The 72,089-nt window shown below is 36.6% G+C and overlaps 4 protein-coding genes across 5 annotated transcripts; 2 read left to right on the forward strand and 2 right to left on the reverse strand.

Moving 5' to 3' along the window:
* The first annotated feature begins 4,470 nt into the window (after positions 1–4,470).
* On the forward strand, positions 4,471–12,500 carry LOC145124164 (CLEC16A-like protein). 2 transcript variants are annotated; one of them, XM_079059405.1, is made up of 21 exons: positions 4,486–4,884; positions 6,097–6,148; positions 6,267–6,343; positions 6,416–6,549; positions 6,635–6,731; positions 6,861–6,918; positions 7,891–7,999; positions 8,107–8,230; positions 8,336–8,522; positions 9,155–9,459; positions 9,579–9,667; positions 9,745–9,815; positions 9,963–10,073; positions 10,151–10,216; positions 10,303–10,440; positions 10,671–10,776; positions 10,895–10,966; positions 11,254–11,312; positions 11,433–11,592; positions 11,741–11,907; positions 11,993–12,500. In XM_079059405.1, the coding sequence occupies exons 1-21, from the start codon at positions 4,832–4,834 to the stop codon at positions 12,248–12,250; spliced, it is 2,493 nt and encodes an 830-aa protein (XP_078915531.1). In that variant the 5' UTR covers positions 4,486–4,831; the 3' UTR covers positions 12,251–12,500. The 2 variants fall into 2 exon arrangements, with proteins under 2 accessions (XP_078915532.1, XP_078915531.1); XM_079059406.1 differs by lacking the exon at positions 11,993–12,500 and having other exon boundaries at positions 4,471–4,884; positions 11,254–11,296; positions 11,741–11,876.
* A 13,814-nt stretch (positions 12,501–26,314) lies between these two features.
* On the forward strand, positions 26,315–30,598 carry LOC145125883 (oxidoreductase, zinc-binding dehydrogenase family protein). The gene is made up of 11 exons (XM_079061293.1): positions 26,315–26,440; positions 26,532–26,756; positions 27,141–27,236; positions 27,537–27,625; positions 28,312–28,440; positions 28,851–28,971; positions 29,223–29,307; positions 29,390–29,499; positions 29,577–29,722; positions 29,898–29,994; positions 30,096–30,598. The coding sequence occupies exons 1-11, from the start codon at positions 26,360–26,362 to the stop codon at positions 30,402–30,404; spliced, it is 1,488 nt and encodes a 495-aa protein (XP_078917419.1). The 5' UTR covers positions 26,315–26,359; the 3' UTR covers positions 30,405–30,598.
* A 325-nt stretch (positions 30,599–30,923) lies between these two features.
* Positions 30,924–33,568, reverse strand: LOC145125647 (4/1 protein short form protein). The gene is made up of 8 exons (XM_079061074.1): positions 33,362–33,568; positions 33,153–33,258; positions 32,622–32,677; positions 32,419–32,496; positions 32,053–32,126; positions 31,839–31,972; positions 31,451–31,546; positions 30,924–31,249 (listed from the first exon to the last, which is right to left on the reverse strand). Exons 1-8 carry the CDS (start codon positions 33,419–33,421, stop codon positions 31,110–31,112), a joined length of 744 nt encoding a protein of 247 aa, XP_078917200.1. The 5' UTR covers positions 33,422–33,568; the 3' UTR covers positions 30,924–31,109.
* Positions 33,569–65,343: 31,775 nt separating this feature from the next.
* On the reverse strand, positions 65,344–67,740 carry PAP28 (purple acid phosphatase 28). Its single transcript, XM_079061001.1, has 4 exons — positions 67,486–67,740; positions 67,265–67,409; positions 66,122–66,525; positions 65,344–65,949 (listed from the first exon to the last, which is right to left on the reverse strand). Exons 1-4 carry the CDS (start codon positions 67,669–67,671, stop codon positions 65,500–65,502), a joined length of 1,185 nt encoding a protein of 394 aa, XP_078917127.1. The 5' UTR covers positions 67,672–67,740; the 3' UTR covers positions 65,344–65,499.
* Between the last annotated feature and the right edge of the window lie 4,349 nt (positions 67,741–72,089).

A 72,089-nucleotide genomic window follows, 5' to 3' on the forward strand; every position in this document is an offset into this window, starting at 1 on the left:
ATTTAATGATGTTATTTAATATTATTAATAATAATATTAAAACCTTATAATTTGACTATTTCCAAATCCGTTATATACAAATATGAGTGCTAAAACGTGATAACTTACGTTTTTTCTCGATTGAATGACCTTTTTTCCGAAAAACAATGACCGAAGTATCAAACTAGATACTAGGTCACGTTACGTTATATGTTTCAATAGTTTTATGAACATGTATTCACCATGTTATGAACATTATTTATACCAAACTCATATATGTGTGTTTTATCGAGTTTCAAGCCACTGATAAGCTATTTAAACGTAATTAAAGCATTTACTCGATAATTGATTCAAAATGGCGTATGTAGTATTATAATATCCAATAATACATTAAGAAGGTTATGAAAATTATATTTCACCATTTAACCTAATTCACGCTTCAGTTGACTTTTGTTGACTAAAATTGACGGGTGTCACACATGTCCTCTATCCAATCTAGGTCAAAGGCCAAGAAAATGACTCAAAACTCATGCAAGGTTCCCAAATCACAACCAAATCCCAAATATGAACCAAATGACACTCAAAAGGCTTCAAGGATCCATAAAGTTGCCAACTTTATGGAATCTCATCACTTCAACTTCCCCATACTTGAAGATAAAGGGACAATGACCTAGATCTAGCAACCTATAAGCATAAAGTTTGAATCTTGGGCACTTACAAAGGTCCAAAAAGTGCACAAGAGGATGATGATGATGCTTCTTTGTTGGATCAAAACTCTAAAACTCTTCTTCTTCCTCTACAAGCTGCCAAAAACACCAAAATGAGCCAAGAACCACTAAGAGGGATTATGGTTAGGGTTTTCTGAGTTTTGAAGGTGATGGAGGCTGATGATGAACCCTAAAATCAAGCTAATGGGGTTTAAATACGAAGAAAAGTCTAAAAGATCATGTGCTTGGGCTACAACCTTCCTCACGTCGTGACCACCTATGTGTCACGTCGTGACCACCTATGTTTCACATCGTGAGCACAGTCCCGATACGTGTACTTCACTTTTGCTTGTCACATTGTGACCTCTCTATGGTCACGTCGTGACACCCAATTTTCCCCAAAAACCAAGCTTTTAACTCCTTAATGCACTAAGTTGATCCATTCTGGAAAACGAGTGTTACAAAAAGGGAAAAAAATTATAGGCCCATTTTGAGGACGTTACATAATGCTATCTTCTTTTTAAATACAACACGCGAGCACTCACCTAATTATTATATATTTATTGGAATATGATATTGGATTCAGAACCGAACCAAACCGATCTAGAACTGAAAAAACCAAAACCAAAAGATATAAATTTAGGGAATCAAGAACCGAATTAACTTATGAGGGGATTATACAAGTTTTTAGGAATAAAATTGAACATAACCAAAACTTTTTATAAAAAAATCATCCCCAACAATCAATACCAATCAATGTTTAGGGCTATGTAAATCAACAAATTCTTAACCAATTAATGTGGTTATTGAGCTTAAATGTAGCCAAGACATATAACTAAATGCCGGAAAAAATCAACTATTTCGAAGCTCGTATGTAAAAGTTATGGTTAATCAAAGTTGACTAAAAATTCTATATAAACTAAAAAATCAACAACCTTAAACACCCCCGTTTAAGGTTGTTGTAACGTCTATTGCCTGGTATGTTTATTTAATTACTTTAGGGATTTTTGGAATAAGAATTTTGGAGGGACTTGACTTCACGACGCGACCAAAAGCTAGTTGCGGTGTGTGCCGGTTGTTTAAGTCGCGACGTGACCATGTGTGTGTCGCAACGTGTGGCCGCCACAACTCAAAACCATAGGTCTTGGGTTTAGTACCTTATTTAAAGGCTCTAACTTTTAAGGTTTTTCTCACATTCAATCTCCATTCCCTTTGAGATCCAACGCAAAATACACTAGCCTCTTTTCCATCCTTCCTTGTGTTTTGGTACTTGTAGTGTGATCCTTGAAGAAGAATAAGTTAGATTAGGTGCATAAGAAGCTTGGTCCAGTGAGGTTTCTACCTTCTTATCACCTCAAAATCATTTGTAAGTTATAAAGTTTGGATCTTTATGGTTGAATGCTTTTAGATCTAGGTTTTTAGCATGATTTGGTCCTTTTTTCTTGAATGAATTGGATTTGGGAAAACTCCAGGTTAGTAGTTGTATTGGATGGTTTTCTGGACTCATGAAGTTGAGTGAAGTGTATGCTCAAGCCTTCTTGGAGTTGTATACAAAGGTCCTTGTCATTGTGGCCTTATTATAGATCTAGGCTTGTGCTGGCTTTATTAGAGGTCTAGTTAAGGATAAAGTTGGAAACTTTATACATTAAGAACCTCATTTGATGGATTTTGGAAAGTTATAGCATCTGACTTATTGGATAATACACTTAATAAAATAAGTGCTTATGTCCGGAAAATATGATGCGACCAAGGCATTGTTGCGACGTGTAGGTTGGTCTGGCCTCACGACTAGCTTGTCCTATAGTGGTTGCGATGCGACCAGAGACTAGTCGTGACACGTTGACTGTTAACCGTAGACTTTTTGTCAAGTTTGACTTTTGGTCAAACCTTGGTGGTTGATATGAGTATTGAACTGAGGATTTGCCTCTATTTGATATCAGGTAGTTCGAGCTAACTGTTTCGTTTGTGGAGACCGCTTTGAGATTATGCTTGCTAGATTCATGTGAATTTTCTCACTATACTATGTGTGACATCATATGTTATTTATGTGGTAGGATGTATATGTACTGTTAGCGTACATATATATGATTAAACTAAGATAGTCTTTTGTTATGTTTGAATGGTCCTATGGGATGATGGTCGTGAGCCTACATGGCCAGTAGGAAGATGACTGGGAGTTAAGATGTTAGCTGAGTGTTGACCTATTAAGGTGTTGACTGTGAGCCGACTAGGACTCTACAAGTCAGTTGGGATGTTGGCTGAGTGCCTACTGACCCCTAAGGTATTAATTGTGAGATTAGTGTTGGTATGCATTATACGTTTGATGGACTGTGTGGTATATTTGAGAACTCACTAAGCTTTATGCTTACGTTTTAAAGTTATTTTTTTTCTTATTTTCATTGATTTTTTTTTAAATTAACTATTTAGTTTATATTTTTATCTCAATTCTTTTTGGTTTTAGATTTCAAAATTTTGTCCTTCTTTTAATATATTTAATTTCAAATTTTATTTTTATGGACAATTTGGTAATCATGCTTTGTTATGTTTTAATGCTACCAAAGATGCATCATACATATAATTTGTATAGTTGTGTTTAATCATGTTTGTCTAGTTCTGCTTGGTTCCCATCTTGTTCGTGTGCCAAACACTAAATTAAAGTGTTTATTCATTTATTTCGATTTGTCACAAGTAATACTTTTAAGGTTTTTTTTTTTTTTTTTTTTTTTTTTTTTTTTTTTTTTTTCAAGTAATACTTTGATTACTTTCAAGTGTTTGGATTGCAAATCTACTTATTTGGTATGGTATCAGGTAATAACCTTTTTTATAAAACGTTTTGTTTTAAATTAATATCATATCTTATTGAGAGTGAAAACTAAATTACAACTTTGGTACAAAGCTACCATATTTTTAAAGAAGAGACGATTTTATAGAAAAGACAATGATGACGAAAAATCGAAAACTAACATGGCAAGTTGCGTTTAAATCAAAACCTAGATTTGGTCTTCACCCTCATGACACATTGATTCAAATGGAAGTTGCTTGAAGTTTATGGACGAAGAGGACAACCCAAAACAAAAGCCAATGATGGAAAGTTTTTTTTTTTTTTTTTTTTTTTTTTTTTTTTTTTTTAAGAAATGATTGCTTCTTATAGTTTCTCGATGAAGGGGACGAAATTGATTTTTATTTTTTATTTTTTATTTTTCGAATTTTGAATTTTTTTGTCATTGATATCATGTAAGCTTTTGTTGTAGGGTCTTCTTATTCTCCCCCTTTCAATGTACGGACTTGCCTCTTACGTATTATATTATTTCCACTATATTTAGCTTTTCAAGTTGCTATGTTTGGTTATAATCACAACCATGCATTTTGAATATTTTCATGGGATCATCTCAGAAAAATAAAGATATAATGATTATTTTACTAAACATTAATGGAAGACTGGAAGAGAGACAAAATAATAATAATAATAACAAACTAAACTTTCAAGGCCATCCAAATTAAATATATTTTATAAGGACCTAAACACCCCAAATCACATAAAATGTATTATTGACAATTATACATTATACAATTAATAACTTAAAATAATGCAAACAATCCCTTGCGTATAGGCATAAAAGAAGAAAGCATGTACACATAGGGGTAGAGGTAGACTTATTTTTTTAATTAAAAATAATATTCATTACAAGTGGCTTATCTTTTCTGGTTGGAAAAGAGTAAATTGTAAAACCATGTAAAAACCCGACCCGATTGCGATTGGGATTGCCAGCTCAGCCTTGGCCCGTCGACAGGCCTTGATGTTAATGGTGTCGACTGCGCAAAAATCATAATTCTAACCTTTACTTTAACCGGAGTTTATCGGCAATCGGCGATCCCCCACCGTCTCTGATCTTTCTCTACCCAATTTCACGCACACAACACCAGAAACATATATACGCACACAGTGATCAACAATCAGAGGTTGTTCGTCTTTGAATTTGATAGATTATTTTCCGGTAGAATTTCGAATTTGGGGCGTAATTACCTACACTGGCAGTCAACAAAGATTCGAACTGAGGGAAGGCAGAATGTCATCATCGTAATCTTGAGGTTCTCCGAGGATGCTAAATTTTAACTCGTAAAAGTGGGCCTGATCGGAGAAAATCATGTGGTTTACGTTCTGGAGATCCAAAGATCGATTCACCTTGGATGAACTCAGGTAACTATTTTTCCTTTTTAATTTTTCTTCTTTGATTTTTTTTGGGGGATTTTGTTTAATTTAGTTATCGGAGTGGGGAGATGTATTTAGGGCAAAAGTAGAACGCTTATGACGATAAATTCGTAAGGAAAGACAGAATAAATATTTGAAGATTAGTGTGTCCACTTCGGTATTACGCAGCTTATTTCATCCATGGGCATATGACAGACTCTGTTTACAAGTGGGCAGACCACATTAAACCTGACTACCACCTTCAGAAGAGTATAGATGTTAAGTTTTTAATAAAATCCATATGAATTTTGCATTTAGACACCTAAGGTTTGAAACAAATAATGGAAGTTAGCTCGTTTTCCATGGAACCAATGGAATTGTCAATTTGAACCTTACATGGAGTTTATTCTTCTGGGATATAGTGGTGCTGCTTTAATTTATAGTATTTTGCATATGATATGGTAAATGTGATGAGTGTATATGTTATCTCTTGTGAGTCTTGTCTTATCATTCCCACCTGAGAGCATAACATGTGTCACTCTTTGTTCTAAAAAAATGTTTTTTTATGTTGTTGGAGCTTTTCTATCAAGGGTACTGAGATGGACGAGTACAACATCCCTTTATTCATTCTACCATAATCAAAATTGTCATTCATCTTCTGTAATCTGTCCTTCAGTTATTGGACCCCTAAGAATGATATATGTCCTTTACAGACACTTCATGTGTAAGATACTACATTTTTCACACCCTATTGGTACCACTACAGTTGCACCCTTAGACTATCTTCATTTGATATCCTCAGATTGTAGAGTGCCTGTCATCACTAGATTTTGATATCTGACTTGGTATTTATCATATAACATGATATCATCATCAAAAAAAACATATACCATCAGTATTTTGCTTGCATGCCCTCTCTAACCACATTCACAGCAAAATTTTGATGGAACAATCATATATTGTCAAAAGAACAGAGTATGCAGTATAACATATTTTGTTCAAACTTCTATGAGATTATGAGAATATAAATTATTGCAAAATCTCAACACAACACATATTGGTTGTTGTTTTTCCTGTTTTAAAAAACTGGATTCATTTAGCCTGTATCAATGTATCTAAACATTTTAATTTGGTTACAATAATTAAGTTCATAGCCATGGATCTATGGCATATTAAACATTCTTGATCCATGTACCAAAAATTGATTTGCTTCTGCTGCAGATATTTAACTGACCAACTGATGAAAATTCAAGTTGTTAATGACGTTAACAAGGTAACAACATTAAATTATCCTTCATCCATGTTCTTTCATTCTCCTTTTAAATGCATACAACATCAATATGTTTACTTCAATGTTTCTGATGACCTTGCTCTTCTTTATATTGTCATAGGATTTTGTGATAGAGGCACTGAGATCAATTGCAGAGTTGATAACATATGGCGACCAGCATGATGCAAATTTCTTTGAGTGCGGTTTTTTACATTTTCACTTTATTATTTATATTGAACAAGACATTTGTTAATGAGGCCTATTTATCAGGTTTTTTATGGAGAAACAAGTCATGGGGGAATTTGTACGGATATTAAAGATCAACAAGAATGTGATTGTTTCAATTCAACTGCTACAAACAATGAGCATTATGATTCAGAATCTGAAAAGTGACCACTCCATATGTAAGATGATGATATACATGTAGTGTAGCTTTATATTTTGAAGATGCTTTATTAATTTCTCGACTCTCGTGGAAAAAAAATGCAGATTATTTGTTCAGTAATGAAAATATAAACTCCCTTATAACTTATTCTTTTGACTTCCGGAATGAAGAGCTATTGTCATACTATATATCCTTCCTCAGGTTTGTTAAATTTCAGAATCTCTTTTGGTTTTCTGGAATTATCCTCTTTCAATTGTTTCTTGCTTCACTTGTTTATTCTATCTTTTTCCCCCTCTGTCTGTTCACCAATTTGAATTTCATGTATTGAAGAGCAATCAGTGGAAAGGTGAACAAGAATACCATATCTTTGCTTGTTAAGACTGAAAATGTAAGTTTGTTACTGTCTATTTACTGTCTCTAGGTTGTCAACATTTTGATTTTACCTGATGCATTTGATATGAACAAACACCTTTATAACTGTTTATATATTGTTGTGCACCGAAGGTTCATTTTCTCTGATAATACCTGTTTTTGTATATCTTTTGGAGAATTCACTTAAGTAACAAGCTTCTATGTGAGGGAATTCAACATAAAACAGTGCAAACTCTGAGTGCTTATAGTACCAGGCCTATTAGGAGTCACTTTCTTCAAATCTCTGTCTAATCTATGAGCTACAGGAAAATGGGTTTGTTTTATCTTGTTTTTCACATTGATTTAAACAGAAAGGTTTACCTGTATATGGCTAAGTTACCTTTATCAATACTGATAAAAGAACAACCATAAAAAGGAGGAAATTTAAAAGGTGCTTGAAAAGAGAAATTGAAAGGCAACTTTTTGAGCACACCTTTAAAGACAATCACCTAAAGAAGATAAATGACTATAGAAGGAAAGAGGTTAAAGCATTGAAATTGGTAGCTTTTTCACAATTGACATGACCCCATGGCAAATCATGAAAGGATTTAATGAATCTTATATGAAAAAGCTTTCCAGTTCTCAAAGCCTGAAACAGGTAGCTAAAGTTCCAGTGTAGTTTCTCCTCTGTAGTTCTGACTCTCCAAGTTACTTGTAGATGATTTATACCAATTTAATGCAACAACCAATTATTTTGGAATACAATTGTATAGGTCAGAACATACATGTTGTTTTATAAAGTTGAGAGCTTACATTTCACACTAAGAGATGCCTTGGGCCCTTGGCAACTATCTCACCAAAGTTTTGAATACTCAAAAGTTTCATGTATACGTGTATATGTTTTCTATCTCCACCACCTTCCCTCTTCATGTTATAATATATATATATATATATATATATATATATATATATATATATATATATATTTTCTTCTCTTGTGTGTATCTAGGAGGATGTAGTTGCCTTTCCCCTTTATGTTGAGGCAATTCGTTTTGCATTTCATGAAGAGGGCATGATTCGTACTGCAGTTCGTGCGTTGACTCTAAATATATATCATGGTTAGTGACTTTCAATATTATGTAATATTCACTTTCCCAAACTACCCTTGGTATAAATATTCTACAGTGCAGTCAGTCCTTACTCAGTCATGTTTATTGTTTTGCAGTTGGAGATGTAGTTGTTAATAAATATATCTCCAGCATCCCTCATGCCGATTACTTTTTGAACTTGGTTAATTTTTTTAAAGACCATTGCATCAGCTTAAATGGAATGGTATCACCTACCACAGAGTGCGTTTCATTATTTTCATAATTCAGTAATAAATTATATATGATATTACTTTTCCATTTGCCATTATTTTTTTCTGAGAATTATACTTGGTGATGATGATACAGGAGTGAAGGGACTGAATCAACATCTAGCATATTCTCTGCTGTTGATGAAATTGAAGACAATCTATATTATCTTAATGATGTTGTATCTGCTGGGATTCCAGATGTTGGGACATTAATTACAGACAGCATGTTGAAAATGCTCATATTTCCCCTGCTTCTTCCTTCACTAAGAGTTGAAGTTTCTGATGTATAAATCTGTACTCATTATGCTAGCGTTTGGTTTGATGGAATCAGGAAAGGAATGGAATGGAATGGACCATTCCTGAAGGAATGTGATCCCTTCAATTTTGTTAATGATCATTCCTTAGCCATGGGTTGTTTTTTAACATCCCATCACGGAATGGAATGAAAAATTGCAATGTAACCCATTTTTATTTATGTGATTTATATCGAAAAATTAAAAAAAGTTCTATATTTTTAAATAACTTACAATTTAATGTTTTTAAATAACAAAATAAGTTATTTGGGGTGTAGTGGGCTTTTATTATGTTTAATAATTATTTTTTTCTCTTTTAAAGTTCGTTGATCATAGTTAAAATAATCTATATAATAGAGTTAAAATTGTATATTGTATTTACATATAATATAAAAATTCATTCCATTCCGACAAGACAAACCAACATGATCATGGAATGTAATGACTCATTCCATTATCTTGTTTCTTCCGATGCCTAGTCTTATTCCATTCATTTGTCATTCCATTCCATCCTACCAAACAGACCCTATATGTTTTCTGCCACTCCATTACAGTTATTAACTTCTTTATTATATATATACTGGAAACCTTCTTTCACTTAACTTTAAATCTTGTAATCACAGGAAAAGGCGTTTGGTTCTGTGACTTCTCTTTATTTGCTGTGTTCCATATTGCGGATTCTCAAGATTAAAGACATGGCGAATACTATTGCTGCAGCCTTGATTTGTTCCATGGAAGCCATTTTGCCAAATTCTGAGGCTAAAGTTAATGGCTTCAAGGCAGACCATGATGAAAGTGATGAGAGCCATATAGACGATGAGAAGGAAAGTGGGAATTTGGATTGTAGTAGCATGGTTGTTTCTCTTCCAAGTTTATCTACTTCATCAAGCAATCATCATAATTGCTGGGGTTCTGCTTCAGTTTTAAGGTATGAAATAATGCTTCTGGCATCAAAGTAGCATAGTTTATATAGGATTTTTCTTTATTCTTTTACTTAACAGTCTTTTAAAATCCATTCTGATCTTCTACTTTCTTTTCCTTGTGTAGGGATGCTTTGATCTCTTATATTACAAGTGGTGATGATATGCAAGTGGTTGGTTCTTTGAGTGTTTTGGCAACATTCTTGCAAACTAAAGGTTGTACTTTTGTCATCTTGTTACATGCTTCTTGATGAATTTTTTATTTTTCCTCATTATATTTTCTGAATTTACAGAGCTTGATGAATCAATGTTAGATGCTCTTGGAATCCTTCCGCAACGTAAACAACATAAGAAACTGTTGCTGGTTTGTGTTGCTGATTTTCCACTTTTTGCTTCTTAAAATTATTACAGGCTTTTTGCTGAATGTAGCTGATCACCAACAGTCATAAATTTCTGAAAGTAGTTATTTATTTAATTAGTTGAAACTCAATGCTTGTTTTTGTCATTCTAGAAAGCCTTGGTTGGTGAGGACTCTGGTGAAGAGCAGCTGTTTGCTACAGAAAACTGCACATTGAAGGATGGTGGAGATGGTGAACTCAATATTTACCTTCAAAGGTTAAAGGTATGTTATACCTCATTAAAAAACTTTATGAAGTGTCGTGTAGCTTCTGACACCTCAGTTGCTGTTGACATTGACAGGACCAGTATGAAGTGTCGTGTTCCTATCAGGAAGTTGGAGAAAGCCCGCGTGTACATAGATATCTAGTACTTTCTATTTATCCATTTTTTGTTTTTTTTTTCCCAGTTTTGGGCATAATTTTATATGTATTAAAAAAATATTTTGGTTTCAGGTACTAGACGCGTTGATTAGTCTTTTTTGCCGAACAAACATATCAGCAGATACATTATGGGCTGGAGGTTGGCTTTTGAGGCAATTGCTTCCTTATAGTGAGACAGAGTTCAACACTCGTCATCTTCAGTCCCTTAAGGTCAGTCATGAATTATGTATACCAAAAATGTTTTTCTTGAATGTGTATGTATCTTTGATGCGGTATTTTGCTTTCATTTATGAACATGATTTACCAAATAAAATTGTAACCTGGTTCAGTTTAGATGGAGAATTAGGATATGCTTGAAAAAAGTTGCACATGAATCTGATAGGGTTATGATCCTTTAAAATATAATACCCTGGACATTTGAAATATACATGTGGTTGCAGGAATCCTTTAAGAAGTGTTGTAGCCAGCTTGTTGAAGAGGAAAGAGGAACCTGGCCTGATCTACTCATACAAGTGCTATGTGATGAGTGGAGGAAATGCAAAAGAGGTATATCAACTTCTTTTATGTTAATGTATTTTATATAACATTTTTTTTCTTAATTATTAAAGTGTATGAAGTTCGTGTTACTTTATTTTGTATAATTTTTCTTTTTTCTTAATAATAGCAATTGAGGCTTCCTCCCCTCGAAAGGAACCCAAGTCCATACTCTTCCCAACAAAGAAGTCCTCTTCGAGTGGTATGACTTGTGATATATATATATATATATATATATATATATATATATATATATATATATATATATATATATACTAAATAATTATTTAAGAGCATTGTACTTCTGAAAATCTACCCAATTATAGCATTATAGTTCCACTATTTTCTTTATTTAGACATTACACATTGTTAAAATTACAATGTTGTAGTAGGAAGGATGCTATAATAAACAAATCAAAGAAAGTACATTGCTAAATGGAGTTGTGTTTGTTTTAAGTTTTGAATTAATCTGTTTGGTTGTCTGAATAGACATTATACCTGCTGAATCATCTTTTGCTGCTGGCGAAACAATGTACGAGCGTGTTAAGGTTTTCCTCAAACCTAATCCTTATTAATTAAAAAATATTTAATAGTTATTTATTTTAATATATATATATATATATATATATATATATATATATATATATATATATTTATATATTGTATAGGTGTTTGTGCTTCTTCATCAGCTCCAAGTTTTCTCAGCTGGTAAATCTTTGCCAGATCAGCCTCCTATCCTCCCTCCAGCTGACTTCCCTGAAAATTCCCGAGCAAAATCCGCTGGTCTTAATGTTATTGGTCCAAAACTCAGCACCGAATTAAATCTTGGTTAGTCTTCCTCACCTTGTTTCTTATAGCAATCTACTCTCATTTAAAATCCCTCATCATATGCATTGAAAAAAGAATTCAATTCATATACGTTTTCAATAAACAAAAAATATATAATACTAATATATCTCTATCTGTTGAAATCCAGTTGATGCAGTGAGTTGTAGAATTGCATTTGAAAGGGGAAAGGAACGTGAGTTTAGCTTTTTAGCAATTTCCATGGGAACTTCCGGATGGATAATTCTCGCAGAGGAATTCCCTCAAAAACCCCAATACGGAACTGTTCGTGTTGTTGCACCTTTAGCCGGATGTAAAGTAAGCAAGCGGAAGCGGAAGCCGAAGCCTTTTCTTTTCTTATTTATTTTTAATTTTATATATTTATTTGTTAAAAACATAACAGCCAAGAATCGACGAGAGGCATTCAAGATGGTTACACCTTCGAATCCGGCCATCTACATTACCTTTGACTGAAACGGCCAAGAACGCAGCCAACCTCAAACTAAAATCAAAATCATTGGTGGATGGAAGATGGACGCTTGCATTTAGAGATGAAGCCTCTTGCAAATCAGCTTTCACCATGATTCTTGAAGAGATTGACTTGCAATGCAATGAAGTAGAACGAAGGCTTACACCTTTGATCCCAGAAGAAGAAATGTGAAACAATTTCATAAAACTTCATTACGGGCCGGGCCCCACACAAAATAACGTATGTCTTTCTGTAAATGTTCATAAGACAAATCTTGGCTCTTGGGTTCGGGTATATAGGAATTTATATAGATATTATATGACATTATATATCGTTGTATATTAGGCCATCGTTATGCGTTTTTCAACTCTATTTTCTCGTAGTAGGCTTCTGTGATTGTTGTGAGAAGAATGAATGTAAATCATAATTGCTATTGTATTCATATCGCCCTTATTCTTTGTTTGAATTCAGCATTTCAGGATGTACTGCTTTAGAATAGAAAAACGTTGGACTAAACTTGCAAGTTTTTGTATACAACAAGGGCCATTCTTGTAATTTTACTCTGCAAATAAGCATAGCATTTTTTTTTTATTTGTATGAAAGACAACATTTTGATAACATTTCAAAGAGTTTAGACATAAACAAAACTTAATACACCATAGACTCATCAAGTCAAATTGAAGTTCAAATGGTGATTATCTAGGTTGGTCAAAGCATTTGTATGAATTAAGCCTTAAATGCTTTCTATGGAACTTAGGAGTTTTTGGTTGTCTAAATGGTTTGATCATCATAGTTGAACCACTAATCCTTATGTAGTTATGTTTGTAAATGATTTCCAACCTATTTAGAATGCCATTTGATTCAATAGATGTCACTGGAAACAATGTTGATAACTATTAACTCAAATGAGGATTATTGATTAACTTGGGGGTTTGATGTCGATGTGCATTCATTCAAACCTCTAAGCATTTAGTCAATTAGACCATTAAGTTATGAATGAGTTACAATGAAATAGGGCACAAATAAGTATTATTAAGAGCTTAATCTAACAGTTAAGTGATGAGTAAACTATTTATATAGGATTGGATAATCAAAACACTCTTGACTTGGTGTGAATAATTACTTCCAAGATAAGGTGGGTAAATACCAAGAGTACAAGTTCTCTATTAATCTATTTGATAAATGTGATGGTATAAGTTTTATAATAAATACCTTTGCTGCTATGTAACCATTATAATATGTCTGTGCATTACATGAAACCTATTTTTTTTGGAAATGTCTTGCCTTGAAAATGCAAGTGTTGGTTTAAAAACTTGTTTAAACATCCTACTTGTAAATATCATTTAGGATGGGTTGACTTGAGTGTTTTTCAGACATTTGAAGGATAAATTCATGGTTGACCTTTGTGGTCCTTGAACGGTAAATCCCTGGTTGACTTTAGGGGTCCATGGAGGGTGTTGTTAAACACACCCGAAAATTTGGTCAAAACCACCTCAGTAATTAAAGTCAAAACAACCCTACTTAAAACCCAAATTGAAATGATGTATTATCCAAAGAAATGACGTTTCCAGTTTTCTTAATTAACATTATCTATTTTATTTTCCATGTTTTATATTAACATTATATTTCTTTTCCTTCTTTTATATTACGATTTCATTTTCCTTTTCTATTGCATATATATATATATATATATATATATATATATATATATATATATATATATATAATTTTGTTTTTCATCTTTTAAATATATAAACAATCGTAATATGATATTTTTCGTAATTACATAACTAGGTAAGATCGATAGGTTTTAAATAAGTATACAAAAATAATTATTATAGCATTAGATATGGGCCTGTTGAGGTGGTGTTATAACACCTTATAACATAAAGTGGCGGTGGGGGTGGTTTTCATGGTGTTATAACACAATTAAGAGGAGAGAGATAGAGAGATAGCTTGTGCAGCCAATCAATGCTTTCATTTCATCCGGTCATCAAGACAACAAGAAACAACACATCAAGATACAACGAGAATGAGAGGGGGGGGGGTGGTGTTCATCTTGTTATGATGTCGTTGAGGCCCCTCCACATCAACCATAACGTTGTTTCTTATACCCATATCGTATCGTCTTAAAAGGTTCTTAAGTTTTTTAGCACATCGAACATACACATACGTCCTAATTTCTTGTTTATTTATATTATCATTTTACATTGACAACATATTTATAATTTCATTTTACATTTCTCAGTTATTATATATTGTAGATTGTAAATGTAGATGTAAATACTTAATTTTGTTTATCTTTTAACCAATATTTTTATTTATGTCTTACATTGACTATATATTTGTAATTTCACTTTACTTCTAATGTTGTGTATATAGAAGTTTTTAAAAATTTGTAAATAGTTTGTAGAATTTTATTTTTCATAACATATTTTATTATACCTCTTACCAATATTTTTATTCTTAGTTCCAATACACAATTTAAGGGCCTATACCTCCTTTCCAACAATAACATCTTTCATTAATGAGTCACTAGAAAACTGGGGACGATATGCAATGATTTTTTAGGATTATTATATATTGTAGATTGTAAATGTAGATGTAAATACTTAATTTTGTTTATCTTTTAACCAATATTTTTATTTATGTTTTACATTGACTATATATTTGTAATTTCACTTTACTTCTAATGTTGTGTATATAGAAGTTTTTAAAAATTTGTAAATAGTTTGTAGAATTTTATTTTTCATAACATATTTTATTATACCTCTTACCAATATTTTTATTCTTAGTTCCAATACACAATTTAAGGGCCTATACCTCCTTTCCAACAATAACATCTTTCATTAATGAGTCACTAGAAAACTGGGGACGATATGCAATGATTTTTTAGGATTATATAAACAACATACATCACTCGTTGAGTTTCACTAGATTGGGTTCTGCACAAAATGAATATTAGTTGATTATGCCAGATACATGTTTCCTCATTGCTAATAAGTATGGTGTAATTGTCTATTTTTTAGACAAACAAGGTTCGTTGACCTGTTTTCCACTTTGGCATGTTCCGCAAGAAATCTCACATCATAGATCTATTGTTCTCGTCTTCGTTCATAATGTATATTACGTAAAAGTTGATTTACAAGAATCACATCTAATGCCTACAGTTTTGCCACTTTGGCATCACAACATATCAGAACGTTCTGTTGGATGAAAGATATTATATAATGCTCGACTTAATGCATATATATTCCATCGAATGCACTATGTAATAACTGTAATATTCATGTAGTTGATGTCCCTGATAATTACTAAAATTAAAATATGACAGTGTTTGACAAAACTGTGGTAAATAAAAAAAATATAATGAAGGCTTTCAAGAAAGATCTCTTGGAGCAGCTCCGGTCCTAACTGAAGGCTTTCAAGAAAGATCTCTTGGAGCAACTAACTTTCCAGATCTTGGAGTCATCTTCAAATGATTAAATGATGAAACTAAATACTTCATCACGATGACTGCCATGAATCGTATGACCCGGAAGCAGTTGGAGGTTATTCAGGCTGCAGACAACAAATCCAAACATACGACTGCTGAAGTGAAGTTTGAAATATCAAGGAGGATTGCATGGCTTAAGGAAGTCAGGAAGTTCTGGTGGATTCTTATCAAGTTCCTCAAGCTCAACACTTGAAAGAAAAGTTGAAGAGGTTACTTAGGGGGGAATTGTTGAAACATTAAAGTGACCCTCTTAAATAGGGATGAGAGTGGGTCTAAACTCGGACCGGTAGACCCGGACCCAGAAAACCCGGGAACCGGTTAACGAGATTTTTTAGGACCGGAAACCGGACCGGTATATAGGAACTGGTTCCGGTTCGGTTCCGGGTAAGGTACCGGGTAAAGTGGGTCTAGAACCGGAAAACCCGGAAATATCAAAGTGGGTCGAATGGAACTGGGTAAAGTGGGTCTAAAACCGAAAAACCCGGGGAACCGGGTAAATTGGATCGAATGCATGTTTTAAAATTTCACAAAACACAAAAATAAAGCTGAGAAAAAAAAATTCACAGCTTTGATATCCCAACTTTGGGAGACTATAAATCAATGAATATGAAACCAAAAATGACAAAATTATAGTCTAAAATCATGTACAAACTCTATACTACACTTTTCAAAAAACCGCATGCTATTCTGACTTCAAACGAATTAAATATGCATGTTTTAAATCTATCACGAAATACAAAGAAAGCTGAAAAACATAAAATTTTCAGCTTTGATATCCCGACTTTGAGGGACTATAAGTCAATGAATAAACACCCAAAAATAACAAAATTATAGTCTAAAATCATGTACAAACTATAAAATACACTCTGGAAAAAACCTCATGTTAATCCGACTTCAAACGAATGAGATATGCATGTTTTAAAACTATCACAGAATATAAAAAAAGCTGAAAAACATAAAATTTCCAGCTTTCATATCCCAACTTTGAGAGACTATACGTCAATGAATATAAACCCAAAAATGACAAAATTATAGTCAAAAATCATTTACAAACTATAACCTATGTTATGGAAAAAACCTCATGCCAATCCGACTTTAAACGAATGAGATATGCATGTTTTAAAACTATCACAGAATACAAAAAAAGCTGAAAAACATAAAATTTCCAGCTTTGATATCCCGACTTTGAGAGACTATAAGTCAATGAATATAAACCCCAAAATGACAAAATTATAGTCTAAAATCATGTAAAAACTATAAAGTATACTATGGAAAAAACCTCAAGACAATCCGACTTCAAACGAATGAGATATGCATGTTTTAAACTTTCCATAGAAACCGGTTCCGGCCCCTAAAACCGGTTCCGGTTCCTAACACGATTCCGGTTCTTAAACCCGGTTTACCCGGACCCGAAGGACCCGAAACCCGGATTACCCGGAACCCGGATAGAGCCATTCTTTAAACCTGGGACCCGGACCGGTTTTTTACATATTCCGGTTCTAACGGTTCCGGTTCCGGTCCGATTCCGGTTTTCCGGTTCTAAATCTCATCCCTACTCTTAAACTTAAAAGAGATCCGAAGTTGCTTCAGGAACCGCAGTCAATCTCTCCCCGCAGTTCAGATCAGCAACCGCAGTCATATCAGCAACCACAGTCATCGTCATCAGTTCTTAGATTCAGTCTTATATCTGTCCAAAGTGTCCTGCGTAGCAAATCTTAAATATATTAGATTGTATGTAATCTTCGAGACTCTATAAATAGAGTTCTCCCCTTCTCAATGAAAATACCTCTCTTACGCATCTTGAATCTTATCACTCATCTTTCTCACTACTATCTTATCATCTAAATATAATCGTAACTCCTTGTAATCTCTCTACGGAGCAAGTCTTTCTAGACTTAATCACTAAGTTTGATCTCACTTACTAACTTGGTCTGATTGCATTCCTTGTTAAGAATCAACTTAAGTGTATACTTGATATAATACTTGCTGTCTTTTATATTTCCTTATATTTCCGCAACTAATCATCTAACTATCTAACTCTAACTTATATTATTGTTGAGCTTTATGATCCTTTGAGATTAACTTTAATTTCCGCAATATAAACTTGTTCTAACGTTTGTTCAAGTGTGTTTCTCAAGTTTTTCTCTCAACAATTGGTATCAGAGCCAAAGTGGTTGCTTTTTGAAGCAAAACTCTGATTTTCAAAAGGCCTTCTATACCACTGGAGCTCATTTTTTTTTTTAAAAAAAATCAAAATCTTTTCAAAAAACAAAACAAGGAAATATGGCACAAGCATTATCTCTCAATTTTTCCAATAGTGTTGGTGGTTCTAATAGAGCCTCAATATTGGTGGCAAATGAATATCATCACTGGTCTCAGAGAATGGAAAGATACTTAAGGAGACTTGGTAGAGATGTATGGCGATCTGTAGAAGAAGGACCACATGTCCCTGTTCTTACACCCGTTCAAACCGACGGCGCCACAGCCAGACTAGGAGGAGGTCAACCGGTCATGAATCGTCCCACCAAAGACGATCTCGATAAAATGGAAAATGATGTTGTTGCCTTTTATGAAATCTCTTGTGGAGTTGCTCCTGACAATTTCGACATTATCATAAACTGTAAATCAGCAAAAGAGATCTGGGATGTTCTCAAAAACTTGTATGAGGGTTCAAAACAAGCTCAAGATAAGAAGCTCACAACCGCACTCAATGAGTTCAACAATTTCAAAGCTCATACTGGCGAAAGTTTGGAAGACTCTTTCAAAAGGTTCAACCTGATAGTCACTAAGTTATCTAATGCTGGCACCATCCGCAGTAACCATGAAACAAATCTTCAGTTTCTTAATGGTTTGGGAAGACACTGGACTACTGCTAAGATGATAGTCTAAGGAGATAGAAAGATTCACTCTTTATCTCTCTACAAGCTCTACGGGGAACTACAAGCACAAGAATCCATTGTACTCAAAGATTGTGCTGACTTCGGAGGACCACTTGCTCTTATAGCACAAGCTCCACATACTCAATCTTACTCTTCCTCGTATGTCAATCCTCCGCTGTCATACAAAGCTGAATCAGAGTATGATGATGAAGAAGAATTTCAGAATGCTATTGCTCTTGTTAGCCAACAGTTCAACCGGATACCACCTCCTTCTTTTCGTAAGAATCAGCAGTTCAACAAACCTCCATTCAAACGCAACTTCAACCCTCAGAATAATCACTCTCGATATCCCAAAAGTTCTCACCCACCACCGCAACCTCAGACTACTCAACCAAAAGAGGCACCGAAGCCTATCAATCCAACTGACTCTGATACCTCTTCAGAAGATAAAAGTGATGTTGTAATTTGTCACAAGTGCAACAAGGAGAATCATTTTGCAAAAGACTGCAAGGCTAACATAGTGAAAGATAGAGCATTCTACCTTAGAATGGCTCAAGAATTGGAGGAAAAGGAAAAGGCAAGGGCATACGTAGCCCATGTAAAAAGAGACCATCAAGTTTGGTCATCCGGAGATAAAGATGAAGACATCAACAACATCAAAGGAAAAGGCAAGATTTGCATGCTGGCAACTGCAGATGACGATGGGTCTACAAAGCTGGAAAAGAACTATTGTTACATGGAAAAGGATGGAACTCTAAGCATTGTCGAACAGGTAAAACTCATGAATCAAACTCTAAACTATAGCATGCATGACTGTCAACCCTTCATAGACAATCTTAATGACACATGTGCTGCCGTTCTTACAGACTATAACAAAGCTCTAGATGAGAAGAACATAGCGTCCCAAGAGATGTTTCATGTAAGAGGACGACTGGATAACAAAAGACTCAAAGTAGCTATGTTAGAAAAGGACTTAGAGTTAGAGAAAGATGCGAGAATGTTGAGTGAAACACAACTAGAGATAGCTTTGAACCAAAGAGATTTAGCTCAGAGTGAGATTGTACAATTAAATCTATTAATAGAAAAACTGTTCAATGAAAGTGAAGCTATTGAAAATTTGGTGAACAATGGAACTGTAGATAACACCTATAATTGGGGTTGGTCCAATGGATATCCTACCGCAAAGGATTCCTCACCCCGGTTTAACAAAGATCGACTTTATGTCCCTCCTGACCGAGAGTTCCATTTCCCAGTCAATGACAAAACCTTTCCCGAAGACATCAGAACTCACTTCGGTAGACTTCATAATCTAAGTAACAACTGTGTCATTGAGGAAATTCTGCCCAAATTTTCGGGTCACTCAAGTGATCAAATTCCCAATTCTCAGACTTCATCAGTTGTTGATGAGGAAATTGTCATAGAAAGTCCCGAAGTCTCAATGGACTTTCCATCTCTTCCCTCAGACCGCAGTGTCCCTCACTGCAGTCATGGACCGCAGAAGTCCCACAGAAATCCCATAGAAGTCCCAACTCAGTCTTATTCTGCGGTAGTCAAATCATCCTTACCGCAGTCCTCAGTCAAAAGCTCTGTGACTCTTCAGCCAATTCATCATGAATTACCCATAGAAAACTTTGAAGTGGGTCAATGCTCTCAAAATCTTGAATCTTCTAGTTCGGATGAATCTAGCCCTCGTTTTCAAAAATTTTCAAAGGTTTCCAGGAAACCGCAGCTGAACACCAATGACTACGGTTCTCCAAAAACCATAGCTAAAAAGGCTTTCAAAGAGGAAATTCAATCCCGAGGCAAAAATCGGGAAATCTTTTCAAAAAACAAAAAACGTGTCAGATTTTCAAAATCTAAGAGTCCAGAAAAATTTGTTTTCTCACATTAGTTTTCAAAAAACTCTCCAATCAAGAAAACATACAAAAAGGAATGTACAGTTTCAACAGCCATTTCAAAAACATCTGACACAACCCAAAAGAGAGTACAGTCTTTTTGAAGCAATGGTTTTCAAATCTATTCCTTAGATGACCCAAAATGGAAGAGGATTTTACCAACTCCAACACGTTTAATATCACATCAAAGTTTTCAGAAATCACTCTCCAAGATATCCTTCCATGCTCTCACTTCTGCAAAACATACTTTTTCAAGTACCAACACCACTATTGTCAGATCTCACCACTCTCGGACTGGTCACAAGCCTACCTCGTCATTTAGACCGCTGACCAAGCAAAGTGTCAGGGTAAATGACAAAATTTGTGCATGTCAGTGTAGTTGTCAAAAAGGTTCATCTCATGTCAAATCTAGTTCTTTTCAAAAATCTCGTAACTTTTCTAAATCTCGCAACACTCCAAAAATTCACAAATACCCAGGACTAGGCCTAAAAGTTGACACAAAACCTGTCCCTGCAACGAGAAGGAGGGGGGTGACGTTCATCTTGTTATGATGTCGTTGAGGCCCCTCCATGTCAACCATAACGTCGTTTCTTGTACCCATATCGTATCGTCTTAAAAGGTTCTTAAGTTTTTTAGCACATCGAACATACACATACGTCCTAACTTCTTGTTTATTTATATTATCATTTTACATTGACAACATTTTTATAATTTCATTTTACATTTCTCAGTTATTATATATTGTAGATTGTAAATGTAGATGTAAATACTTAATTTTGTTTATCTTTTAACCAATATTTTTATTTATGTCTTACATTGACTATATATTTGTAATTTCACTTTACTTCTAATGTTGTGTATATAGAAGTTTTTAAAAATTTGTAAATAGTTTGTAGAATTTTATTTCTCATAACATATTTTATTATACCTCTTACCAATATTTTTATTCTTAGTTCGAATACACAATTTAATGGCATATACATCCTTTCCAACAATAACATCTTTCATTAATGAGTCACTAGAAAACTGGGGACGATATGCAATGATTTTTTAGGATTATATAAACAACATACATCACTCGTTGAGTTTCACTAGATTGGGTTCTGCACAAATTGAATATTAGTTGATTATGCCAGATACATGTTTCCTCATTGCTAATAAGTATGGTGTAATTGTCTATTTTTTAGACAAACAAGGTTCGTTGACCTGTTTTCCACTTTGGCATGTTCCGCAAGAAATCTCACATCATAGATCTATTGTTCTCGTCTTCGTTCATAATGTATATTACGTAAAAGTTGATTTACAAGAATCACATCTAATGCCTACAGTTTTGCCACTTTGGCATCACAACATATCAGAACGTTCTGTTGGATGAAAAATATTATATAATGCTCGACTTAATGCATATATATTCCATCGAATGCACTATGTAATAACTGTAATATTCATGTAGTTGATGTCCCTGATAATTACTAAAATTAAAATATGACAGTGTTTGACAAAACTGTGGTAAATAAAAAATATAATTTTATTTATTATAGTTGTGAAAAAATATTATATTATGTTTTTTATTGTTCGTTTAATTGTTCATGATATTTATTTACCATTTAAGGTTAAATGAACAAATATGAAGAAATATCTATTCATGTTCGTTAGGAACGTTTTTCAGCCCGATTGATATCGTTAATATTAAATTTTAAAGAAAAATTTAAAATTGAAATATATGAAAATCCCTATAATAAAATTGATTACGTAATAATACAAAATAAAATTGATTATGTAATAATACAAAATAGATTCTATATGTATACAAAATGAAATTGAGATATTATATGTTAATTCCTAGTATAAAATATTTATTTAATAGTAAAGGTATAAATTATAAATTTAGTATATGTTAGAGGGTTATAAATGAAAGTTTTAATGAATTGGTATAACAACACCATGATTTAGTTAAACATTACTTCACTGTGTCTCGATTATATAAACTGATTTGAATATGTCAATTTAATAAGTAATCATTATCTAAAATCCCATCAAATTGGGTTACTTAAAGTCAAAGTGGTTTTTTGACCTTTAAAATGGTTTTTTGACTTTAAAATCAGGTGTATTTAGAATCCCCTGTCTATGGAGGGTAAATTCCTGGTTATTTGTTGTCCTTGAAGGGTAGATCTCCTGATTGACCTTTGTGGTCGTTGATGGGTAAATCCATGGTTTATCTTTGTTGTCCTTGAAGGATAAATTCCATATTGACCTTTATGGTCTTTAAGGGATAATTCTTGGTACCTTTGTGGTCTCATTATTTGAACCGGGTGAAAGGGAACTTGTTTTGAGAGTAGAGAACTTGGGTTGGGAATCTAGTAGCATGTGCATTGCATGCAAGACCATGGGGCTAGCCCATGACAATTACATGAAAGACCATGGGGGTAGGTCATGACACTTAGGTGTTAGAACATAGGGGTAGCCCATGACATTTCAAGGAAAGACCATGGGGGTAGCTCATGACATTTGGTTGTAAGACCCTGGGGGTAGCCCATAACTGTGACAATCCGTTATTTTCGATATTGTAAAAGTCAACCAAAGTCAAACTTGGGTCATCTAAGGTCAAACTTATTGTTTTGATTTAAGTTTAGATTTAAAAATCTCTATGTGTTTAAACCTTTTATTAGAAGTGTTACAAAAATTGCAAGTGAATTGCATAAATCCGAGACGTCTCGCTAGGACCGCAAACCCTCGCATGGCTTCAAAGACTTCGAACCAAAAACTCGCCTCGGGCCGAAAACATGCGAGACCGCGAACCATTTTCGACCGAGAACCCTCGACAGCAAACTAGTCTCGTTCTCGGATTGGCTAAGGACCGAAATCAGGACAAATTCTATCCTTGGCACACATTCCAACACGATTTCACACCTTTCAATGAACATATCACATCAGTTTTGACCCTATAAGGAGGCCAAACCGAAAACACTTCCTCATTCTTACCTCCTTTGGCCGAAAACACACCTTTTCTCTCAAGATCATCAAACCGAGAACCCTTTTTCTCTCTCAACTATCATTCAAAAATCCTTTGAATCTCCTTAGGATCTTGCTAAGAACACTAAGTGTTCTTCATTTCATCAAGCAACCACCTTCCTTCTTCGTGATCTTCAACCAAAAACGCACACACCTTCTTGGTTTCACCAAGAACACCAATATCACACTATTTAAATCTTCATGTGGCCGCAAACCCAAGGCTGACCGAAAACACATTGCAGCCTTCAAAATAGCTTCTAACACTCTTATTTTGTAAGTGAAACTTACAAATTAGGCTATTTCCTTAACATACTTGTCATTATATTCACTAACTATATACATATATATTGCGTGAAATGTTATTAGGACTCGGTTTTGTGACATGACATAACTTGTGGAAAAACATGATATATCGAACCTTCAATCGAATCACTCACATAAGGTGAGTTCATACCCCTACAATTTACCTTTTTCAATGTTTTTAGGGGGAGAATACAAGCAAAACACAATATAATTGTGTTAACAATTACATGTGAAAGCAAACAAACAAAAGAATTCTTATGCTTATAAATATTGTTAAAATCATTTTCAAACTCTTTTTAAAACTATTTTAGATTTCTGTTTATATCAAAATCATATTCATTTGTATATTTATGTATAATTAGGCTTTAACGGACTTAGGACTATTGCTAATACCGTAACTCCTGTTCCTTGTTTGGTTGTGGGCTTAGGGTAGGATCACTAGTCCGACTGTCGGCTAAATCATAATTATACATGCTAAATATATACATGAGTATTAAAACTCATTTCAAAAACATACTTAACTCATTTGTATATGCTGAGCAAATGGGTCTTCTCTCCAAATCAGTTACAGTTCAAACAAACATACTAGTAAACTATAATAGACATAGTTTAGAGAATCAATTCATACTATTTTCTAGATCAGAGAAACATTTCATGAATCAGTACATGCATACTATTACTTTTCATTACAAAGTACACTACTCATTTACAAGAACAAGAAACATATACATACTATACGTAAACAAGTTAACTAGAATGTGAAATACTACTTCATGGTACTTAGCAACATTCTTGCTAAGTCATGTTTTATAACCAGAGTCTACTGGAGGGAGAGCGTGAATTTGTGTATAGTTCTATATGAGACTGACAATCCCGCACCTTGGCTATTAGCTACAGTTGGGATCGGCAGGTCTACGGGTGACAAATGTCATATCTTTTTCGACGCTTGAAGAACGTCGTGTATATACTAGTCAATTAAGTATGGTTATAATCTCATTCACATTAAGCATTAACTAAACAATTCGGTTTACAAGACAAACATTTCTTCAGTGGTTTTATTTTAAACAAAACTACTAAAAGATATTATCTTCCATTCCATACATACAGTAAGGTTCACACATGAACAAGCATACTATTTTTCTAGTAAAATTAGTTACGAGTATGTACAAACATACATTTACACTATTCCAAGTACAAACACGCATTTTACACTATTTCAAGAGAACAAAACATACAAACAGTTGGGTCTTGGGTAAAAGACTACTTTTCATTTTAAGTAGAAAATATAGGATTTTCTGGGAAGTATACTAACATTTTCATGAAACAAATACAAACATTAGACACTAAATACTTATGAACTCACCAACTTAAATGTTGATACTCTCTTTTCAAAATAACTTGTATTCTCAGGGAACCAGTAGACAGGTACACTAGCACATGTTTTGAGAAGACGGAACATGTTCAAGACTCGTCTTTTATTTTGTTATACATTTTGGTGTCATACAGCTATACAAAGAACACAATTATTAACTATATTATTAATGCAATGGATGTTGTTGCTTGTTTTACTATTGTGCATTGTTATGATACTGTGACGTCCTCCACCCTCGAATGTTTCCGCCATCTTGGTTTGGGGGTGTGACAATGACATTCTAGGGAAAAGACCATGTGGGTAGCCCATCGTAATTGTATGTATGTTATGTAGTATTTCGGGGAACTCACTAAGTTTTGTGCTTACAGTTTTATGGTTTAATGTTTTCAGGTCTTCTGGTTTGAGAGGGAAGAGCCCGACATGATCGCACAACATCCACCAGTGTTCCGCATTCTATGATTTGTTTTGTACTTTGATGACTTTTGATACATTTTCCTTATACTTTGATTGAGTTTTGGAATGAGCGAATGGTTGTTTTGGTTGACTTAAAGAAAAATTTTACTTAGTATTTTTTGGACGTTACATGTCAAGTTATATGACTAACATGGAACAACTGCGCGACAGAAAAGCTCAACCTTCTGTTATAGTGTTTTTCTTCCTTCTTGGCTTCTCTAGTTCTCCTCCTGTCCTCCATCAAATCTTGATTTTAGAAAACTAAAAGAATGAAAGTATGATTTCTGAAACGTAGAAACGCATCCAACAACCTTCTCTATTCTTCATTCTTCATTCTCCATTCTCTGATTCAATGATTCTCGATTATTAGGGGTGGCAAGACCTCATCTGAAATGGTATGCGTTTGACTGTTTTCCACTTTTGCAGTTTTGAGTTTTCTAATTTTCATTATCCGATTATCTTCTAGTTTTGAATTTTTCCTGTTTTCCATTATCTCCTCATTTGTGTTTGTGGTAATCTGGTAGATTAAGACATCATACTTTAGTGCGCCTTATCATATCTATTTGAAGAGCAAATTATTACCAAAGATTTCAAGTCAAAATGTCACATACATATAAAATAATATGTGACAAATGTTATTTTTTATTTTTTTATTTTAGTTGGACTAGACTTAATATTTTCACATACATAATCCACTTTATCCGAATGTCCGGCCATAAATTTTTGGTTTCTTTAGTGACCCAAACTACCTTGGTATTCTTTGATCATTGGGCCTAATCTAAAGCCCACTACCTACTTTAGGTGAAGCTCAATATATGAGCCCAATTAATTTCGTTTCGAACAAAACCGAATAGATTGGTATTTGATCAAGTGCAGTGGACGACGGCGACGATGGTGAAAGCGGTGGTCGGAGAAGAAATCCAGCTCAAATCCGTTGAAGACCGCCTCAGCCATTCCCGTCTCTCCTGCCAGGTGATCCTATCTTCTTATCAGGCATTGTCTATGTCTTGACTGACGCACACATATACACGTAATTTGTTAACAATTTTGTTGATTTTGACAGGTAGGGCTGGTGATTGGGAAGATAAGTACAAGTTTGGATAGAGGTTTTGTGTTCGATTTAGTTCCCACGCCATTAAACGATGCCGGAGAAGCAGCTTCTTGGATCATCGAGAGCAAAGATGATAATAACAACAAGAAGAAAGGAGGATCAAAATCCAAAACGCAATCGGATTCTTCTTCGTCTTTGTCCATTGATAAGGATTGGGTCGCTGAACATGCTCGTCAGGTTTGGTTCGATATCCTCAACTTAATACTTAGCTTTGAATTTGATCGGTTTCTTATTTTGGGCAGCTACAAGTATATAGTGATTGAAAACACAATGTTATGAATCACAGTGTTAGAACAATATGAGAAAGTTCACATGCATTTTGAAGAATGAAATGTAGATATACTAGATTGAATCAATTGTGAAACTAACAATTCAACTCAAGCATCTAACTACTAATATAAAGCAGCTAAAGATCCATGATTTACTTGGATTTTGCGAATTGGATGTATGCTTGAATTTTGCATTATACATGTTTTCATTTCTGTTATGAAATTGAGTGGTCTAAATCTGTTTATTGTACTAGAGCTTTTATGTTTGAGTTGCCTTTGGAATTGTGAACAGGTTTCAAGAATGTTAGTTGGTGGCATGAAGGTAGTTGGCATCTACATATGGATGAATGAAAGTTTGTTCAAGAATTCGACTTTAGTGCTCTGCCAGGTTTAATTTCATTCTATTAAAAACTAAACTTTGTGTCTACTCATGTTCTTTCCTTCAAGTCACAGTTCTTAGTATCTTTTTGACTTGATGAAGAAAGAACGACTTAACAGAGAAAGTCAGAGAAATGAGGATCTTTCCCATTAAGTTCTAACTGTTTACAAACTTTCCCTTAACTTGTAACATCTTTTTCTAAAATGTTTTTTACATGTCATTTATCGAGACAGTACTTGGTGGGATCATAGAAACAGGGCCTGTATGTATATGTTTGGTATGTATATATTGATGTAATTTCTATTGCAGACTGTTAAAGGAGTTGCAGATGCAGCACCGATAAGAGATATTGGTTGGGATGAGAGACTGCTTATTCACATAAGCTATAGTCCAAGCAGGTAACTGAAAATTTTAAAAACAGTTTGGGAAAAAAGATATGTTTTCTCCTTGAGATGAGTCCTCGTTATATCTAATTAGCAGCCTATAGTTGCAGATTCTTAAGGGTCGTTTCTTTTTTTTCCCATTAAGTCTTGTATGGATAAAGTAATTAAAGTGTTGTATACATGAGGTCTGTTTCTTTTCCAGACTGAATAAACCGTCTGAATGAGATTAATGACCACTTTACCTTTACATTCCAACAAACAATATTGATCAGTTTTAATGTGAGAGTAGTTGGGACTAGGGAAAAAGAAGGGCAAATAAGTAAAAGGGTTGTTGTCTGAATACATTAAGTCAGGGTTTTTTTTGGCTTAACCAATTAAGTTATTCTGTCCAGATCAAGTTAAATAGAAATGTTCAGATTAAGTGTTTAACTCATTAAGTCAAAAAGAAACAGCCTTGCCTATAAAAAAAATCTTACATATCCTAATATATGAAAGCTAAATATTTAAAAGTAATGATAATGGAAACATAGCATTTCTTGCTGATTTGATTTTATTCATATTATCTGGTGGAGAATGATTTGCAAATTGCAATTTTAAATCTGATAAACTAATAGTAACTTCATACATTCTTTTTTACACAATTATGAATGTATATAAACGAAGTTGTTGTATTGAGATTGTAGCATTCTAATGTTGGTTAGGTGGACATGTCGAAATTGCTCTTTGTCTTCAAATATAACCTCAAGCAGCCTACGCCCATGCGACTTCAAAATGGGAAGAGTTTTTTCCACTCTTCAGAAGTTTAGATGCATTTACAACTTTGATATAAGGTATGAATTTACAACTATTGTTTCATACAAAAAAATCAGTTTTGTGGCCTTGACTTCTTATCTGCCTCTCAAATCTGATTATATGGCCTTAAAAATTCGGTAAATCAGCATCAATATCAAATCTTTCAAACATTGCAAAACTGAGTAACTAGGTTTGGAGCACTTGCTTAGGGTCTGTTTCGTTGGATGGGGTCATTCATTCATTATACTCCAGGATCACGTTTGGTTGGCATGTAGGAATGAAATTAATTTCCATATGAACATTTTATATTATATGTAAATACATGTGTAGTATTAACTCTATTCTATATATTATCTAATTATAATTATAAAATTTTCTTCTCTTTAGTCTTATATTTGTGTGTTTTATTTTAATAATCCATGAATAACAAGAAGTTGTCTTTTCCCAGGTTTCCAATATTTCATGAGAGCATTTCAAATCCCAAAAAATTTGCTGGAATTCTTCGTGATGTAATATCAAGTCATGCTGAAGAACTGAAGGGGGCAAAGGCTTTGATTAATGGGAATTTGGTATGCATCTATCTGTTACTTACCATTCAAACTCAGCACCTCTGTTTTTGCCTATTAACACCTTACTATAGTTTGTTTGATCATTGATAGAATTCGGATGATTTTTTTGCATTCGCTACCATTTATATAATTTTTAAGGGTAAAATTGTCTTGTAGAAATAAATGAAAATATATTGCTTTATTTCTATTTCATGCATTTAGCCCAATAAAATATGGATGTCATGTGACCATAATTTTTTCTATATGTGAAGGTGAATGTGGATGAGCAATGTTCATTTGATGGTGTCCATGAAGTTGAATTTCTTATACCTTTCATGCAGCATACATCTTTTCAAGGTATCTATCTGACCTTCCCTAAGGCCTAATCACATTGTTGTGAAATTATTGTTAAAATATATGTCACTCTTGTTTTCTTAAGCATACAGTGAAGAGGAGGTTGTGGGTATTTTGGTCTTTACTGGTTCAGTCTGTTCTTATGCATACTCTAATTCCAAAGAATCCATTTCACAAGCTTTGGCTGATATAAAGGTATGAGAAAATCAAAATATCAATCTACTTACTTTTTACTTATTTTGGTTTTATTAAGGGTGTTGTTTGTTGTTTAGGGGGATATCGTTTCAAGCCTACATAGTAGATTAGATATCATCTGTGATGAGGCTGATGGACAATTGGATTCCGATTCTGTTGCAGATGTTGGTGGGGAGGTTTCAACTCAGACACCTATTCCGCACTTTCAATTGCAGTCATTAAGGTAAGCTAGTATAAATAAGTATGTTATGGTTTTATAAAAAGACCAAAATACCCTCGTTATATAGGCTCCCTAAGTGTGGTGTTGTTTTCTTAAATTGTTTTTTTAAACCTGATTTATCAGGAGATGACATAATGTTGGTTGATTAATATTGTTTTGTTTTGTTTAACTAAAACAGGAAAGGATGCAGTCTTTGTTTCCCTCGAAGAGTTTTTATCCCTTGGCTGGGTGACACGTATATATGTGACTACCTACAGCCTTCTGAAACACTTGAGGTTTTTCCTTTTTTTACGAATAAGCCCCCTTCCCTTTTCTTTTTTTTTTTAGTTCAAACAAAACAGGTACTAACTAAATAGTGGAATATTCTGTTTATTAGGTTGTGAAAGACCATTGTGTTGAATTGATGTCTATGGAAGCTCTAACCAACACATCCATGGTTTTGGAGCCAGAAGCAGAATCAGCAACTTCCATGAGATTCTCCACCAATTCCAATTCCTTCTGGGAAACAGCAATGCCAGTGTCCCCAGAATTGAGACCATTATCCTTGAACAACAGTGGTGACGAAGGCCCAGTTTCTGGGAAACAGTTAGAAAAATCCAGTAGTAATGTTAGCATCATAGCTGCACTGTTGGTTCTTTTTATCTCTGTTTTAGTAGGTCTTTTCCTTTTTGCTTTCAGGACATGACAGGGTTCAGGGTCAAATGTTTTTTCTTCTTCTTTTCTTGGTGTGAATTAGAGTTATTCTATTGTGTCATAATCTGAAATATTGTGTTGGTAGAGTCCAAGTATTAACAAAAATGCAGCGGATTATATTTATATGTAGACTATGTGCTATTTTAATGATCGGAAATCAAGCTTAGCTTTTTTGTTTGTTGAGAAGGGTATGTTTCTAGTTGCTCTGATTTTTTGGTAGAATGGAATCAGGGAGGGAATGGAATGGAATGAAAAAAAAAAAACATGTTGGTTTTGCTAATGCTAGATGGAATTAAATGGACCATTTATTGCGATTTCTTTCAATTTTGTTCATTCCTTAGTCATGGGGCGTATTTTTCCTTCCATCATGGGATCGAATGAAGAATTGTATATAACCCATCTTGTTTATGTAACCAATCATTATCATGGAATGTAATTACCCATTCCATTACCAGATTACCTTGCTCATACCATTCTCTTCCATCCAAAGTGTTTGTGTTGTAAGTTGTAACAAAAAAAATAGCATTTCAAAAGGCTTGAGCTATAATGTGTTTATTGAAGCATGTCATGTTCTATACACACACACACACACACACTAGTAGATTCCAGTGATTGAAATTTTGATAATGGACTTATCTTATATGTGAAGATATCACGATCTTACCAAACTAAATGGAAGTCAGAGTCTTGTCTAGAATCAAGTAGTTAGTTGTCTTTTAAGAACCTCATTCTCCTTCCTTAGTTTCATTACCTTCTGCTTCAGAGTTTCAACGTGCCTATTTGAACTCATTTCCTGTTTGTTTTCAGCTTCACCCAACTTTGTTCTGCTAATCAGTACTGCAACACACACACACACATTAACCAATGAAGAATATTAGTATTATCAGATTCAAAAGATCATCACAGCTGCAGATGTCATTATCGTATATGATCAAATGTGTGAAATAGCAACCTACGTTGATTGAAAGTACAATATTGTAACCTACGTTGCTATTCTTTTTGCACTTAGCCCTTATCGTATATGAAATATGAACATACATTCTTTTTCTAGACTCTGGAGCTTCCTGCTCAACCCGTTTTTCTCTTCCTGCTCCATCATAAGACAATCCTTCAAATCTTGTATCTCATATTGATCTAGGAACAGCAGAAACATCACACTTTTTAGTTTTTACGCGTTGTTTCTTTTTGACTTAATAAACTTAATGGGGGGCATGACTTGATCTGGTAAGCTATATATCAGTGTTTCTTTTACTAAATACATAAGGAATGACTTAATATAAAAGGAGAATTTTCTGTTAAGTCGACTTTTACAAATTTGCACTTAACTTGCATTTTTGCAAGTGTGTTGTTATTTTCTTAGATATTTTTAAACATAATTTATCCAAACAACACTTAATGGGAAAAAAAATGTAAATGTCAAGCTCACATGTCATTTCCACATCGGAATGGACTCGATCCAATCTTTTTGATAAAGCTTCAACATGGTTTCTATGTGCACCTAAATCTTGGTGGAGTTGATTAATGGTTGATTCGTTTGCTGTTTTCTGAGCTACGAAATCTCTGGTTTACAGTAAATTTATAAACATTCAAACGAGATCTCAATTTGGTTAAGAAAATAGTCTTTATGAGTGAAAACTCACTTGATTTGAACCTCTAGCTCTTTTATTCTCTTCTCATAATCATGCTTAAGCAGACTCATTGCATTTCTTAACTCCTGCGTGCAAAACCAAAGCTTAACTTTCAAGGTCAAAGAAATCAACTTTTCACTTAGAAACTTAAAGCTAAATGCAAGAAATAGCAACATACTTTTACAAAATGTTCTAAAACTGGATACCCCATAGCTATGATTGGGTAGATTTCTCAAAGCACTATGCTTAAAAAGACCTTGGCCCTTTACTTATGTAAGGCCAATAAATAGGGGACTTGCAACAGAATTGCATGCAATAACACATTGTTACACCTAACTATATTTCAAAATAACAGATGGTTATCAAATGCTCACTTACATTCTCTTTCCTGATATGTTCATCATTCACTCTCTTCAGTTCCTCTTTCAAGCTGCGACAGTTATTCCTACATTCAAGCTGTCTCATTGAATAAAAATTGTAAGATGCAAAAGAAGTTCAGAATTACAGTGGCCATTCTCACTTAAGCCTCAAATTATACTACAAGCAGAAGTTAACTGACTCTAGTACTTAAAATTGTTCACCTGATTAGCCAGTTTGTTGATGGATTCTGTATACAGCTTCATCACTCTCTCATTTTCTAAAAGGAGTAGATATTAGTCAAATAGGTCGTTTGCAAGTTCAAATCTAGACAAGTAACTTTTCAAATAGCACAAGAAAATTGCAATATACATGAGCTATAAACAATGGAAGCTCAAAGATCGATGGTGTTTAATAACAGATGGATAGAGTAATCTCACACCTCCTTAAAATACAATTGAGAAAATTAATGGCTCTTATGCCATTAGATTTTCATTTCGTTAGTTTTGAACTCCCCTTCAAATTTGGAGTATGGCATATCCCTCACGTAAAGTAGAATCACAATTTAAGTAACTTTTGTACGCCTAACAGAGTTCATATTTAGAAATAGAAAACGAAAACAAAAAGTAACATCCACAAACTTCCATTAAATTTCGTAAATTTGATGATTCATGATTGTAATCGAATAATTACCTTCTAATGTGCGGAGAATATAGTAAATCAAATGTGATGTTGCTTTTGATCATAATACACACCTGATTTGAGAGCGTTGGAGTTGAATTCAAGCGCTTCTCGCTTTTTGATTTCGGATTTGCAGCTTGATTGAAGAGATTGAATCTTAACGATTCCCTCGCTGAAATCCTACGTAACACGATGATGAAATTTAGGTTTTGATAAGCTGTGAATCGATTTGATCCGGGAAAAAAAAAAAGAGTACAAGGTGAAGATTAAACGTAGTAAGTACATTGTGTATCTCATCGAAATCGGATAGAAGTGATTCCAATGCTTCATCAGTTGCCGCCATCTTGAAACTACCTCCTCTTCTTCGGTTCTTCTTACCGTTTGGTTGGTTTTCAATTTTCAAAGAACCAGGGAAAAAAGGAGGGTAACGCAACGTTGGGTGTTAATTAAATGTATTTTGAACTGCTATTTTGGATTCATACTACACAGAGATGAGTTTTTTAATGGGATTTTGGATTCATAATACGGACGTATGCTGCAGGTTACGATTTCTTGGAGTTTTTATTAAATTACACATAAACAGTTTATGTAATATTATGCTAATTCAAAATATAATCAATATCACTGATCAAACACTTATTTGCAAAGAAAAAATTATAAATTTACAAATATAAAGTTTTGCAAGTAAATTTATAATTTTGTTTTAAAATAAATATACATATTGTTATTAATACCGAATTACTTTTTGTAAGTTTAGATATTTGATAGAGTAAATTATATGAATCGTTACGTGTAGAGTTGTAAGTGTGAAAAATAAATGTTAGTTTTTATTTTCAAAAATTAATTTGAATCATTCCTACGATTTGTTTAAAATACTGGTATATAAAAAAAAAACTATTTTGTCTTGAACTATTTTTTTTTATTTTCTCTATGTTTATTATTTTTAGATTAATAAAAAAAAGAAAAAAAAATATGTCCACCCTCCCCTTTTCTTTCCCAAATTTAGTTTTGGTCTCCATAACTTTTCAACTACGACCAAAAAATCACCACCACAGTATATTCATATCTAGAAACTTTGTAAAAAGTAAATCACATCAAACAAATTACAATTTAGAATTGTTTCTACCACCATTTTTTAAAATTTATAATTTTAGCCCTTTTATTTAAAATAGATTTTTATTTTTTTATTCTTCTCAGTTTAAAAAAATTACTTTTACTCCTGTTTATATATATATATATATATATATATATATATATATATATATATATATATATATATGTTTTTCATAAACCAATTTCTATTTTAACCTACAAATATTTTCTTTCAAGCCAATTATTTTAACTTTTTTTTTTCTAAGCCTAAACATCAATTTTTATTAAAACAAATTTATACTCACTACCTCCTTAGCCAAGTTTTAATGAAAAGAAAAAAAGAATTAAATTGGAGGTTTTAATTTAAACCATATCAACCCCACCATCTCTTCAATTTTCATCCAACATAAAGAAAAAAAATATATTTTATATGTCAAGTTGTTTTTGGCAGTCAAATCACCTCTAGAGCCCTAGACACACCCTATTCCATGCAAACCTACTATTAGCCTTCATGTGTATTTTTTTGTCCATACCCCATGCATCTACCTCAAGCTACCCCCTCCAATTTGCCTTTTCATACGAGATAATGAAGAAAGATCAGATAAATGATGATGGTGGTATTTTCTCATTTATACAGCAACAAAAGATAAAATGGGAAATGACATTACGAGTGATTGACATTTGCTCCTTTATCGTATGGGCAAGCAAAGAAGAAATAAAAAAGAAATAATGATCGATTGATATTCGGCAACAAGCAAGTGGAAGAATTGAGGAACAATACTCAAGATATCTTCTTATCTTCTAAATGATCACATCACAGAACATACTAAATAGAGATATATCATCCACGTTTTTATTTTTCTATACTGTGTGTTTTTATCTATTTTCATATATATTAAAAATACTTACTAGTAGTAAGTAGAAGTTTTTATCAAAAAAAGCTATAAACACAATGTTTTTATTATCATTTAAATAATGACGGGTTGAGAAGAGTAGTTTTAATTCAACGATCAACTGAATTATAATACAACTGTTTTTTTTAATAGGTTGTAATCTGTATTTTGTTGATGAATAATGTTTATACAAACGCATATGAAAGTTGTGAATAGTATTTTCACTTCAACGATCAAATGAACTATCAGGTACTATTATGTAAGTGTTTTTATTTTTTGTTTTATTTTATTATAAGTTGTAACTTATAGTGTGTGTTTCGTGTAGACGAATAATGTTCATACAAATGCATATGAAAGTTGTGAAGGGTATTTTCAAGTCAATGATCAAAAAAGTTATGAAATATTTTATATAAGCGTTTTTATTTTTAAAATTGTTTTTATAAGTTGTAATTACTAATGTGTGTTTTGTATAGACGAATAATGTTGATACAAACGTATATGAAGGCGACGGAAATGAAAACGAGAAAGAAAGTAGTTACTTCATGAATGACTCAAGTTTTCAAACCAATATGGTAAAAATTTAAGTTCATTAATATATATTTGTAGTAAGGATGTCATCTAGAAGATTGCTAGTTGTTGATTATTATATTATTTTTAGGTGTTCAATTCTCATAAAGACTTAATAGATTAGGTGCAACAAACAGGGTGTTCTCTTAGTTATGTTATCAACATAAAAAATTCTAAACATGATTTTAATGTTTCATTTAAATGTGATTGTGGTGGTATATACACAAATATGAAAATCCCCACAAAACACACTAACACAAAAAATTGTCCATTCTCATTAGAAGGAAAGTTTTCTCCGGTAAATGAATGTTGGACGTTAAAGATGAAATGTGAAACACATAATCATGAACCAACATTACATTTGGAAGGTCATCCGTTTGCAAGACGACTAACGGAAAATGAAGCTCAATCAGTTCAATATTTGTTAAAAAAACGTGAAACCAATATATATATATATATATATATATATATATATATATATATATATATATATATATATATATATATATATATATATATATTATCCAGGTTAAAGAAGTAAAATGTGAATAATATATCTACTCTTCAAACTATATACAACGCAGACCAAAAAATTCGGAGGATGTAGAGTGCAGGTAAGACTAAAATGCAAGACTAAAATGCAAGTTCTGATGTTATGGCTGAAAGATAATGGCCATATTTATGAGAGTTGTGCAAATACATTAAAGAGAAAGATTTGTTTTTTGCCCACCCACTTTCAGTTAAATTATGGCATGGATTTCCACACGTAGTGTTGATGGACACAACATATAAAACAAATAGGTATGATATGCCTCTACTAGAGATTGTTGGTGTAACTCCAACAAATATGACATTTGCAATAGCATTTGTTTATATGCATAAGGAAAGGGAATGCAACTATTGGGCATTAAATTGTCTAAAATCGATTATGGACAAATGTTTGGCACCACGTGTTATTGTAACAAATAGGGAAACGACTCTCATTAAAGCAGACAATATTGTGTTTTCGGAGGCTAAATGTTTACTTTGTAGATGGCATATATATACAAGTATTATGAAGAAATGGAAACAAACTTTAAGTTTGAAGAAATTTTATGATGTTTTTTACATATTGTGGACTATATTCAGAAGTGCTATATGTCCAAATGGTCCTGCCCTCCGGTATTTTATGTCTGGCCCCTGTCTGTAAATAGTGGGTGAAGAGTATTGTTTAACGTTTATATAATAGTAATAATAGCTAGACTATTATTAGTCTCAGTGAATATTAGACTAAACCATAGTGGTAATGATACTAGGTTTTGTCGGAGGAAATTGTTTTAAGAGTAACGAAGTGTTGTCCAAGTTCGGAATCACCACCTTAACAAGTGAGTACATAGTTACTTTCATCTTACACATAGATATGAAGTATTTTATATAAATTACGTGCTACGTGTGCATATTATCTGTATACTTGCTATCTATGCTGGATGAACGATTTTATACATGTTTTAAATGATTTAAATTGTATATGTATTTTATATCTACAAAATGTGTTGGGTAAAACATGGGTAGATGTAATAGTTGCTGTGTGACAAAATAAAATAATGAGAGGCCTTGTTATAGATGTTATTGATGATCTAGTCATCTAGCGGAGTATAGATGACGACCACAGACTATTCTAGACAGTCCAATGTAACGCTAGCAGGCTCGCAACCTGTAGGTGTTTATTTGAACTGTGTGCTCACCAACAGTACTCCATCCCCCGCATGGTTGCCTTATTTGACATGAATTGCTGAGGAACCCCCAAAGCATGTGTTGTCGCCCCGATGAAAATCCTTAGACTAGGTCCCTTATGTTAGATGTTTTAGGGACGTAAAGTGAGGATAACGGGAACGGGTAATCGGGTTTGTTTGGTTGATGAAAATAATAAACTTATTTATTGTGGGTTGAAAACCCTATGTGCTCACCAGGCTCCCAAGCCTGACCCACTCAGTTTCTTGTATTACAGGTAGTGGCGTACGAGCATAGATATGATGTTTGGGATGAGAGATTACAGATATAGGCCTGTAGATATGAATAAATGTAGTAAGGCTTATATTGTACTGTTTATGCTTTTGATCTGTATCGAACAAGACATCCTGAGGTTTTAATGAAATACATTTCTTTGGAAATGCTTTGATAAATCTTTATCATATTTTATTTTGGGAACAAATTCTGCAACACTTTTATTTAAAATGTTACTCTGATTTTCAAACAAAGCATAAACAAAATTGGTCTTTTCTGGCCGTGAAAATGGGGATGTCACACAGAGATCCCCCACCGAGATCAGGAGCTTCCTGGGATTGGCCGGCTACTACCGGAGGTTTATCAGAGATTTCTCTAAGATTGTCGTTCCCCTCACCAGGTTGACTCGGAAGGGCGTTACTTTTACTTGGGGTCCCGAGCAGCAGACCTCATTTGAGACTCTTCGCCAGAGGTTGTGCGAAGCCCCGGTGTTAGCCCTTCCCGAGGGAATGTAGGACTTTGTGGTTTATTGTGATGCATCTATATACGGGATGGGTGCGGTGCTAATGCAGAGAGGACACGTGATAGTATACACATCAAGGCAGTTGAAGCCTCATGAGACGAGATATCCCACCCACGATCTAGAGTTGGGGGCGGTGGTGTTCGCCCTCAAGATCTGGCACCACTACTTGTATGGGGTTCGGGGTATCATATACACGGACCACAAGAGCCTGAAGTATCTCATGGATCAGCCAACCTAAATATGAGACAGAGGAGATGGTTTGATGTGGTGAAAGACTATGACTGCGAGATCCTGTATCATCCGGGAAAGGCTAATGTGGTAGCCGACGCCCTAAGCCGCAAATCAGAGAGCGCTCCGATACGAGATATGTGTATGAGGATGACGGTGACGATTCCAGTCTTAGATACCATCTGAGAGGCCCAAGCGGAGGCTGTGAGACCAGATAACCGCAAGAGGGAGTGGGTGATTGGACAGGTGTCCGAGTTGGTGACGGATAGCCGATGACTTATGACTTTCTGAGGGCGGATTTGGGTGCCCTTTACGGGCGGAGCTCGGCGTATACTGATGGAGGAGGCGCATAGATTGAGGTTCTCAATCCATCCCGGGGCCATTAAGATGTATTTAGACCTGAAGAGAGACTATTGGTGGCCTTGTATGAAGAGGGATGTTGCTTGGATAGTTGAGAGGTGCTTGACCTGCCACCGGGTCAAGGCAGAGCACCAAAGACCACATGGCCCATTGCAGCCTTTAGAGATTCCCCAGTGGAAGTGGGAGCAGATCTCGATGGACTTTATCACCAAGCTACCGAAGACTGCACGTGGAGTTGACGCGATTTGGGTGGTTGTGGATCGACTGACGAAGAGTGCTCACTTCCTTTCTATTAGTGAGAGCTCTTCTGCGGAGAGATTGGCAGAGATTTATGTGAGGGAGGTGGTAGCTCGGCATGGAGTGCCGACCTCGATAGTGTCAGATCGAGACGTGCGTTTTACTTCCAGATTCTGGAAGAAGTTTCATGAGGAGTTGGGTACCCGGTTACACTTCAGTACTGCGTACCATCCGCAGACAGACGGGCAGAGCGAGCGAACGATTTAGACGCTGGAAGACATGCTGCGTGCATGTGTTAATGATTTCGGAGGAAGTTGGGACATTTACTTACCCTTGGCTGAGTTTTCTTACAACAACAGTCACCATTCCAACATTGGTATGCCTCCATTCGAGCTCCTTTATGGGAGAAGGTGTCGGACTCCTATCTGTTGGGGAGAGCTGGGACAGCGAGTGATGGGTAGCACTGAGATAGTGCTCAAGACGACCGAGCAGATTCAGCAGGTCAGGCAGAGGTTACTGACGGCCCATTGTAACGCCCGCGTTTCGGGGCTAAGCATTATTAGATGATGTAATGGTCTAGGTCAACTATTTTAACTCTTTTTTTAGTAATAAAGATGAATTATTTGAATATTATGTGCTTTATACTTAATTATAAAGGTATAATAAATAAAGAATAAAAATAAGCGTCAAAATTAAAGTGTGAGATAAACCCGATATCTTTACATAAAGTTGAAGTGGTCGAAACAAGGATTCCAGATATATAATGAACGCCGAAATCTGAGTTATAACGAAGAAGTTATGGCCTGTCGAAGTTTCGCGGCAAAACCGACACGACACCGGGAAACGTAAAAAGTGAATTTACGATATAGGAATTTTTGGCCTTATTAATCTAAACGAAAGTCATAGAATATGTTAAACCGAGAACTTCCATAAAAAGAACGCCCAAATCTGACTTCGTATGAGGAAGTTATGAATTTTCTAAGATTTGGCTTAGCAGCGCACATCCCGAAACTCGAATTTTAGATCGAGCGGTTTTTGGACTACGCGACCTAAATAAGAATTGAAGATCTCATTAATAGGAATTCAACGATAAAAATACAGACGAAAACGGAGTCCGTATGTAGAAGTTATGAATTTTACGTAGTCATTTAACAGTATAATATTCTCATACTGTTAAATTTAAGATCGGTCGAGAATTAGCCGATGGAGTCAAAATGAAAGTTGTAGATTTTATTTTTACCTACGCGTGGATATAAAGAACGTCACAAACGGAGCTCGTATGCGAAAGTTATGAATTTTTGAAAATCGGCTGATTTACACCCTGTGTGCGATGCCACGTGTCAACACCAGGCTGTAGCCAGCTGGCTCACGACGTGAATCGGCCCAGACAGCCTATAAAAAGAGGTGTAAATCACCCCCAAAACACACACCTTTCATACCCTTTCTCTCCCATTACCCCCAAAACCTCTCTTCCATTCCCTAGTACTTCCTAAGTGCTAGAAGCGAGTCCCGGAGAGCCCGAAGGCTCCAAGAAAAAGAGTTTTTCGGTTTGAAACTCTGCCCGCGCGAAGCCCGGTTTTCAAGCAAACTTCGCGGTTTCGTCAAAGAAGATTATTTTTAGAAGCGAAGTGCTGTCCGAATCACTCCTTATCAGGTGAGTGCATAGTCACTTTCATCTTACACATAGATATGAAGTATTTTATATAAATTATGTGCTATGTGTATATATATGTTATCTGTTTACCTGATATGTTTTCTGGATGAAAGATCTATACTTCTTTCTTTCAGATCTGAAACTTTTTCTTTCAAATCTACACATTCTCATCTCAGATCTAAAATTTTTCTTCAGATCTAAACTGTATACTTTGAGATCTATGTTGGATGAAAGATCTGAACTTCTTTCCTTCAGATCTGAACTTTTTCTTCAGATCTAGACCGTATATATATTTTTTGCTTTGAAAGTTATGCTGGATGAAAGATGTAAGCATTATTTGTCAGATCTTGACTGTATAAATATTTTATGCTTTGAAAGTTATGTTGGATGAAGGATGTAAACATTGTTTTTCAGATCTGGACTATATATGTATTTTATGCTTTAAAAGTTATGCTGGATAAAAGATGTAAGCTTTATTTTACAGATCTGGACCATGTATGTATTTTATATCTACAAATATGTTAGGTAAAACATGGGTAGATGAAATAGTTGGTGTGTGATGAAAGATGAGTTAGAGGATGAGATAAAAGGTAATATAGATTATGAGATGAGGGTGAGAGGTGAGAGGTGAAAAATGAGAGAAACCTTTACCCAAACGATGGCCCCGTCATCTAGCAGAGTACGGATGACAACCATGGACTATTCTAGACAGTCTGTGGAACACTAGCAGGCTCGCTACCTGTAGGTGTTGTGAACGATATGTTCACCCGGTGTACTCTAAAAACCCATTGACATTTATTGCAGGTGGACTCCCGCAATTAATACTGTCGATAAATGAGAGCTATGGACTTAGCACCCGTTAGATGAACCCTGACAGCTATGGATTTAGTGTCTGTTGTATAAACCTTGGCGACGATGGACTTCATGCTTATTCCTTAGGAAAACCCTTAGGAATGAGTGATAGATGATCCTTAGGGTAGATCCCTAGGAATTAAAGAAGATAATGGGGATGGGTAATTGGGTTAATTGTTTGATGATAAAACATAATAACTTTGTTATTGTGGGTTGAAAACCCTATGTACTCACCAGGTTTCCCAACCCGACCCACTCAGTTTATTTGTACCATAGGTGTCAATATAAAGCTACACTTCACTGAGGGATTAAAGCGATGTAGATCACTAGTGTAAATGAATGTAAGTTCTGTTTATGCTTATGTTTCTGTATTGACGTTGACATCCCAAGGTTTTAAAAGGAATAAAATACATTTCTTCGGAAGTGCTTTGATAACATATTTATCATGTTTTTCTGGGAAAAAAATTCCGCAACACTTTTATTAAGAAGTTTACTTTGATTTTTTTTTATTAAAAAACATAAACTAAATCGCTCTTTTCTGGCCGTAAAAATGGGGATGTCACAGCCCAGAGTCGCTAGAAGAGTTACGCAGACAGGCGACGATCCAAGCTCGAGTTTCAGGTTGGAGATTTTTTCCTTCTGAAGGTATCCCCTTGGAAAGGGGTGATCCGATTCAGGAAACGGGGCAAGCTTGGGCCCCGATACATCGGTCCTTTTAGGGTGACCACCAGAGTGGGTAGGGTAGCGTATCGTTTAGAGCTACATGCGGAGTTGAGTCAGATCCATAACACCTTCCACGTGTCCCAGTTGAGGAAGTGTGTAGCCGACGAAACGACAGTGGTACCACTGGAGGACATTCAGGTAGATGCGAGCCTGAATTATATTGAGAGGCCAACCGCGATCTTGGATCGAAAGGTGAAGGTTCTGAGGAACAAGGAAGTGCCCCTGGTTCAGGTCTAGTGGCAGCATCGGAGAGGGTCCGATTTGACTTGGGAGCCGGAGTCAGAGATGCGGGAGCAACATCCAGAGTTATTTGCGGAGCATGACTTCGACGAGTCCGAGAGTAGACTCGCCGAGTAGGCGCTGTGAGTGAAAACCCTAGATCCCCGGGTTTGGGACCTATTTAAAGGCACTTATAGCCTCCTTATGCGGACACACTTCACAGAGAGAGACCCTAAACCTGCCTATTCGTTGTGTAGAGAGAGAGAGAGAGAGAGAGAGAGAGAGAGACCAAATTGAGCATTCTTGTGCATTTTTGGAGGAGGATTTGAGGAGCTTTGTGGATATCATCAAGGAGAGGCGGTGGATCTAGTATTTGTTGGGTTATGAGCATTCTAACACTCCTAAGTGTACATGCAACCCTAAATACCTTGGATCTATGTTTTCTCTATTATACATACAATTATGAACATCCAAGGTATTATCCTAATCTAGCATACAAAATAATAAATATAACAAGATAGAATACATACCTCTTTGATGTAGAATGTCTTCATGAAGCTTGAGTGCCTAGTGCCCCAAGTGTGACACCTCAAATGGTTCACACAACACCAAATACACTTGGAATAACTTGAGAGAAACTTGAACACTCCTTGAAATCGTCTAGCCCTCACACTCACACATTAGTGCACGATTTCTTGAGCCATGGGATTCTTTTATATGGTGGCTATTAGGGTTACACCATGTAACTCATAACTTTACCCATTCCTTATGCTCCATGGATTTTAACCTCCATGGAGTATCCATGGGTCACCCCATGGACTTAGTCCAACATAAGGAATCTTGGATCACAAGCCCACATATATAAGAATGAATGATTTACACAATCAACCCATATATTTAATTAGTCTCCTTTTGATCACTTAATTAATTCCAAATTAATTCTTGATCAATACTAATTAAATAACCTTATTAATATATTAGAACTTATAATATATTAACCAACCTTAAGTGTTATTTCTCTCATTATAGTCTATCCAAATGCATGATGCCATGCAACCCAAATGGACCATGCCGGGTCGGGTCAAGTCTTACCAATTATAGTTATGGACTTAGACATTAATCCAACAGTCTCCCACTTGGATAAGTCTAAAACTATTATTGCGTATGACTTCAGGAACCGATCAGCAATCGTAGCTCTCAAAAGCTTCTGTCGAACTCTGACCTTGTCGATGAACTCTGACCTTTGTCAATGACTTGTCCATTAGATAAGGGATCATATATTCCTCCATTCTAGATATCATATGGACTGAGACATGGATTATCAATCATTCTCTCTGTCTATTTGTTGTTTCTCGATTTCCGATTCATGATGACTGACTGATTGAACAAATCAAATCAGTCCTGGCTTGGCCAAGCACTCACATGTATCATCTTTAAATCATCGAGGGGCCCACAGATATCGCTTTTATCCCGAAGGTAAAAGGAATGGATAAACTTCGACTCATATGGCTTGTTCTACTACTTGTTGAATCATACACAAAGGCACGTTTTATAACATCGAGTTACCAATGCGTTTTCATGCAATCAATGTATAACCAACTCATAGTAACAACTCATATCTCTAGGTTTGAAGAATATAAGATATTATCGTCTCATGATCACTCGTGATAAAATCCATGAAGTGATTCAAATGAGCGCGGGTTGAATCCAATACTCAGAACTTATGAGCACTCATGAGTGTTGTAGCACCACTTTGTCCACCAACTTGGACCTCTACAAACCAACCCATGACAGTCTTGATTCATATCTACTTCCAACATATGACCGACTGTGGATGGTTTGAATAACTTAATCATTCAGGAATAGCGACTTAGTTATTCTGGAAGTCAAAACATGCAAAGTGAAACACAAGAATAAATGAATCAAATATGGTATCAAACCCTATGAATATAAATAAACACTTTTATTTATCACCATACTGATTACTCATTATTCATTGTTTCGGTTTTATCAACTTTATACTTGAATTTAAAACAATAGTTGTCCCATGCTCCAAGCATGTACACTATGTTTTCTAAACACTAGTCATGCCATACACCAAGTATGCATACTATGTTTGTCTATGATCTTTACTTTGTAAAATAGATCAATTGAACATCACTCCAATGATCCTCTTTTCACAGTCCCAAATCCTCACTACAAATGCAAGAATTCCAAATTCATGCCATTTACTGAAATCTGTTAGATTCTAAACTTATATGCATTGATCCTCTTAATGATTATGCACGAAGTCAGAAAGACTTGACAACAATCATTACAGAGCATTCCAAAGGAGATCAGCTCCTTGGAAACATCCTTCTTTCATTAAGTTTCCTAATCTTACACAGATTGACTAATTTCTAACTTTGAAACATTTCCGTATTCCATTTTGACTATCACTTCTGAACAAGAGTTGCCTCCTTACAGATTATGTCAATATGGTCCTTCCAGAATTAACATTATACTTCCAACTGTCCTTGAGCAACCAATCTTTGGTAAACCTTAGATTGTCCTCGACAATTGCTTAATCATTTTAGTCATATCCAATTCTAGACCTTTTCCCTTCATAATGCCCCAGGCATTTGGAAAATTTTAGAAAGGATGAATATAGCGCATGTAATCGATCCTATATCCGAAGCATATGGGACACGATTCATGATGTCTCACATAAAGACTAAACCAGTCTTTTGCTATAATATTTCCATTTCAATTTGTCAAGTTCTCAAAATTCAGATTATGAAAAGGGATGCCGTAATCATAATCGAATTTTAGAACGCAAATAATGGACCCATATATAGAATTTCCTTATGTTGAGCCATTCCAACATGAAATTCATATATATATCCTTGATTAAATACGATTAAAATCTCAATCTAAGCTTTTAGAATTGAAATGAAGTATAATTTCCTCTCCCTTAATTATAGCAAAACAACTTTTTCAACCCCTGCAACCTCACGAATTGAAACTTTTGTTTTCTATAATTAACATTGCTAACTTGCAACCTTTGTCATAATTATCATGCTCCCACTAACATGATGATTATTAGCATAACACTTATGCTTCCACTAGCTTTGACATGTACTCAAAAATCAGCTGACTTTCTTACCAAAGTTCAGATTTCTGATACTAGATTGTTTTGATAAAATTTTATCAAAATCATACACCTCTCTTAGATAGCTCACATGTGTGTCTAAACAATTTTAGAACTATGAAAAGGGATGCCGTAATCATAGTCTCAATTGTTTAGACCTTTGCCACTTCTCACAAGTCCATGTTAGTGTGCCGGTAAACCACACACGCTCCACTAATGACTTTGAGAATGCAAATATCAGAATTGCTATCTAGCTAAAATCTACTTAGTGAAAGTGTTTCCTCACCATCATTTTCATGAATCGGAGAGAAACCTTATGACACTTAGATTTAATAGTGTATGTGTTCTTATCCATGTGAATTTGTCAAAACCATAATCACAAGACAAGGTTAGTGACAAATCCAAACTCATATTGATTAAACTTGTGCAATCTTAAATTCTTGCCATTTGGCAGCTCAGGTGCCTGCCATTGCTTCCAAGTAGTTGTGCAACCAATTGAGAACTCTCAGAACTCCTATGCAAAGCCAACTTGAATAGGCACAAAAATTTTAACACGATAGGTTATAAACCTCAAGTCGTGTGCTAGTGAAGGACTTTAGGTTTTATTCTTGATTAAGTCTTGAAACTTTCAAGAGCTTTAAGACTCCCACTGTCCTCTTGACATATAAGACTCCCTTGTCAAATATTCAAGAGATAGTGCGGATTCTTTATCAAGACTAACACTTTACACAATTGGCCTAAGTTGGTCTCTGTTTTATCCAAAACATCACAACTTACCAATTTCAAATGTACAAGAGTAGATAACCTTTTACTCTTACATTTGACTAGTGTTAACAAACCCTCTTTAAGATATGTCACTCAAGTTACAATCTTGGAGTATGACTCTAAGAATTGTTTTGGAATGAAGTATGACTCATCTTCCTGATCTAACCATTTCAACAATTCATGACTCCTCTTCTTAGTCATAAGAATACACTAAGATGACTTTAGATGACCAATTGTGATATGGTATCTTAATCATTAAGATGATCATAAACATGATACTAAAGTACTCTCCCATCTTTTCAGATTTGAGAAACTTTTATCTTTCTGCCATACTTTGATTCTTCTTATTCGTTCTGTCTCACATTGAAACTTCTCCAATGCTACAGACTTATACTTAAACTTATAAGTATAACCATATTTACTGAACTTAAGTAAATCATGACGAATAGTCTTCTTGATCTTTTGTGGTGGACTTGACCAGTGCACAAGAATGTGTACTCGATCCCTTAGTCCTTTCCTTATTCACATAAGGAATTAGTCTTAATTTTCCAAGCTGAAAGTTCTCATTCATCATACTATACAACTTGCATGATTCCAAGTTTCGGTCTAATTGAACCTTGGGTGATGAGAATCTTTCCTTATTTGGTAATATTAGACACTACCACAACCGAAAGAATCAAATCCATTTTTCCAATATTGCTATCAATGGAATCTTATAAGCAACAACTTTTCACAAATGCCATTGTAAGGATACTTAAAATAAATAAAATCAAAACCTTTTTCTTTTATTTTAAAACTTTGCGGAAAAACTTATCCTTACAATCCATATGAAAACCTTATTGTTATCTATTCCTAAGCAATATAAATATCATAACTCTTAAGTAATAGCCCAAAATTCTGATCACCGAACCATGCGATTGAAATCCATCTTCGCGATCAGAATCAGCATGTACTTAATAGAGTTAGACAATGGACTTTACCTGAAGTAGAGCCAAACTTATTGACTTTAACATCCTTAGGTAAATTTGGCAGCTTCGTAACCAATGCCCCTTCCTTTGGCAATAGTTACCTATGGACCCTTGATAATGGGACTATCTCAGACTTCGCCTCTCTCTTTACCATTGGGTCAACCGAGTTGACTATGGCCGATCCCTTTCCATTGGGAAGAGAGAGCTTTACTGGATATCCAATGTCATCATTGTCAATGTCCATAACGTTTTAGGAAGTTGATCTTAGCAAATAGATAAGATCATTAAGGGTCTTGTCTTAGTCTGTTTCATAGGATTCCCAAAAGAACTCACTATGTGACTTAGAAAGTAGTTGAGCCACCAACTTTCTCAAGACTTTGACACCTAACTCTCCCGGCTTGTCAATATGTGACTACATCTCCAAGATGTGATCACACCTAGACCTTGCCTTGCCAATAGGGCTTGAGTGACCTTAAACTTTTTAGGAACTTGTGGGTTAGGGAGAATAATTGGAGGAGGTGAAAGAAGTATGATATCCATGGGACATCATCTTCATTTAGGAAAGCTTGTTTCAAGAGATTTGGGAAAATCATAAATGTCTAGACCAGACATCTTTTTGGGAGATATTCAAGATAGTTGATTTAAAGTCCTTAATATGACACCCAATATGAAATATTAAGGCTAGGACCCAACAAACTATTTTATAACTTAGAAGAGGGATGTCGTAATCCAAGCTATAAAATATTTGAAGGTAGGTGAATGACGATTCACCAATTTCCACCATGAAAAACGAAATAATTTATTAGGTTTTAATTGGATTTGAAAGTCCTAGATCTTTGAGATTCATTGAACTGTTCAAAGGCATGTTTCAATCTCGAGTGTGCCCTTCAGGTTTTGTGACTGGGATGCCGAGGATCACAAAACAAGGTGTGAATAACCATGCAAATATACTTGGTACCCTTAATATTTACCCCTTAATCAGTGTGCCGGTTAACCACACACGCTCCACCGATACTATGATAAATATTAAGTTACCCTTTGCCTACCTTGTTAATTCCAGGTTAGTGTGCCGGTTAACCACACACGCTCCACTAACGACTTAAGCAAAGTGCAAAGTGTAATTTCATGGGTTAGCACCAAATTCACATTTTCCTAAGTAACTAAGATTGGGTATTAATAAGAGTTTAGTTACTTAGTATTTATCATTAATACTTTTAATGAAAGGAGAATTATAGTCCTTGTCCTACCCGTTCGGCTAACGACCCTCCACCAGTCAAGGAAGCGGTGGGTGAGAGTGGACACCCATTAAACTGTCATTTTATAGGCAGTAACCTTATACCCCCTTATAGACCGGCTTCGTGAATGAGGCCTACTAACGGTAAGACTGACTTTACTCTTATACATATATATAAATATTATTAACTTATAATATTATAAAGTATAAGGGTTGAATTTTAACTTTTAAAATTCTAAGGGCTAACTTGGAATTAAAGTATTCATAAGTGAAAACTTTTCAAATTCCAAAACTTGAGGGCAAGTTTTGAAACTATTCAAAACTAATTAATTCCATAACTTATGAGTTTAAAGTAGTTTTAATTAAAAAAAACTCTTCAAGTTCCATAACTTGAGGACAAGTTATGGAAGACTTTAAACTAATTAATAAAAAAAATAACTTTTTTTTATTGTAACTTATGGAACTAATTAAGGTTACACTTTTTTTTTAATTTAATGAAGAGACTCTTGAACCTCCATAACTTGAGGACAAGTTATGGAGTCATAAAACCATTTAATTAGAACTAGACTCTTCATTTTGTAACCTTTGCCAACTTTTATGAGTTTTATGATTCTTAAATGTGACTTTTCATATAACTTGAGGACAAGTTACAAAAACACACTTTGGAATAAACTCTTAGATTAAAATGGATTGAAAACAACTATTTCACACAACTTTTCTATTAATCTAAGAACCTCATAAGAACAAGATAATTCAAATCATCAATCTTCAAGAAATTAGCATGAACATACAAACTAATACAAATCTTGAAATTATGACAATTATCTTAGAAATTGGATTAGCATGAACATTACCACATCAAAAACAAGTTTATAAGTCCAAAAACATCTTAGGGTAATATTCCTAGTCCAATTCCAGCCAAAACAATCGAATATATGCATCCAACTCGATTTTTCAGCTACTTTTGCAAGTATAACAAGAAAAAAACCAGGCTCTGATACCACTGTTGGGTTATGAGCATTCTAACACTCCTAAGTGTACATGCAACCCTAAATACCTTGGATCTATGTTTTCTCTATTATACATACAATTATGAACATCCAAGGTATTATCCTAATCTAGCATACAAAATAATAAATATAACAAGATAGAATACATACCTCTTTGATGTAGAATGTCTTCATGAAGCTTGAGTGCCTAGTGCCCCAAGTGTGACACCTCAAATGGTTCACACAACACCAAATACACTTGGAATAACTTGAGAGAAACTTGAACACTCCTTGAAATCGTCTAGCCCTCACACTCACACATTAGTGCACGATTTCTTGAGCCATAGGATTCTTTTATATGGTGGTTATTAGGGTTACACCATGTAACTCATAACTTTACCCATTCCTTATGCTCCATGGATTTTAACCTCCATGGAGTATCCATGGGTCACCCCATGGACTTAGTCCAACATAAGGAATCTTGGATCACAAGCCCACATATATAAGAATGAATGATTTACACAATCAACCCATATATTTAATTAGTCTCCTTTTGATCACTTAATTAATTCCAAATTAATTCTTGATCAATACTAATTAAATAACCTTATTAATATATTAGAACTTATAATATATTAACCAACCTTAAGTGTTATTTCTCTCATTATAGTCTATCCAAATGCATGATGCCATGCAACCCAAATGGACCATGCCGGGTCGGGTCAAGTCTTACCAATTATAGTTATGGACTTAGACATTAATCCAACAGTATTCTTCTAGCATTCGCATCTGTATAGAGGTAAAAAGTTCTCATCTTGGCCACATATTTCGTTAGATCTCATTTTTTGGGAGTTTTTAGGGTTTTCTTCTAATCATATTGTGTCCTTGAGTTATTTGAGCATGGCTTGAGGTTAGGACCTCAGATCTGGACTATAGGAGGCCTTGAGAACCCAAAGATCCAAGCTTTATTGAGCTAGAGGCAAGCTCATGTGCATTTAACCTTCTTTGGAGCTTGTAATAGCATATTGGAGCAAATATGCCTTGCATGAACGTAAAGATCAAAGCTTTACGTGACATTCGAGCCTAGGGAGTCTAGATGTAGAGTTTGGAGTGATAGATCTGCCCTAAAACGTTTGAATGGGAGTATAGACTGGATGAACTCGCCGAGTCCATGAACTGACTCGACGAGTCGCTTAGGGTTAATCCCGATAAGTCTGAGCACGCCATAACTCGACGAGTAGAGTTGGTTTTCATAAGGTCTCCTGTAACACCCCAAATTTCGAGGCCAAAAATTTCGTTTTTAAATTACTTAATTCACAATTCAGTATACCAAAACATCATCAATATCATATTATTTGTAAAAACATAATGTCATGTCTCAAAACCATAAAATCAAGAACAGTGTAAATCAGAGTACAATCCTAGAAATCCGGTGCGGAAACCATGTATGTGTGTGATGCGCTGCTACACCGCCGGCTCCTTCCCCTTAGACGAAGAGGTACCTGAAACCAAAACTGAAACTGTAAGCAAGAAGCTTAGTGAGTTCCCCCATCATACCCATAGCACAAAATCTTCGGTATCTTTCAACCGGTAACCGGGAGCTACCCTCCCCTTCGGTATCTTTCAACCGGTAACTAGGAACTATCCTCCCCCTCGGCGTCTTTCAACCGGTAACCGGGAGCTACCCTCCCCTTCGGTATCTTTCAACCGGTACCCGGGAACTAACCCCCCCTTCGGTATCTTTCAACCGGTAACTGGGGACTATTTCACCCCTATCCCTATCACATAATCCATAGCATAAACATATTGGTTTCATGATAACATAACATAAGCATACTGAATCGTAAAATAACATATCCTATACATACTACTATGCATGCGTGGGTTCTGTCCACCCCTTCGGTATCTTTCAACCTGTAACCGTCTTCGGTATCTTTCAACCGGTAACTAGGGACTAGTGCGCCCTACTACTACTAGCACATATCTCAGCACAGTCATAACAACCAGATAATTATCACAAAGATAATCACCTCAACCTTAATCACCTACTGGTGGGCCGGCATTGGTGCCGTAGACCCACCCCTACTGGAAGGTAACTCACATCGTAAGGCTGACTGCTGAGATGCTGATCGAGAAATATCTGACTGCTGCTCCGGTAACTCCCCGGCTGCAATTCCCATAAAGACACTTAGTCAAACACTGCTAAATCGTCTTTGGGTAAAGTGACTAATTTACCCCTGGTCAAAGTCAAAGCCTTGGTCAAATTCAACTTACAGTTGACCTGACTCGTCGAGTTGGGCCGCCAACTCGTCGAGTCCCTTTCCTTTCATCTGACCCCCTCCCGACTCTACTCGTCGAGTTTTAGCAAAGAGTCGACGAATTCTCCTTCTATTACATCATCGAATGAACCTTCATCCGACTCGCCGAGTTGTATGAACAACTCGTCGAGTTCACCTTCATCATATGAACAAGTCCGGTCTGCGACTCGCCGAGTTGTATGAACAACTCGTCGAGTTCATCTTCAAAAGTTGGGAGATATCCTTGGACTCGCCGAGTCTGTTCATACACTCGCCAAGTCCTATGATTCCCAGGTCCAAGGTTAAGTCTAATATGATGAGTCACTCCCCTGGACCCCTCTAAGACCTTTCTAACACTCAATTGGGTTCCTTTGAACCTCAACAGACTGGGGACTCAAGCCCTGGACTCGCCGAGTTCCAAGACCAACTCGCCGAGTCGATGTTGTCCAAGTCTTATTTCTCGATTTCTGATGTACAACACTTATCCAAAAGATAGATCTGAGCTTCTAAGATCGATCTAGCACGTGAAGTTACGAACTTTACGTGCATGCATGGGAGTATAAGCTTAATGGACCCAAAAATGAGGTCTAAAGGTGCATGTGGCTCTTTATGGCTACAAAGTTGGCCACTTTACTCCATGTAGTCCCCTAAGGACCCTGGATCTGGGGTCTTAACCCCCAACCATGCTTGTACTCATGATTGGTCACCAAAAGTGGTTCCTAAAAGCCCTAATTCACTCCAAAAAGGGATCTAGAACATGAATGAACAAGGTATAAGCTTTATACCTCTAATGAACTATAGATGCTGCACAAACTCGAAATCTTCTGGTTTCCTCTTGGCTCCTCAAGCTTTTCCTTCTTCCTTGTGATCACAAACCACCAAAATTACCAAAAATGGCCTTAGATCTCACAAACAAGTAGGGTTTCAGTACGAGGTGTTCTGGGAGCATAAAGGGATGATGGAGGCTGCATTAAGATGTTTAAATAGGGTGCAATCCCTCAGATTTAGGGTTTTGTCTGAAACAGCGCCTACTCGCCGAGTCAGTCTCTGACTCGTCGAGTAGGTCACTTAAACTTCCCGCGGATCCCGTCTCTACTCGACGAGTTGGGCCATCAACTCGTCGAGTCCCAGAGAAAATACATCCAATTCTTAAATAAAATACATACCAGAAACCCGGTGTTACAAATCTCCCCCACTTATTTTAGACTTCGTCCTCGAAGTCTGCTGCTGAATCTGGAAAAATCTCGGGGTAGTGCTCCCTCATCTCCTCCTCCAACTCCCAAGTGCATTCTAATCCTTTGCGGTGTTGCCATTGCACCTTCACCAACTCCACCCTCTTGTTCCTCAGGTCCTTCGACTTCCTGTCGAGGATCGCCACTGGTCGCTCGATGTAATTCAGGCTGTCATCCACCTGAATGTCCTCTAAAGGTACCACTGCCGAGTCGTCCACCAGGCACTTCCGTAACTGGGAGACGTGGAACGTGCTGTGAATCTGACTGAGTTCGGCTGGCAGGTCCATCCTATACGCCACCTTTCCCACCCGGGCTACAACCCTGAAAGGTCCAATGTACCTGGGGCCCAACTTGCACTACTTCCAAAATCGGATAACGCCTTTCCAAGGCGACACCTTCAGGAGGACCATATCCCCGACCTGGAACTCCAGGTCTGATTGTCGGCGTAACTCTTCTGCCGACTCTGCGCAGTCTGAAGCCTGCTCCTAACTTGCTGGATCCTCTCTGTCGTCTTGAGCACCACTTCGGTGCTCCCCATGACCCTCTGGTCCACCTCACCCCAACATATCGGGGTCCTGCACTTCCTCCCATATAACATCTCAAAGGGAGGACGATCGATACTCGCGTGGTAGCTGTTGTTGTAGGAGAACTCAACTAATGGGAGATAGGTATCCCAACTACCACCGAAGTCTAACACACATGCCCGCAGCATATCCTCCAGAATCTGGATGGTCCGCTCACTCTGCCCATCCGTCTGCGGGTGAAAAGCGGTGCTAAAGTGTAGACGAGTACCCAACTCGTCATGGAATTTCTTCCAGAATCTGGAAGTGAACCACACATCCCTGTCAGAGATCACGGAGACTGGCACTCCGTGTCGAGCCACCACCTCTCGAATGTAGATGTCGGCCAGCTTCTCGGCCGATATACTCTCCTGGATCGGTATGAAATGGGCACTCTTGGTCAACCGATCCACGATGACCCATATGGAATCCACTCCCCGCGCGGTCCTGGGAAGTTTGGTGATGAAATCCATGGTAATATCTTCCCATTTCCACATGGGAATATCCAACAGCTGCATTTTTCCGTGTGGCCTCTGGTGCTCAGCCTTGACCTTCCTGCAGGTCAAGCACCGCTCCACATACCATGCTACATCCCGCTTCATGCAGGGCCACCAATAATCAAGACGAAGATCCCTATACATCTTCGTCGCCCCGGGATGGATAAAAAACCCGGATTTGTGCGCCTCCTCCATCAATATCTGGCGCACGCCTCCATGATAGGGGACCCACACCCTACGGTGAAGGGTCAATAACCCTCGGCTATCATAGTCGAAGGAGGAAACCTGACCCACAATACGCTCGCTCTTCCGATGTTCCTCCTTCATAGCCTCCTGCTGGGCCGCTCGGATCTGCTCCAACAGTGGAGTCACTACTGTCATCCGCATGCAAATGTCTCTGATCGGCGCTGCCTTACGGCTAAGCGCATCGGCCACCACATTGGCTTTCCTCGGGTGGTAAAGGATCTCACAATCATAATCCTTCACCACATCTAACCACTGACGCTGCCTCATGTTCAGATTCGGCTGATCCATGAGGTATCTCAAACTCTTATGGTCCGTGTAAATGGTACATCGAACCCCATAGAGATAGTATCGCCAAATCTTGAGGGCGAAGACAACTGCCCCCAACTCCAAATCGTGCGTCGGGTAGTTCGCCTCGTGGGGCTTCAACTGCCTCGAGGCGTAGGCGATGACATGCCCTCTCTGCATCAATACTGTGCCCAAACCCGAAATAGACGCGTCGCAGTACACTACAAAATCCTCTATGCCCTCTGGAAGGGATAAGACCGGCGCCTCACACAATCTTTGTCTCAGTGTCTCGAATGCTGCCTGCTGCTCAGGCCCCCAACGAAAGACTACGACCTTCTTCGTTAGCCGAGTTAAAGGTACGACTATCTTGGAGAAATCCTGGATGAATCTCCGATAGTAGCCGGCTAATCCCAGGAAACTCCAAATCTCAGATGGAGACTTCAGAACCTCCCATCTTATCACGGCCTCCACCTTGGCCGGGTCGACTAGAATACCATTCTGGTTGACAAGGTGCCCAAGAAACCGCACCTCGTGCAACCAGAACTTACACTTGGAGAACTTGGCGTACACGCTCTCCCTCCTCAGAGTGTCCAAGACCTTTCGCAGATGCTCCTCATGCTGCTCCTGCGTCTTGGAGTAGACCAAGATATCATCAATGAAAACTATCACGGACCGATCCAGCATCGGTCTGCACACGCGGTTCATAAGATCCATGAACGCGACAGGAGCATTGGTGAGCCCGAAAGGCATCACCACGAACTCATAGTGACCATAACGTGTCCGGAAAGCAGTCTTCTGCACATCCTCCTCTCTGACCCTCATCTGATGATAACCTGAACGCAAATCAATCTTGGAGAACCAAGATTCTCCCTAGAGCTGGTCAAAGAGGTCATCAATCCTTGAGAGTGGGTAACGGTTCTTCACCGTTACCTTGTTCAGCTCCCGGTAATCTATGCACACGCGATGCGATCCGTCCTTATTCTTGACAAACAGGATCGGGGCTCCCCAAGGCGAGCTACTCGGCCTGATGAATCCCTTGTCTAGCAGCTCCTGCAGTTGCGTAGACAACTCCTGCATCTCGGGAGGAGCCAACCGACATGGTGCCTTGGCTATTGGAGCCGCACCAGGGACTAGGTCGATCCTGAACTCCACTTGTCGCTCCGGAGGTATCCCAGGAAGCTCCTCTGGGAACACATCCGCGTAGTCTCGTACCACCGGAACATCGCTCACCGTCGCCGTACCTGCCTCCCAGGTATCCATAACATAGGCGACATACACAGCGCAGCCCTGCTGTAGGTAACGTCTCGCTCTCGCTGCTGAACATAAAGCTGGTCCTCGCCGTGGCCTCTCGCCCTGGATCACCAGCTCTCCCCCACTTGGGGTCCTGATCCGCACCAACTGCTGCGCGCAGTCGATCACTGCCCCATTGGGGCTTAGCCAATCCATACCAATAATAACCTTGTTTCCCCGCAAAGGTATGGGAACCAAGTCTACCAAGTAGCGCTCCTCGAATAACCTCAAGACGCAATCTTTGAAAACTGCTGATGCTCGCACCGATCGGTCATCGACAATCTCAACCTCTAAAGGGCAATCCAACATGCCCGAAGACTCGGGGAACTTCTTGCTAAGCGCAAGAGAGACAAACGATCGGGTGGCGCCCAAATCAAAAAATACTTGAACTGGGATACCGTTCACATGGAACGATCCTAAACAGAGCATACATATAACATATCAAAATCGCAGCAATCATAATAATAAGTAATAAGGAGGAGAAACCATACCCGTCACCACATCGGGTGCAGCGCGTGCCTCCTCGGATGTCAGCTGAAATGCTCGGCTCCGCACCACTGGAGCCTCTGGCTTGGCCTTCCGGCCATCCATAACCCTTGCAGTTGCCTGGGTTGGCGCCGCTACTGTCAATTTGGGGCAATTGGCCTTTTTATGGCCCCTCTGATTGCAATGAAAGCAAATCAGGTCTGATATCTGAACCACGGAAACAGGGGCAGTACAATCCCTGCCGAAATGCCTAGTCTTGCCGCACTTATAGCAGCTGGAACCCGACCCAGTGCGGCAAACTCCCTCATGTGACCGACCGCATTTCCCACAGCGATCCCGGCCCTGCTGGCCCTTCGACCTAGAGTCGAATCCTTTGGGTTTCTTCCCCGAAACCCCTGCAACCTGCTCAGTCCCTGCCTTCCTCTTCCTGAGGTGTTCCAAATCTATCTCCCTCTCCCGCGCCCTGGCAATCATGGAGTCCAGGGTTGGACATGCCGAGAAGCTGACATGCTCCCTGATATCGGCTCTCAACATGTCGTGATAGCGGGTCCTCCTCATATCCTCATCTCCTGCGTACTGGGGCACCAATAAAGCCCTATCTCGGAACTTGGCGGTGATCTCCGCCACAGTCTCTATAGTCTGTCTCATATCCAAGAACTCCCTGGCCAGCTGCTGAAGCTCCACAGCTGGTGCGAACTCAGCCCTGAATCTGGTCACAAAGTCTGACCAGGTCATAGCCTCGATGGCTGGGGCTCCCAGCGAGTCACCAACTGACTCCCACCAATCTCTAGCTCTATCCCTCACACATCCCGCGGCAAAGCGGACCTTCGACCCTTCCGGGCAGAAGCTCGTCAACTGCGCAAACTCGATGTCTGCGATCCATCTCCTGGCAGCAATGGGGTCCTTCACCCCGTGAAAGTCTGGCGCACCACTCCCCCTGAAGTCCTTAAAGGACAGTGTGAGCGTACCCATCTAGCTGGACGACAGATCACTCCTGAATGCCCGGAGGCGGTCCTCCATCAGCTCAATGATCCCTTCCTTGATCGACCCAAAAATGACCGGGGTCGCCTCAAGGATGCCTCTCGTGATCTCAGACGCGATGAACTCGCGTAGCCCATCATCAACCTGCTCGGATCCTGCACCCAAGCCTGATCCCGATCTTGACCCAGCTCCTGAACCTCCCGCTCCATGTCGCGTGATAGCCATACTGAAACAAACACATAAACGTCAGGATCATACACATTCTAAAGAGGCCTCAGACGCTCTCCAAGTTCCCCGGTTCCATCTCGGCCCTCCTCGACTCGAGTACGGATCCTCTGCTTCCAGTAGTACAGGCCCATACTACCTTCCACATCTATCTGTACTTTCCTCAAGGATTGATTCGACTTCACCAAGTCCCTTTACTGATAACCCTTTCCACTAATCTCATCCCGGGCTTTCCTAGGGTACTCTCCGACCTACTCTCTACCATCAGCTGCAGTAGGAGTCCTTACCATCTCCCCCTAACTAGCTTGCGAATACTGTTACATATCCGCTCACTAGTTAGTTAAAGTTGGCCAGAACCCCTATAGCACAAAGCAAGCAGCATTCGTGTATTGAGTAACCGCGTCAAGCATAACCTAATCAGGCTATCCTACCGATGGCTAAGCGGTCCTAGCATACAACTCATATAATAGGCATTCAAGGCATCCTTCCTAGATCCTTAGGCCTATTCTAGCATGCAATTCTCAGAATCATATACCAGGCATACCAGGCATCCTCCTAGATCTTTAGCCCTAATCTAGCATGCAGTTCTCAGAATCATAAACCATATAATATAATATAACAAGTATGGGCATCTTGGGAAAACTTACTTGAGCTCGGCCGGTCGCACGCATCACACACCTTATTCTTTCTCAAAATCCTTAATTTAGATTTTAGAAAACCATTTTCTTTGTAAAAAAAACCCTTTTAATCCCTCGGTTTGAGTCCAGACATCCCCGAGGGTGTGTCCGAATCCCTCAAACCAGGGCTCTGATACCAACTTGTAACACCCCAAATTTCGAGGCCAAAAATTTCGTTTTTAAATTACTTAATTCACACTTCAGTATACCAAAACATCATCAATCTCATATTATTTGTAAAAACATAATGTCATGTATCAAAACCATAAAATCAAGAACAGTGTAAATCAGAGTACAATCCCAGAAATCCGGTGCGGAAACCATGTATGTGTGTGATGCGCTGCTACACCGCCGACTCCTTCCCCTTAGACAAAGAGGTACCTGAAACCAAAACTGAAACTGTAAGCAAGAAGCTTAGTGAGTTCCCCCATCATACCCATAGCACAAAATCTCCGGTATCTTTCAACCGGTAACCGGGAGCTACCCTCCCCTTCGGTATCTTTCAACCGGTAACTGGGAACTATCCTCCCCTTCGGTGTCTTTCAACCGGTAACCGGGAGCTACCCTCCCCTTCGGTATCTTTCAACCGGTACCCGGGAACTAACCTCCCCTTCGGTATCTTTCAACCGGTAACTGAGAACTATTTCACCCCTTATCCCTATCACATAATCCATAGCATAAACATATTGGTTTCATGATAACATAACATAAGCATACTGTCACACCCCCAAACCAAGGATGGCGGAAACGTCCGGGGGTGGAGGACTTCATGTATAGTATCATAACAACAATCGCAATAGTGATCAAAGTAAACACAACCAACATAAATATAATTTAAAAAGTTACACCATAGTATAAGTTTACATGTTTCCAAATCAATTACATTATGTTGACAAAAATGAAATGTTTGACGCCTTAACGTCCCATCCTCAAAAGCCCTTGTTTACCTGCTTATTGATTTCCTGAGAATACAAGTAGTTTTGAAAGAGTGTCAACAATTAAGTTGGTGAGTTCTTAAGCTTTTGAATGTAGTGATGAAAACCTTTCCTTTTTAAAAGTAATGTTTATTCCAGAAAATCCAATATTTTCCTTAAAGTGTGAATTGCAGCCTTAAATCCAAAGACCAAAATGTACAAGTAATTTCCATACTTATAGTAAAACAATGCAAGTTTAAATTGACATAAACTCGTTTGATTTAATGAAATTCTCGCAAATCCTATGAGTTGTTAATACTTTATGTGAGTTATTATAACCATGCTATGACCTAGATGGCCTAAAACGACGTTCTTCAGGCGTCGGAAATGTTATGACATTTGTCACCCGTAGACCTCGAGGTCGTACTGTAGCTAACAGCAAGGTGTGGGGTGTCAATCCCAATATAGATCTATACACAACTATCATGCTCTCCCTTAAAGAGACTCTGGTTATAATACAAGACTTTTAGTGCATTACTTGAAAAGTAACATGAAGCGAATGTCTCACAATTTAGTCATTAACGGATTTACGTGTAGTGAATGAAAACCCTTTTTGTGTAAATGAAACCTCTAGTAATGAACTTGTTGTGTAGTGCATCATAAACTATACCTATTATAGTTTATCAAATGATAGTAGTAGTAGTGAACATAAACTATACTTACAATAGTTTATCAAAATGTTTGTATGCAATGGATATAAGCTTTGTTTATTTTAATTAATTACCATATTTGTGGAGGTAAAAATCCATTTGTTTTCTGTTGTATGTCTATTTACCAAGACAAAATTACATATATTATAACACATATATGCACATAATGATACACACCTTGCTCAACAAGTTACAAGGTGTAAGTGAAATAGATAACATTTTTCTAGTGTTAACATTTCTATTCCTGTTCTTAGAAGATTTATAGAAAAATCATCAAAAGTCCAAATCAGAATTTGTAAATTCTGAGAGTTTGGAAATTGTGGCTAATTTGTTCATAAATTTTATTATGATTTTTAGTGACTTCCAACTTGTGTGAAAAAGTCCATATTCACAGACTGGTCCAGATTTGCTCTTGAAATGATAGGCAGTTTTGTAAAAATCACCATAAATTGTAGAAAAATCTTATGGTGATGTGAAAGTAGTCATTTTAAAGGTATGAACCTGAACTATTTGCACCTAATACAATTTTGAAAACTAAAATGTTTAAGTTGACCAAAACAGTCCGTGAATGGAGTTAAACTTTTCTGATGAAAGCTGTTGAATGAGTTTAGTTGTGTTCTTGGTGTTTTAACCTATATTCCCCCCTTTAAAACATAAGAAAAACATGAAAAGATAGGGGTATGAACTCACCTTGTGTGATTTCAGAGGATGGATGATGAAGAAAGGAGGTGTTCAACTCAAGAACACTTAGAAGGTGCTTGAAGATTCAAAGATCTAACACACATATGATGATGTTTGTGTAAGATATCCATGATTTAAGTAGAAAAAAGGAGAAATAATCATGTGAGGAGTGATATTACTTAGTAGGCGTAGATGAAGAGCTTGTGATCAGCCTTGGACTTTTCGAGATTAGAGAGAGATAGTGAGAGAGAATGAGTTTTTGCTTCTTGGTGAAGTGTGAGTGAAATGGGAGGAGAAATGAGGGTCTTTCTATCCTTGTGTCAAGGCACTTGGCTGAAAAGAGTAGGAAAAAGGACAATGAAATGACCAGGTATGGTGGAATAGTAACTGGGGATGGTCTTGGAGTGGGTATGGGAGGTAACTTGTGTCCTTGCCTAAAGGATAAGTCAACACTCCACTCCATATCTTACCCACTATATTTTTAGTCTTAGATAATGATTACCCTCGAAATGTGATTAGATTATGGAAATATGGGGTCTTATATGTCAAAATATAAGTTTGGGTGAAAATCCCGCGTTAAAATCACGAAAAACGGGCTCAAAACGCTAAAAATACTGAAATCCGGGTAAAAGTTGCGAATATCCGAAGTTCAGGGTCGGAGGTTCGGTCCTAGCCATTAGAACCGAAAGTAGATGGGAACCGAGAGTAGGGTTCGGTCTTGAGCAGCTTCGCATCTCGGACCCGAAAGTAGCATTCTCGGACCGAAGGTGTATTCTCGGACCGAAGGTGGCATTCTCGGACCGAAGGGCAAGTTCGGTCTCTTAGTAGGTTCGGTTCAGGAAGGTGGTTTCGGTTCTCAAGAGGTTTCGGTTCCTTAAGGGAGGTTCGGTTCCTAAGAGGGTTCGGCTCCTTAAGAGGGTTCGACTCCTTAAAGCTGTTTTTCGCGTAAACATCCGTTTTCGAGCGGTTTTCGACTAAATTAAGGGTCGGGATGCCCCGAGTGATTATAAGAAGTTGAGAGAGATTTGGGAGAGATTTGACATACTTGGAGATATTTGACATACTTGGAGAGATTTGGGAGAGATTTGACATACTTGGAGAGATTTGGGAGAGATTTGACATACTTGGAGAGATTTGGGAGAGATTTCAGATAGGGAGAGATAGAGTGAAAGAGATTTCTTTTGTGACCTTTTTGAGTGTTTGGCTTTGTAACGCAAGGTCCGTAAACCCTGTTAAGCCATGTTTAAGAGTCTTACACACCCCCGAAGGGTATGTAATAGTGTTTTATCGCTTTGTTACATCACTTACCCCGATTAGGGCTCAAGAATCCTACACATACGAACTTTCTAAGTGATGACTTATTATTAAAATAACGAGTTGTACAATAGTTACATAACGTAAACCCTAGTATACAAGAGTTAGAAGAGTTGACCGGTTTGACTTGTTGACTTTATTTGACTTTGACTTGACCAGAAATTGACGGTTGTCACACATACTGAATCGTACAATAACATATCCTATACATACTACTATGCATGCATGGGTTCTGTCCACCCCTTCGGTATCTTTCAACCGGTAACCGTCTTCGGTATCTTTCAACCGGCAACTAGGGACTAGTGTGCCCTACTACTACTAGCACATATCTCAGCACTGTCATAACAACCAGATAATTATCACAAAGATAATCACCTCAACCATAATCACCTACTGGTGGGCCGGAATTGGTGCCGTAGACCCACCCCTACTGGAAGGTAACTCACCTCGTAAGGCTGACTGCTGAAATGCTGATCGGGAAATGTATGACTGCTGCTCCGGTAACTCCCCGGCTGCAATTCCCATAAAGACACTTAGTCAAACACTGCTAAATAGTCTTTGGGTAAAGTGACTAATTTACCCCTGGTTAAAGTCAACTTCCAGTTGACCTGACTCGCCGAGTTGGGCCGCCAACTCGTCGAGTCCCTTTCCTTTCATCTGACCCCCTCCCGACTCTACTCGTCGAGTTTTAGCAAAGAGTCGACGAATTCTCCTTCTATTACATCATCGAATGAACCTTCATCCGACTCGCCGAGTTGTATGAACAACTCGTCGAGTTCACCTTCATCATATGAACAAGTCCGGTCTGCGACTCGCCGAGTTGTATGAACAACTCGTCGAGTTCATCTTCAAAAGTTGGGAGATATCCTTGGACTCGCCGAGTCTGTTCATACACTCGCCAAGTCCTATGATTCCCAGGTCCAAGGTTAAGTCTAATATGATGAGTCACTCCCCTGGACCCCTCTAAGACCTTTCTAACACTCAATTGGGTTCCTTTGAACCTCAACAGACTGGGGACTCAAGCCCTGGACTCGCCGAGTTCCAAGACCAACTCGCCGAGTCGATGTTGTCCAAGTCTTATTTCTCGATTTCTGATGTACAACACTTATCCAAAAGATAGATCTGAGCTTCTAAGCTTTGTGCTTACCGTGTTATGTGTTATGTGTTTCAGGTACTTCCGATGATCGCGGGAAGGCCCCGACTTGATTGTACACACACTCGCTTTGGAGATCTACTTTGTAGGATCCTGGTTTATGTGATAAACAACTTTTGATAAATAATTTGTATTAATATTGATACTTGAGATTTTTGGGTGATATGACATGTGATTTTTATGTTTGAAACGAAAAATTTGGTTTGAAAAATTTACGTCGTTACAAATTCATATTAAGCATTGGTTCGTCATGCAACATTTTGAGAAACTCAACACTTTTGTTTCAATTTATGCACTTGATATAATTTTCAAAGAATATAAGCGCTCCAAAGGTGTTCGGTTACTTGCTAAAAAGTGTGGTTTCCAAGTACGTATAAGTTATGGATTGCCTTGTGCGCATGAACAAGCCATACTTCTTAATAAAGGTATTTCGATACCTCTTAATTCAATTGACAAGTTTTGGAGGAAGCTTGATTTGTTTTTTCATGCACATCATTGGAAGATGATGATTTTGGTTGTGAAGTCGAGGTAAACAAGCATAAGGAACAATTCAAAACACAACCAGCTGGTAAGTTTAGTTATATAAGACAATTAAAGAACATAATCGCGCCTTTAACAACATCGTTACGCGAACATGTTGTTAACCAAAATACTTGTGGCGGTCCTTCTTCAAAGAATAAGTTTTCTAGAAAGGCATGCTGATCCACTTTCAAAACCTAACAAAACGCATGCGTTATTGTTCGCCGCTAATTGAAAATGTCGACCGAGATAGCAAGACATAGTACTCATGCATGTTGTAAAATTTATAATTTTATAAAATCAACCAGCAAGACATAGTACTCATGCATACGATAAATACCCTAAAATAAGCTATTAATCATGTTGTAAAATTTATAAATTTATAATTTTATGTTTTCTAATTAAATTATATAAGTGACATGCATACGTTAAAAAAAATATTTGTAAATTCAACAAGCACATGACAAGTTTTGTTTGATGAAATTAGATAAGAATCTAAGAGCATCCACAATAGTGAGTTCAATAAGAGAGTTGAATGATGTAACAAATCTAGATGTCATTTAATGTACGAAACTCTACCATTGTGAGATATCACATTGACATTCAATAAATTTGAACTTCAATGACCATTTCAATGGAAAAAAAAATTTTAATTCTTAAATATGTACTACAAATTACCTTTTTGCAATATTCCATTGAGCTCTATCCTGGTCAGTCCAATTGGGATCATGTTAATCACTTAATCCCAGATGATTGTTTACATGGGTTTTGTACTCTTGTTAACTTGTTTATCATTTCGTGTATTTTCACTTAATATTTATTTATTGTAAGAAAGAAAAAATGGGTTCAATAAATTCATTAAATTGATGCAAGGATAATTGAAATGCTACTCGCAATACGCAAGGTATTTTATTGACCAAGTCATATATATATATATATATATATATATATATATATATATATATATATATATATATATATATATATATATATATATATATATATATATATATGTTTTATTTTATTTTAGAAAAATAAATCAGTAGTTCTAGGGCGTGTTTGGCACGGAGCTTTTGGAAGCGTTTGAGAGCTTCTAGCTTTTAACAAAACGCTCTAGTTTAAATAAAAATCTTTGTTTGGCGGTACGAGCGTTTAGCTTTTAGTTTAAACAAAACGCTCAAATTCTAAAAGCTACTTCATGTAGCGTTTAACAAAACGCTACTGAGTTTTTGAAATCGATTTCCATAATTACCCTTAAAAATATATTTATATATTTATTTATTTCTAATCAATTGTCCTTTTATGTAATTTTATATATTTCAAAAGTTTCCAGCTACTTTTGCCAAACATTCATATAACAAATAAAAGTTACAGTTTCCCGCTACCAGCTACCCGCTACACGCTACCAGCTACCCGCTACCAGTTAACCGCTACCCGCTTCCAGCTAACAGCTACTTTTACCAAACACGCCCCTCGTCTTTAGGGAGTAGAGATATCTTTTCCTGATTTCTTGTACTTGTTAGCCTATATAAGTCTCTCTATCTATCTTGGAATAATAAGCATTGAAAGAAAACCATTTTGAGTGCAGACGTACAAGGTGTAACCTTCTTCTTCCTCTTTTATTTTTCTTTTGTGAGTACCCTGCATTAGTCAGTTGTACATTCCTGCACAAGTGGATTGTACACCCAACTACAAAGAGTAATACTTCCTCTACATTTCTTACTTATATCTACTAGCCATTCTTTGTATTTTTTTTCTTATTTTCTTTTTGTAAATTTGGGTTTGTAATGATGACCATGTCATTCACATTAAATGTCTCAAGCAAACGTGTCATTATACAAACATTGTTCATATACAAAATCCGTATCAAAATGGATGAGAAACAAAAATTCCCATAGGCCATTTGCAACTGTAGTTCCAGTTACCAGCAATAATGATCAACTTGATGTCCACAAGATCTGCTCATCAAATTTCGTCAACTTTTTGTCATCAATTCGTTTCCATGTCTTAATACTTCCAACTCCCATCCATTCACTCTTCCCCTTTTTCAATTCAGCAAGTATAACTCTACCTCTTCTAGGCCACCCGGCCCTACCATAACCATGATACCCAAACCCACCACCATAACAAAACCATACACCATCTAAATTCCCACAAAAATCATTCAGGTGGTCATGGCCTATAAACACAGCCTTCACATCCCCCATTGACACAAGTGTCTTCAATACTCCAGAGTTCACCATAGAACAGGCTACGTGTTCGCGATACTGCCCGAAAATTTCCCGGAACTGCCCGGAACGGATTTCAGGGATGGGGATATGGAAAAATGCTAGTGATGGAATTGGAGGTGTTGAAACTTCTGATTCATGGTTTTCTTGATTATGTTCCTGTTACCGAGTCCTGCAACATGTTAATCAAATCTAAATCTAACACAACTATCTATAAAAGAAACGGGCAGTGGGGCAGGGGGGACCCACAAAGTTCTACATCATTGTACTTTTAATAGAAAGAAATGAAAGTAGAATGCTATAATAAACAAATGTACATTCCTATAAATACCTTAGAAGCACCACGTAGCCAACTAAGCTGAGACTCCTTGATCCATCCATAAGTTTTAAACCCATCAACCACAGCTCGGTCTCCACTGTCTAAAAAGAAGAGATTGAGGATGGTTTGGTTGGCTAGGTGGGACCCGGGTGGACCCCGTACTCTCAGATCATAATTTCCAAACCCATCGATGTTTGTTGTAACTTGTTGTTTAGTGGGGTCCAATGGGTTTGGTTGTGAAAGTGAATAGTCCATGAGGGAGATGAATGACATTAATTCTTCACGAGTCATAGTTGACTCCTGATCATGGTTGCCCAAAACTGCTGCCCAAGGAAGTCGGGCAGCCATGGCTGGACCAAAAGCTTTGAATAAAGATTCTGCTGCATCATTTGTACTTGATCCGAATATGTTGTCCCCTAGTTTCCAAAACTACACAAAATCAGCGGAAGATATCTGTGTATATAACTATATATAATAGGAATAAAAGAAAGCTAAATTTAGTTATATACATCACCCTCTGAAGTCTGATCAACATTTATTTTGGTAATTGGCATTTGGGGAAAAGCTAAATTTAGCCATATAAATTCCATCCTTTTTTTTTGTTTGCATCAGATTGTGTGGTAAATTACACAAGACTTTTTATACTCCCTATGTCCCATGAAAAACGACATATATTTTAAGTAAAATATTTCTATATCTGTCAACTATCTGAGCTATGAATCTTGTAGACTGCGTCAATAGCATCAATTATGATTCATGATACTAGGAAAAACAGGTAAATTTAACTCAAAATCTTTCCAAACAAGGAAGTGTTATAATTTCATAACTGCATTTGAATGTGAACAATAAGCAGAAACCATTTGTGATGATCTTAAAATTAAGATTTCACTATAACAAACCAGATTATGTGCCAAATTTCTACTTATTACAAGGGCTTTCTAAAGTCAACGTGTAGATTCTTTCTCATGGAAAAAGGTGTAAAAACTAAAGCAAATTTCTTCAGTTATGCAGAGTTTATCCTATCTGAGATCATAAGTTCACTAACTCACGATATTAACAGTCTATTTTGCATTGATAAACGATGTAATTTTAATTCTTCCAAATTAAAACCTCATAAGAAAATGATAAAAACATAATCTCGAAAACGAAATCCACCTGTAAAAGCAATAAAATCAGGCTTCTCGGCATCAATCATCCGCTTTAGAAATAAAGTAGTGTTAAGATCAGAGCACCATTCAAACTCGGAGGTCAAAACATCTCTACACCGAGTCAATCCAGTTCCATAATGCATATCAGCAACCTAATCAACACATACAACCAATTCTTTTCATTCCCTAACAGAACTTTAAAACTCTGACTTGAATTTGAAAGTTAACCTGAAGGATCTTAAAAGTGCCGTCGGAATTGAACCTTAGAGGGAGATTAGGATGTTTCTTGAGAGTAACTTTGTGATGCGACACCATTAATCTATCCGATAGAATATAAAACTGAAGAAAATATAGTGAAACTGTGATGAGAGCAAGGTAGAACAAGGCTTGAATCCATGTTTGGCTCGATTGCATCGTTTGTGTGCGTGTGTGGAAAAGTCAGAGTGGGAGAGTGTTCATGGGACTTTTGCTTTGTCAGAAGGGCGAAAATAGAATTAGCATTTTTTAGTCAATCAAATTAGGGAAACTTCATCTAAGTCCTCTGACTAATGAACAAGACAAAATGAGTCCCTTAGAGCTAGGGTTCGTTTAAGTTTGGTTAGTCGTACCATATGGTTTATATTTGTTTATTGAGTAAATTACACGAATGGTCCTTATGGTTTGGAGTAATTTGCACGCTTGGTCCCTAACTTATTTTTTTAACTCGGAAGGTCCCTGCTGTTTGTTATTTTTACACGCTTGGTCCATATTGTTTGTTTTTGTTACATGTTTGGTCCCTATCTTACGTAAAAAGACAATTATTTAAATAATGAGAAAAATGTAGGGTAGGTAAGGTAAGGTGAATAGGTAGGGTTGGGGGTGTGTTTATTTAAATAAATTAAAAAATCAAGGGAAAAATAGATTTTTTATGTAAGACAGGGACCAAGCGTGTAACAAAAACAAACAGTAGGGACCTTCCGAGTTAGAAAAATAAGTTAGGGACCTAACGCACAAATTACCATAAACCATAGGGACCACTCGTGTAATTTACCCTTGTTTATTTAATAAATAAATGGTCATAAACAATATATTTTGATTAATTAAACAAACAAACACGGACAATAATTATTTGCCTTCATTTATATGTGTTCATTAACGATTATGAATATTCGTTTATTTTCATTCATTTATGTTCAATTATTATATTGTATTTTAGCATTTGGAGATAATCTTTGGACAATGAAGATGACTTTATTTTTTTAAAGTATTTATGCATTTTTGAATGTTTTGTATTGTATGATTTTATGTATAATCATATTTTTATTTAAGTATGATTCTCGATATGGATGCTTATATACATACATGCTCATTATGTGTGTTTGTTTATCATCGCAGTCAACAAACAAGGACACAAATATTAGATCATTTATGTATTCATATTTATTTGTTTGATTAAACTTAACTAACGAACATAAACAAATCATTGTTCATGTTCGTTCAGTTCATTTACGACCTTACTAAGAACAAAACTAACAAAGGCTTAGAAAAGCAACAACATTAACGTTTTATTACAATATCATACCTATTGAATAGCATGTTTATAAACACGAACACGAACAACATGTATTTATTTTAAATATCATGCTCATATGCATATAACTTGCTTGAAAATTGAAATACTACATGCGTCAATGTGTTGCCTTCATTAATGATTTGGCGAATGAGTTTTGACAATAGGGGTAATTCATTTACTTTTCAATATAGTTCAAGTCATGATCATGCATATCCATTCATCGGGTATAATTGGAGACTTGTGAGATTCAAACACTTCATAAAATGATTTTGCAAATTAGTTTTTATAACTTTTGAGGTTTTGTTTTCTGAAAATAATTATTACTGGAACTTTACGGTCAAGGTTTTTTTTTTCCTGATAATAGTTGTTTTTTTTAATTACTTTCTAATCAAGATTTTAATCTTACATTAAGATTATATAATATCCTTTGTCATACATAGAGAATATAATAAGATGACAATAATATAATATTATATGTCAGATAAAGAGGTTATAGTAAAATAATAATAAGAATAATACTTTTTGTATTTTTTTTATTAATAAACATGGTTATATTGTTAATAAGTCTAAAATATAAGGAATTTGAAGATTATTGGCTAAAGTCAAAGATTGCAGACTAAAATCTCAAATGTGTAAATGATTTGTCGGTTTCTTGTCCTTTACTTTAAACAATTGTTGGTTTTTGTTACATTTTGGTAAAAGAAAAAGTTATGAATTTATCTTGAAATTTTATTCTTCCTCTAGTTCTTGATGTCAATATTGTTAAAGTACAACGTCTGTCACGTGTTAGTGAGTAGTTTTTTTTTATATCTTTATGTCAGATGTTAGTGGGTCAGTTTTTGTTTCCATTGTATGTAATGGCTTCCTAGTTTCCATGTTCATGTAATTTGCTTCTTTAACAATATATAAAACACACAACCTTTGTGTAAGATGCTTTTGTGTTATTGTTCTCAGCAAATACTTCATTTAGGTTAACAAATATTTTGTCAAGGATTTATAAACTAAATATGTTGAGAATAGCAACTTGTGAGAAATCTAATATTGTAATGTTACAAGATAATTATTTTCTTAATAACAAAAAATCAATATAAAGACAGTTTTAATTTTTTTAATATATCAAATAATGATTAAATTAAGTCTGTGGATATACATGTGAGTTTATAGGTTTTATAAGGATATATATGTAATTTGAAATTGTACAATGATATATATGTAATTATGAAAATTTACAAGGAGATAAATGAAACTATCCCTGAAAAATAAACAAAATGAGTAATTTTATCCAAATGAGTAATTTTATCCAAAATCCAAACTTACCAAAGAAAACCAACAATTTGTCTTCGATTTACCTCCCCCCATTTGAAATAGACATTCTCCCTAACGTTCAATACTAAACATATATACTGGAAAATAAAATCAAAAATAACGGCCAGTAACTCCTCTAACAAAGAAATAAACAGACAATAACTCCCCTAACAATGAGAAATGTTATGTTGATTTGACCAAGAATTTACAACTAGCACAAACAAACTTGAGAGTTGACCATGTAGGACACAACAGAGCAGTAGAGTCAAATAATGTCTATAACCGATCAGACTACCTTTATTGGTAATCTTTGGCAACTTTTGTCATTGGGTGTTCCTTTTTTTTTTTACTTCATACTCTCATTTTATAAATTATAAATTAGACTTTATTAAAGAATAAAATGAAAAACCAAACTACGTCAAAGTTAAAAAGTTAAAAGTTAATGATTTTTTATTCCTAACAAATAAAACTAGATATTTTTTTTATATATTATCTTTTCAATAAAAAAATTTAGTTGGTTTGCTAATAAACTAGTAAAAAGTGATATTGTTTAGTTGTGTATGGATGAGAAATTTTCATTTTGACTAAAAGCTGGGTTGGTTTCAATCAATCTAGTGGTGTGGTGAGATGTTAGCGTCCAAAATAAAGATCCAGTCACCCAAAAAAGCCAAACATTAAAGTCAAAGTGCCTAAAACATAAACAAAAACACATCAGGAACCAAGTGGTGGATGCACTGGCAATAGGAGTAGCATCAGAATCAGGGGAGATAGTCAGTAGGGAGGTCGATAGCGGTCAGTGGAGCAGACAGAGTCAGCTTGGGAGGACCTGATAAGTCTGGTAGGGATCTGATGACGAGCAGCAAGGAGACGCACAACACGTTTGATCTTGCTGATGTCATCAACTAATCCATCAAGGGTGGTCATCATCCGTTTCTGGTTGTTCCGAATAACTCTCTGCTTTGCACGAACACCCTCAAGTATGTGTAAAGCATTCCTAGCTGGCACACGCCCATGCTGCTGTGAAGTAGATGTCAAAGGATGCACAACACCGATGGCTGGGATACCGTTTGGATTACGTTGAGCAAAACCGGTGGCTGGGATAACGTTTGGGTCACGTTGAGCAACAACGGTGGCTGGGATACCGTTTGGGTCGCATCGAGCAACATTGGCAAAAAAGATACCTTGGATACCGTTTGGGCCACATCGAGCAACATTGGCGATTGGGATATCGTTTGAGTCACGTCGAGCTAGGAAACCGTTTGGGTCATGTCGAGCAACACTGGTGTTTGGGATACTGTTTGGGTCACATCTAGTGACACTGGTAGCTGGGATACTGTTTGGGTCACATCGAGCAACATTGGTGGCTAGGATACCGTTTGGGTCAAGTCGAGCTAGAAAATCATTTGGGTCATGTCGACCAACAACGGTGTCTGGGATACCGTTTGGGTCACGTTGAGCAACACTGGTGGCTGGGATACCGTTTGGGTCACGTCGAGCAACATTGGTGGCTGGGATACCGTTTGGGTCACATCGAGCAACATTGGTGGCTGGGATACCGTTTGGGTCACATCGAACAACATTGGTGGCTGGGATACCGTTTGGGTCACATCGAGCAACATTGGTGGCTGGGATACCGTTTGGGTCACATCGAGCAATATTGGTGGCTGGGATACCGTTTGGGTCACATCGAGCAACATTGGTGGTGGGGATACCGTTTGGGTCACAATGAGCTAGGAAACCGTTCAGGTCATGTCGACCAACACCGGTTTCTGGGATACCGTTTGGGTCACTTTGAGCTAAGAAACCATTTGGGTCATGTCGGGCAACAGTGGTGTCTGGAATATCGTTTGGGTCACGTTGAGCAGGGGCCTTGGGTGTAAACCCTCGCGGTGGAGCTAACACTAACTCCCCATCTCCAGGCACCAGAATACCTACCTCCTCCAGCATATGCAAATTCCATGTCTCGCTTCGAGGC

This window comes from Lactuca virosa, chromosome 7 (assembly GCF_052849685.1).
Source record: "Lactuca virosa cultivar CGN04683 chromosome 7, Lactuca_virosa_CGN04683_v6, whole genome shotgun sequence".
NCBI classification, from domain to species: domain Eukaryota; kingdom Viridiplantae; phylum Streptophyta; class Magnoliopsida; order Asterales; family Asteraceae; genus Lactuca; species Lactuca virosa.

Coding starts and splice junctions, on each gene's coding strand:
- PAP28 (XM_079061001.1), bottom strand. CDS start 67,671: ATGCAATCGAGCCAAACATGGATTCAAGCCTTGTTCTACCTTGCTCTC. Junction 67,410..67,485: donor GCACTTTTAAGATCCTTCAG/GTTAACTTTCAA, acceptor TGTGTTGATTAG/GTTGCTGATATGCATTATGG. Junction 65,950..66,121: donor GGCTACGTGGTGCTTCTAAG/GTATTTATAGGA, acceptor ACTCGGTAACAG/GAACATAATCAAGAAAACCA.
- LOC145125647 (XM_079061074.1), bottom strand. CDS start 33,421: ATGGCGGCAACTGATGAAGCATTGGAATCACTTCTATCCGATTTCGAT. Junction 32,678..33,152: donor CTCCAACGCTCTCAAATCAG/GTGTGTATTATG, acceptor TACTCCTTTTAG/AAAATGAGAGAGTGATGAAG. Junction 32,497..32,621: donor TCAACAAACTGGCTAATCAG/GTGAACAATTTT, acceptor TCAATGAGACAG/CTTGAATGTAGGAATAACTG.
- LOC145124164 (XM_079059405.1), top strand. CDS start 4,832: ATGTGGTTTACGTTCTGGAGATCCAAAGATCGATTCACCTTGGATGAA. Junction 6,550..6,634: donor GAAAAGTGACCACTCCATAT/GTAAGATGATGA, acceptor AAAAAAATGCAG/ATTATTTGTTCAGTAATGAA. Junction 10,074..10,150: donor TTTACCTTCAAAGGTTAAAG/GTATGTTATACC, acceptor TGACATTGACAG/GACCAGTATGAAGTGTCGTG.
- LOC145125883 (XM_079061293.1), top strand. CDS start 26,360: ATGGTGAAAGCGGTGGTCGGAGAAGAAATCCAGCTCAAATCCGTTGAA. Junction 27,237..27,536: donor CGACTTTAGTGCTCTGCCAG/GTTTAATTTCAT, acceptor TTTCTATTGCAG/ACTGTTAAAGGAGTTGCAGA. Junction 27,626..28,311: donor ATAAGCTATAGTCCAAGCAG/GTAACTGAAAAT, acceptor AATGTTGGTTAG/GTGGACATGTCGAAATTGCT.